Here is a 53,868-nt window from a genome sequence, read left to right as displayed (position 1 = left end):
CCTGCACTAGCGTGCTCGAGCTTGAGTGATCCATCGAAATACATGACCCGGTGCTCTGAATGCTCTGCTGGCGTTGGTAGTTGATTCTCCCACCACTCTGCCATGAAATCGACTAGGGCCCGGAACTTCATTGCAGTTCTTGATTTGAATTCCAGGGACAATGCTACAAGTTGGTCACAACAGAGATCTCGTGCTCCTGGAACTAATGTTGTAACATGCGCGAGGTGAGAAGTATCACATATAGAAGCTTCAAGGCCAGTGGGTAAATCTGACAACACCTCGCTTACGAAGTAGACGGGCCTCTGTACTTTGAATACATGGCCTGATTTTAGTCTTTCAACCACAATCGCCGTGCTGACAACGTGAGTAGTTGCGGTGATGTAGAGCAGCAAGTCTTCATTTGGGTTTGGCGCCATGAGGACCGGTGGCTTTGATAGGAAGCCCTTTAATTGTTGTAGGGCTTGATTTGCCTCCTCGGTCCACTGAAACTTGTCTTGCCGCTTGAGTAGTTTGAAGAAGGGTAGGCCCAATTCTCCAAGCCTTGAGATGAATCTGTTAAAAGCCACCATGCATCGAGTCAGCATCTGGACATCCTCGATACCTGATGGGGCATGCATGTCGGTGATGGCGGAGATCTTCTCGGGGTTAGCTTCAATGCCTCAGTGACTAATGATGAACCCAAGTAGTTTCCCAGAGGGCACGCCGAAGATGCAATTTGTTGGGTTGAGCTTCCACCAGAACTCTTGCAAATTTGCAAAATTTTCTTCTAGATCCGCAATCAAGTAGTCAGGATTTTTGGTCTTTACTACCACGTCATCCACATACGCCTCCACGTTGCAGTATAGCTACTTCTTAAAGCACTCCTAGATTTCTCGTTGATAAATAGCGCCTGTGTTCTTCAACCCGAAAGATATTGCTTTGTAGCAGAAAGCTACGTATGGTGTGATGAATGCGGTCTTGATCTCATCTTCCTCCTTGAGAGCTATCTGAGGATACCCCGAGTAGCAATCGAGGAAACAGAGGAGGGTGCATCCAGCTGTGAAGTCGATGACTTGATCGATCCTAGGGAGCCCCAGTACCCGCAAGGAAGGAAGAAGACGGACTCCTACTAGGATTCCTCTGTAATCCTGCTAGTACTCATACCATATAATCCTACTAGGACTCCTACCTTGTAACCGACTAGTAATCCCACCCCTAGAGTATATAAAGGAGGGCAGGGGTCCCTAGATCGGCAGGCGAAGACCTCATAGAACCACAACAGAGGACCAAATCCTCAACACCAAACAACACCCAAGCACAGGGCGCAATATACAACACCCCCAAATAGGACGTAGGGTATTACGCTACTCTGGCAGTCCAAACCTGTATAAATCTGTGTCTTGTGTCCTCACTTTTATCTTCAAGTTCCAGGTCTGGCGATCCCCACCAACCAAACTACTACCTCGAGGCACCCCTCGGTAGGTTGCCGGGTATAAAACACCGACATCTGGCACGCCACGTAGAGGCGATCATCGAGATTATCGGGCGAGCTTGAAGGACCTCATCATCAAGATTAATCTACTCAACAAAAAGCCAGCACCGAGTTGAAGTTCCAAGAAGATAAATCTATGCCGAGACAGAATCGATGCACTCCGCGTTCCAATCGAAGACCGAGTCGGTTTCCCCACAGGCTGCTGCATACAGCTCATCGATCAAGGCAGAGGAAAATCCGAATGGAGTTGGGAGATTAGGTAGACCGAGGGACCCACGCCATGATTCCCAAGATAAAAAAGATCCTTTATAGTCACGCGCGGATTGAGGCAAATAATCAGCTCCGACTACTCTCCGTGAAAAGCAATTTTCATAGATTTGTGCTACACGCACATGCAAGGCTACCACAAGACCTCAAAATCATAGCCTGATGTACACAAAAGATGTACGCGACCACTGCTACCCCGACATCTAGTCGCATCAAGTCGCCGACGACTACTTCGACTACTCGTCTCGACTAGAAAACCAGTCGAGGAAGGTCTACTTCAACTACTCGTCTCGACTAGAAAACTAGTCGAGGGCGGGTTTCACATGATCAACAACTAGTCAGAATCGACTCCGACTAGTTGGCTTCATCAACAATCGACACAGCTTCGTCGACAATCGTCCACGAATGAAGCTAAGTCACTTTTTTAATTATTTCATATAATTTTTTCAGCTTGTTTTCCGCATGCAAGGCAACACGCCGAGTACTTATTTGTGTAAGCCTCTCGACGGTAATTACCCTCTAGAGCTACACTTCACCGACTATTCTTGGGGCATGTTGACCGACAGCCATGGGTTGGGTACACCGAATTACGGAGGCTATCGCCACGGATTTGGTGCACTGAGTTCCGGAAGCTTCGCCACAGGCTTCGTACACTGAATTAGGAGGCTCTGCCACGAAGTTTGGTGCACTGAGTGCTGGAAACTCACAGCGGCTACACCCTGAGGAGGCAAAAATTCTATACACGGCAACACGCGCTCTTCTCGCCAAAAGGTAGAAAAGTCTCAACAACTACTTTAAGCGCAATCGCGTAGTCTTTTTGTCGCAATCTCGACTAATTATTTTAAATGTCTTATCTTAGCGGTCGCCAATATCCTCGAGCAGAACACGCCTCAATTCATGAAAGTCTCGGATCTTCTGTCATGCCTAAACGCTAGGATGCGAGCTCCATAGCAGCAGTGCTAGTACGCGTACACGAGATAAAAAATCTCACATGCAGTAGCAATGGCTAAACAGAAACTGGGAGCCTAAATGTAGTAGGCTAACTACTCGGGAAAAATATGGCCCAAACAAGAGCATGACACACAACATTTACAATACATTCATCACTGAATAAATTTCAGTAGCTTCAATATTCTACAAATATGCTACATAATGTATGCATCTCTTTTTGTAGGTCAAGCTTCGGTGATGACTCTCCAGGACGCTCAGTGTACCTATAATGGCTTCGCTCGCTCCCAAGCTTGGGGACTAAGCGCCAATTACTACTTGGAATATCTCTAGTGGCTTAGCTAACTTCCAAGCTCGGGGGCTAAGAGCCAATAACTACTTGACGTGGCTCCTACAACTCACCTGGCTCATAAGCTCGGGGGCTGAACACCGCAATACAACTCGGATGATGACCTGCGTAAAGACTACCCTTAGATTGATCATTTAATCTTTCCAAGGCTCGAGGGCTGATAACCTACACCCAACAGTTGATTTTTTTCAAGAGGAAGAAACAAGATTCAATATTTTATTGACCCTCAGCCTGATTCTTGGATTCAAGCTAAGGTTTGGGAGCTACGACATATGGAGTGCGACTTCCACCGTGCTCCATATCACATTCCAAAGATGAAGATTACAAAATCAAGACGATCAAGGATTTGAGCACACCATAGCCTCATGGCAGCTTTGAGGAACTTTGAAGATTCAGCCAGACAAAGTATTCGAGAAGCACTAAACTACTCGGCGAGGATCTGACAAGTACTCAAAGACTGCTGCATTCGACTATGAAGCACTCGGGGGCTTGTCGGGGATAGATCCCTAGTACCCGCAAGGAAGGAAGAAGATGGACTCCTACTAGGATTCCTCTATAATCCTACTAGGACTCCTAACTTATAACCGACTAGTAATTCCGCCTCCTGGAGTATATAAAGGAGGGCGGGGGTCCCCAGATCGGTAGGCGAAGACCTCATAGAACCACAACAGAGGACCAAATTCTCAACATCAAACAACATCCAAGTGCAGGTCACAATATACAATACTCCAAATAGGATGTAAGGTATTACGCTACTTTAGCGGCCCAAACTTGTATAAATTCGAGTCTTGTGTCCACGCTTTTACCTTTGAGTTCCAGGTCCAGCGATTCCCCACCAACCAATCTACTACCTCGGTTCACCCCTCGGTAGGTTGCCGGGTATAAAACACTGACACGAAGGGATCCTTTGGACAGTGCTTGTTGAGGTTTGTGTAGTCGACACACATCCTCCACTCATTGTTGTTTTTCTTTCGCACCAGAACGGCATTGGTGAGCCACTCTAGATGATAGACTTCTTTTATGAAGCCCGTCGCGAGTAGTTTGGCCAGCTCTTTCTTCATGGTTTCCCTTCTATCTTGGGTGAATCATCGTAAGCGTTGCCTTTTTGGTGTAGCTTCTAAATTCATGGTGAGTGAGTGCTCAATCAACTCACTAGGCACCCCCGGCATGTCCGCTAGTTTCCACGCAAACATGTCTCAGTTGGCCTGGAGGAAGCTGACGAGCGTGTTTTCCTATTTAGGATCTAACCCTGTGCAAATCAGGGTTGTTTTGGAGCTATCACCAGTCTCAAGGTCAATAGCTTTGATGTCTATTTCACTTGCCAGCTTGACCTTGGTTGCCCCCGACTTCTTTTCTGGAATCTCGAGCTTTGACAGGGGTAGATTCTTGGATGCGGCGAAGACTTGCATCATCAACTTTGGTACTTGGGTAGTTGCTGCTAGCTTCACGGCTTCTGTGTCGCAGTCATATGACCTCTTCAAGTCTCTGCGCAGGGAGAGTACTCCCTTGGGTCCCAGCATACTGAGTAATAAGTACATGTAGTGCAGGATGGTCATGAATTTAGCCAATGCTGGTCTTCCGAGGATGGCGTGGTACAATATTTCGAAGTCTGCTAACTCGAACTAGATGTATTCTATCCGGTAGTGTTCTTTGGTCCCAAAGGTAACTGGCAAAACCACATGTCCGAGGGGTACAACCACGTTGCCTCGGACGATCCCATAGAACAGAGAGTTCGTTGGGGTGAGCATATCAGTGATGTCGAGGCCCATCTTCTTTAGTGTCTTGGTGAATAGTATGTTGAGACCGCTCCTACTGTCGATGAGTATTTTAGTAAGTCTAGAGCTAGCAACAACTGGGTCTAAGACGAGGGGATACCGACCTGGGTCTAAGAAAACTAGTCCATTGGTCCTTCCTGGAGAAGATAATTGGCACCTCGGACCATTTCAGGAACGTTGGCGTTGCAGGTTCAATGGGCATTATCTCTCGAAGAGTGAGATTCTGGGACCGCTTAGTAGCAGTACCCGGGGTTCCGCAGAAGATGACGTTGACGGTGTTGGGTGGGTTCTGGAACTTGCTATTGTCATAATCACCTTCGTCTTCCTTGACTTGCCCTTATCTTTAGTGCTAGATGGATATGGCACATCCTTCATGACTCTTCGTAGACTGAAACAATCTATCGCAGAGTGTTTGTGCTATAGGTGCCATGGGCATTTTTTCTTCAGGAGCTTGTTGAATGAGGGCCTATCTTGATTCTTGCTACCACCTTTCTTAGACGGCTGCGAAATTGCCACGACAGTATTGTCTGGCTTTCGCTTGCGGTTGTGACCTCTCGAGTAGTTATTTCGGTTGTCATTGTTAGGGCGATCGTTGCGGTTCTTGTCGTTGCGTTGGTCATTGTTCTGATTGTTGTTGTTCTGGCCCTTGTTGCAATTGGACTCAAACTTTTCGATCTTCCTATCTTTTTCATCTGCCCACATCTGTACCATGATCTTTAGAGATTTGACATCAGCGGGGCATCTTCTGCCAAAGTCTTGGAACATCCGGCGGTTGTGGAGGCCGTTCTGGAAGCAATCTATAACATCGCGCTCTGTGACATCCATAATTGTGGCCTTCTTATCGAAGAAGCGACATAAGTAGCTCCGCAGGGTCTCACCTTCTTGTTGTTTAACTTGAGATAAGTCGATCCTGTTGCCAGGACGCTGCATTGCCCTTGCGTAGTTGTTGGTGAACACTACCTTGAGGTCCTTCCACGAGTCGATGGACTTCATATCCAATGATTTGATCCATGTGAGTGGCGCCGCCTTCATGCAGATAGGGAAGTAGATGACTTTGGTGTCGTTGTTTCCCCCAGCTGCTTGTACTGATAGCGAGTAGCACTGGAGCCATTGGACTGGGTCCTGGTTGAGTTGCTCTCCTCACACGTCTTGAGAAGGTGGGAAACCCATCAGTATCATCTCCTGGGTGTTTGACTTCTTACTCGCGCTCGCGACGTCGTCCATCAATAATGGTACGATCATCGCAGCTAGCGTTGATCTTGTTGCGGAGGTCTTCTACTGGGTGTTCAGGCTATGGGTCAGCCACACGGTGGCCACGGCCTCCTGAGGGTCCTGCCCGACTACCTTCAGCTCTAGCTTGGCTTGGTCTAGCACCTTCAAGTTGACTTGGTCTGGACGGAGGGCCTCTATGGCTGCTGCCATGTTGACTTCGCTGGGATGGGGAGCATTGGACTGACTGTATCGGATTCTGTCGATCGAGTTGTTCGTATGCGAGTTCCACCAGTTCAGCCAACTGTCTTGTGTACTTATTCTGAGGCATCGCGCTGGTGATAAGATCAATAGACGTGACGGTAGCCAGGGGAGTACGATGGTGACGCGTTTGAATGATTTCAAAGGTGTTATCCATGTTCTGGATTGGTAGGTCCACTGCAAGACGGCGGCGGCGCTCTACTCTTGCGGTGTTTCTTGCTCGTCGTCGAGTTCTTTGAGCTTCGGTCTCTTCTCCGACAACGTTGGCGGTGAGTTCATCCTGCGAGATGTCATCCGGGTGACGCTCATGTCGTGGGTTTCTATCCCGTTGCTCTTCTTTTTCATCCTCTTGTCCAGTAATGACGGCGAAGAGTTCTCGTTCTGGACAGTGGCTTCCTGAGCTTGAAGTGATGACCTCCGCGGTGTCGCCTTCCTGGTAGATGGACGACAGAGGAGCTCCCTCCTGGTACGGGAGGGTGTCGAGGTAGGTGATGAGGTGCGAATCGTCGTCTTTGGCAAAAGCGGGTGGTTTCATGTTGGGTCAGTAGACGAATCTATCTTGGGGAGTTGATGTGATTACTAGGCTCTGCTGCGGACCTAATAAAGAAGTCTCCTCGTCTGGATCCGAGTAGTAGTCGAGGTCCTCGATCGTATCCATATCGGATTGTGATCTGGATAGGGCAGCCTGATAAATAGTGGTCGTGTTGCAAAGTCCGAACGGAAATCGACTCGTGTGGTAGTCTGACTTGCACGATGGCTTATGTGCCGGCTTGTGAAAGTCAATCCAACTGGCAGAAAAAGTCAAGTTGAACTCGGACTCGTCCCCCAACCTCTGACTAGGTTAGAAATTGAAAATTTGCCAAAACTCTCGACGAGGTTCTCAAGCGCTTAGCGCTGGAGCTTCATGGTTTGCTGCTTCTTCTCCAGGGTCGACGCGATGGGACGGTAGAAATTTTCAGCGCCGTCTGCGATGCAAACCCAGGAGCTAAAGACGAACGTCACGTCTGCTTCGAACGTGACAATTAGTTTGATGATGACTTGTGTCATTCAGTTCGCCAGTGGATTCTCGGCGAGGTCCCCTACCTGGCGCGCCAGCTGTCATTGTTTAAACCCGACAACCTGATGAGGGGGGTGCCCGAGGTAGTGTTTTGATTAGTGGGGCTCGTCGAGATCAGGAACTCGAAAGGTAAACACAGACACGCGATTTAGACAGGTTCGGATCGCTAGATTGTGTAGTACCCTACGTCTTGTCTGTTGGTTGGATTAAATTGCTTCGGAGGGAATCCCTGCCTCACTTTATATTGTCGGGGGCAGGGTTACAGGTCGGTTGGTTACAAGAATATACGACTAGAGGAGTTCGACTCTTATTACAATGAGTACTTTGCTAATCCTCGACTAGTTCCTATCTTTTCATGTAGACTACACCATCCTGCGTCATGGTCTCCATGTCAAATGCGTCTTAATGTCCAGCCCCATATTTAGGACTGTCCAAATCGGTATCTACGACATTGTAGGCATCCCATTTTTTTTAAAATACCCACCTTGTTCATACCTGCAATTGTTTATTCGTTATTTTGAGTAATGTTAGGTTATATTGATTCAATCAACCATGTCCGCAGCATATAAGCATAGTTGTTTCGATTTTAAAAAATAAAGTCGTACTTTTTCCCCTGTTATGTCTATTTGTCACTGTTGAGCTTATGGAGTGTTTGGATCTTTAGTCCGGACTAAAATTCATGTCACATCAAATACTCGGAGGCTAATTAGGAGAACTAAACATGAGCTAATTATAAAACTAATTACATAGATGGAGGCTAATTCACGAGACGAATCTATTAAGCCTAATTAATTCATCATTAGCACATGTTTACTGTAGCATCACATTGTCAAATCATGAACTAATTAGGTTTAATAGATTCGTCTCGTAAATTAGTCTTCGGTGCAATTGATTTTGTAATTAGCCTATATTTAATACTTCTAATTAGTATCTAAACATTCGATGGGATAGGAATTTTAGGAGCGACTAAAGAAACAAACGTCCTGATCAGAAAAATATCAAGCTTACGGTTGACTAACCGTTGAAGCAGAAGACAGCGCCGACTGACGGAGAGGTAGCTCCGTAGCTGTTCCACGTGACCACGCGGGGATTTTTTTTTTAATCGGGATCCGAATAGCCAGATACAGATAATGGCACATGGACTTTTTTTTTCTTGGCTAGCTTTGGTGCAGTCGTGCAGATGAAAGGGAGGTGTAGTTGGGCTGCAGACCTGCAGTGGGGTGGGGTCGCGTCGTCGAGATCAAAATTAAGAAATGAGATCAATTGATGGGTTCCCCATCCAGTTGTTGCGCTCGTCGATGATTCACACAATCACACGTGAATATTAGTATATTACTTGTTGCTCGCTGTAGTCACTAGCGAGATTGGTTTGGTTCGTGGAACTGGGGTTCGGTGCGTGGATCGTGGGCGTTCAGCTTATAAATCGACGGAAAAGTTGAAACGGCTGATTTGTTGTGAGAGGAAAATACTATTTGATGGCTGATAAGTCGGCTGAATAAGCTGAAGCGAACAGACCGCGTGGTGGTGGAGCTCCCTGCTCCTCTCATGGTAGTATCTGTATCTCGCTACAGCAACCAGAAGTCGCGTCAGCAATGACGGCGTCATAACGAAGCTGCGAATCGACGGCAGAACACGCAGGCGGACGGACAGGCACGACGGGGCCAAGACGACGAAGGAATGCGGCCAGCCGGCGGGGGCGTGGGTCCCATCTTGTCAGTCTCGGTCTCCTCCAGCTCCCCATCCTCTCCTCTTCTTCCACATGGGGAAACTGTTTCTTGTTCGGATCCATCGCCGTCCGCGGGCAATCGACCGATCGGGGCATGGACTAGAGTGGTTGAGGTCACGCTCATGCCTGCTAGGCGAGGCCAGTTAATTAGCTGGGGCTCAAACCTGCGTCTGGTCTCCTTCCATTCGTCTTCTCTTGCTTGGACCAGAGCTGGAGTAGCAACCTCCCCTTGTTGCGTTGGAGGAGGAGAGGAGCAGCTCAGGCGCCGCCGCCATGGACGCGGAGAGAGGAGATGATCAGTCTCCCCTGCTGCAGCACCACCCTCCTAACCAGACTCAGGTAACCCCGAATCCCTCCCCGCCACCCCCCCCCCCCCCCCCCCCCCCCCCCCCCCCCCCCCGGGTTCCTTCTGCTTAATTGGCATCTCCCGATCCCATCCATCCCATAGGTGCTCCTTATCCTTAGTTCCTTCTGCACATGGACGCTGCTCCTGCTTCAAGGGAATACATACATGTCTTGTTCACCTACCGCCTCTGAATTTGCAATCTCCGAATGAAATGAATCATAATCATGCTTGGTGGTATTTAGTCGTGATACTAACTGACTGCGCTTGCTATTCTTTCACCAATCCTGCAATCCATGCTTCACTGTCCTCCTTTCAATCCCACGAGATGGTGATCAGAGCCTGATATGCCTTCCTTGTCTCCCTGCAGGTTTCCCCAGTGAATCAGCACTACAACAAGCCATTCAGCTGGAAGGCTCCTGCCGTTATTCTGGGTATGTCCCTCATCTCAACACAACCATATGTTAAGCAGAGGAGCATACTCTCACATACCTGTCAAGTTCAGTTTACTATCTTGTTTTCCTACCAAACTACTTCTCTAACTACTAGCGCTTCTTTGCAACCCCAGCCTTCGAATTCTTGGAGAGCATTGCTTACTCTGGCATAGCCCTCAACTTGGTTGTCTATCTTGGAACCGTTCTCCATGGAACCACTGCCTCCAATGCAGCAAATGTTGATGCGTGGAACGGTGCCACATTTCTTACACCGGTCCTTGGAGCCTTTCTTGCTGATACCTATTGGGGAAAGTACAAGACCACAGCCATCTCTATAATATTCTACGTTGTTGTAAGTGCACGCACCATCATCGTTTAGTATTAATTCTCTTGTGGTATGTGCCACTTCTCATGTTTATAAAAATTTTATATGTATCTTGATTAGGGGTTGCTCGTAATTACCGCCTCTGCTGTCATTCCATCCCTACGGCCTGCCTCATGTGAAGGAAGTTCTTGCCCTCCAGCAACAGGCTTTCAGTATTTTGTGCTCTTTGCTTCGTTGTACCTCATTTCAATCGGTACGGGAGGCGTCAAGTCAGCTCTACTTCCCTTCGGAGCGGATCAGTACAATGATTCCAACCTTGAAGAGAGTAAAAACAAGCAATTGTTCTTCAGTTGGTTTTTCATTGCTATCAACCTCGGAGTGTTCATCTCGGGCACTGTAGTTGTCTGGATACAGCAAAATGTTGCTTGGTCTCTTGGATTTGGCATCTCCTGTGTATGCCTTGTTATTGCCACAGTCACCTTTTTCGCTGGAACACCATTCTACAGGGTTCAACTTCCAACTGGGAGCCCGCTGAAGAGTATTGTAATGGTATTTGTTGCCTCCTTTAAGAAGAGAAGAGTTGCAGTTCCTGATGATAGCTCGCTGTTGTTTGAAGGGGATGATGCTGAATCAAGCAACACAGTACCAAACAAATTAGAACACACCGATGAATTCAGGTACATTTACCACTTTGTTTCAATATGGAATCTGTATTCAGAGCTAACATAACATAGCTGGAAAATTTTGCTTACATTTAGTTTGAGTGCTTTGTAACCTGCAACGATGAAGATAGCAAGTGTCTAATATATCTGTTCACCAACTCTGCAATTATGTGGGATTGAAACTTAGTATTTGATAAAAGAAAAGCGACTCCCTGGCAAAAAAAGAAGTTTTTAAAAATCAACTCTTAGATGCACCTTTGAATTATGTGATTTGAGATTAAAAAAAGACTATTCTGGAATATGGATCAGAGCCTATTGTTACTTGTATGCTTCAAATAGCTTTGGTATCCCGTGAATAAATGGTACCTTATGAAACTGTTATATGTTCTAAAAAAAGACAAATACCCTATAACTGGGGCTATAGTGAGGAAATACCCACACAACTCAATTCAAGTACTATGCAGCCCCTGTCTGCCTATGGATTGAAATGTTGAATTAAATTCTATCTCCTAACTGTGATGGGCATTTCTTTGTCAACCCCTGTTTCCCTATTGGATTGAAATAAATTCTATCTCCTAAGTCCTAGCTGTGATGGGCATTTCTTTGTCAACTCAAGTCTATGAGTATCTCATGACCAGTTAACTTCATTCTCCTCTTTAATGTTTTGTTCTGCACCATGGCACAGAATGTGTTTTGTAATTGAAGCCCTTATATTTAGGGACAGAGGTAGTATGACGATAGAAAAGTGACTCCTTGGGAAATATTTTTTTTAAATAACTCTTGAATGCACCTTTGAATTAAGTGATTTGAGATTTTAAAAAGACTATTCTGGATCAGGACCTATACCCTAAACTTTGTTACTCGTATACTGGAAATAGCTTTTTAAATTCTGTGAAAAAAAGGTATCTTATGAAACTGTTAAATGTTCTTAAAAATACAAAATATCCTATAACTGAGGCTATAGGGGGAGAATACCCGCATACTCAATTGAATTACGATGCAGGCCCTGTTTGCCTATCTGATTGAATTATATTCTATGTCCTAACTGTGATGGACATTTATTTGTCAAGTTCTGTTAGATAAAGTCTATGGGCATTTCATGACCAGTTAACTGCATTTTCCTCATTAATGTTTTGTTCCGCACCCTGGTACAGTACAGACTGTTTTGTAAATTGAAGTCATTTTTTTTGTTTAGAATTACGTTGTTCACCTTGTGTATCTGAACTCATTCATTCAGGTGCTTGGATAAGGCTGCTGTCGTTTTAGACGAGCAAGAGATAAAGGACAGCCATCGTCCATGGTTACTATGCACCGTAACCCAGGTGGAGGAAGTGAAGATTCTGATCCGGATGCTCCCAATATGGTTCACCTGTGTCTTCTACGCAGCCGCAATGTGCCAGACCGCCACCACATTCGTCCAGCAAGGGAACGCCATGAACACCAAGATCGGGTCCTTCTCCGTGCCGGCCGCCTCCATGAACTCCGCCTCGGTCATCTTCATGATGATCTGGGTGGTGTTCCAGGACAGCGTCGTCATCCCGATCGCCCGGAGGTACACCGGCAACATCGCGGGGCTCACGCTCCTGCAGCGGATGGGCGTGGGGCGGTTCCTGGCGGTTCCGGCGCTGGCGGCGGCGGCGCTGATGGAGACGCTGCGGCTGCGCCGCGTGCGGGCCGGGGGCAACCTGAGCATCGGGTGGCAGCTCCCCCAGTTCGTGATCCTGTCGTGCTCCGACGTGTTCTGCGGCATCGCGCAGCTGGAGTTCTTCTACGCGGAGGCCCCCACGTCGATGCGCAGCCTGTGCTCGGCGTTCCAGTTCCTGGCCATGTCGCTGGCCTACTACGTGAACACGCTGGTGGTGTCGGTCGTGGCGGCGGCGACGACGGCGGGCGGAGGGAAGGGGTGGCTCCCCGCCGACCTGAACGACGGCCACCTCGACTACTACTTCTGGCTTTGGACGGGCATCAGCGCGGTGAACTACGTCGTGTACACGGCGTTCGCGAAGCGCTATACTGTCAAGAAGGTTGTCCGTCAGTAGCTCGGTAGGAGCTCTTGCTGCTGCTGGGCCTCAAGGTTAAGCTGTCTCAGTCTCTCTAGCTGTATGAGTAATTGAGTACTGCTTTATTTTACGGTGTACAGTGTACACTAGTTCGGGACCAAGACTGTTGCCTATTGTAAACGCCGCCAGAATTCGTTGTAGTATATTGTTCATTTGAGTACAGTGAAAAAAAAACAGAGAGAGGAAGATTTGTGCTGCCCGCTGCATTCATCCAGTGAGCCTGTGAGCTCCAGTGCCTCATCTTCAACGCGAGAGTATTGTTGTTTGCACACACACTTGCAGTTGGATTGAACCGTACGCTTGTTTTCTGCAACCTAATCACCAATAGTAAAGACAGTAAGACACTACTACATCGCGCCTCAGGCAAGTGGAGCGTTGGTTCCAGTTGACTTGAGCAGCCGCGACGAGCAGCTCCGCAATCAATCAGTAACTACTGGTCCGCAAGCTGCGGTCAGCATTGACTTGGTGGCCACTGGATGGCTGAGCTTACTCTAATGGTGTTGGCAGATAAACTAATGGCGCTCATGAGTCCAGCGGGAGTCACATGATGGTGCCCGTGCCCGTGCCGTGGGCCTGGCTGTCACCAGCATTTGCAGGCATTGATAAAACCCCACAAGGATTGTTAATTTAAGCAACTCAGATGTTTTGTTTCTTTGTTCAAGAACCGATGGGAGCCAGCAGCCGTTGCTGTCAAGGGGAGGTTGTGGCGCTAAGCAACAGCAACTGGACATGTGAGGCAACGTGAGGTTCGGTGCCTGCCCCTGACTATCTTTGTGACCTCTTCACCAAAGGTGCAGTCTTATATAAAAGCGATAATTCAATTCGGACGCGAGCCCTGCAGTTGGAAATGCTAGTATTCAAATGCACCACGCCCAACCCATTCCGTCTCATCTATCTGCATTTTGCATTTTTTCAGAGATCTGAGAGGGACAAGAGCTCCAACTGCCGTCGGTTGCGCTGTACCTAGCCTACTCCCTGCTTGCAATTGCAAGTTTGCAACAGAGGAGATCGACAGATAGATGGTCACTTGCTCTTCTTTTTTGCTTTCTCTTCTGGTGACGAGTTCTTTCGTGACCCCCTTGAGTCACTTATAAGGGAGAACAGCTGAGCAGAGGAGGGGGAAGACGACGTTGACGTGAGAGATTGCACCCATCTGCTCCGCTGGCAATCTCTCCCCCCGCTTCGCATCGGCTCGGCTCAACAACCACCAGTCCGTCCGTTCCCATGGGCGGCGGCGGCAGGAGGAGCCGTGCGGACGAGAGAGGAGTCGGCCCCCTGCTTCCGGAGATGCAGGTAGCCGGCGGTTATCCATTCCCTCCTCACTCTTCTTGCAATCTTTTTTTTTGTTTATTATCCGTCGGCACCCAGTTAGTTCTTGGCCGGTCAGTTTCCTTACCAGGAGTCCATGATTACTTGCCCGTCCGGTCCGGTCCGGTCGTCGCGTGCGTGTACTGGGTGGTGACTCGGTTGGAGCTGCTGCGCTGCATTATTGACAGCTCGATCCATCTGCGTGGTTCATGATGCCGGGCTGCCTGCTTAGCTGGTAGGTAGTTGGCAGATGAGAAAGAGAGTGTGTGATGGAGAGATCAGAGACGTTGGCCCGGCATGCATGTCGCAGCCGCAGCAGCCGCTGACTGACAGCCAGGTTCATCAGTTACCGGCCGCCTCTTTCCCCGCCACGGTTCCTCCTTTCCTTCTTTCTCCAATTCGATCCTCTCCTCTTCTCCTCTTCCGCGTGCGTGCACTCCGGCCGCTGAGATTCTCTGATGAGCTCACACCGTCACACAAGGCAATGTTTCACGAGGATCGACGGAAGGCGGCGGCGATGACGCACGCCTCACTCGTCCTCTGCCTACTTTCCTTTGACTCGTTGGTTTCCAAGAGTATTTAAACGGAGAAGAAATTGAGGTCATCCATGGTCCCTATCCTTTCTCTTCTCCCTCTCCTTGAGCAAGTAGATTACCATCTCATCGTCCTGGCCAGGGGACCCAAGTGAGATCACACGTCGTAGTACTCCCCTACGTCCACCGCGTGCGTGTCGTTTCCGCCGTCGGCGTTGGAGGAGCTCGCTGAACACGCGTCTTTTGCCATCCCCTGTCCTGTCCCTGCAGAGCGGCATGTCTCCCCCTCCTGGCGGATCCAATGGTCACCACCACCACCACCACCAGCAGGTTTCTTCCATGGAGTCAGGGCCGGCGGCGGGGAGGCGCTTCAACTGGAAGGCGCCGGCGATCGTCCTAGGTAATTCAGGAGCCCTGATGTCTGATTCAGATTCAGATTCGTAGGCCTCCGATTGCTGATTCCTGATTGCCGATTCCTGCATCACGGATATGCAGTGTTCGAGCTGCTGGAGAGCATCGCCTTCTCCGGCGTGGCGCTGAACCTGGTGGTGTACCTGGCCACGGTGCTGCACGGGAGCACCGCCTTCAACGCCGCTCACGTCGACACCTGGAACGGCACCACCTTCATCGTCCCCGTCATAGGCGCCTTCCTCGCCGACAGCTACTGGGGCAAGTACCGGACCATCCTCGCCTCCATCTCCTTCTACCTCGTGGTCAGTGGTTCAATCCTCGCCTCTTTCTGTTCTGTTCAATTCAATCCGGTGATGGATTGAATGCCGCCATGAATAATGGCCGGACGAATGCGGTGATAATTTAATCGACGAACGAACGAACGGCAGGGCCTGGTGCTGCTCACCGTGTCCGCCGCGGTCCCGTCGCTGCGGCCGGCGACGGCGTGCCAGATGGGGGAGTCGTGCGCGCCGGCGAGCAAGACCCAGTTCTCCGTCTTCTTCGCGGCGCTGTACCTGACCTCCATCGGCACGGGCGGGGTCAAGTCGGCGCTGCTCCCGTTCGGCGCCGAGCAGTACGACGACGACGCGGAGCGCCCCGAGCGGAAGCAGGCCTTCTTCAGCTGGTTCTTCGCCGCCATCAACCTGGGCATCTTCATCGCCGGCACGCTCGTGTCGTGGCTGCAGCAGAACGTGGCGTGGGCGCTCGGCTTCGGCGTCGGCACCGCCTGCCTGCTCGCCGCCGCGCTCGCCTTCGTCGCCGGCACGCCATGGTACCGGGTGCAGATGCCCACGGGGAGCCCGCTCAAGGACATCGTCAGGGTGCTCGTCGCCGCCTTCAGGAAGCGCAAGGCGAGGCTCGCGCAAGCGGACGGCGCCGCCGTGCCGCTGCACGAAGAGGAAGAAGACGCCGCCGCCAACGGCGGGCAGCGTCTGTCGCGCACCAAGGGGCTCCGGTGCCTGGACAAGGCCGCCGTGATCGTGAAGGAGCAGGACAGGGAGCAGGAGGGCGAGTGGTCGCTGTGCTCGGTGAGTGAGGTGGAGGGCGTGAAGATCCTGGTCCGGATGCTGCCCATCTGGTTGACGTGCGTGCTGTACGCGGCGTCGCTGGGGCAGATGACCACCACCTTCATCCAGCAGGGGATGGTCATGGACGCGCGCCTCGGGGGCCGCTTCAAGGTGCCCGCGGCGTCGCTGGTGTCCGTGGAGGTGGTGTTCATGCTGCTGTGGGTGGCGCTCCACGACGCCGCCATCATCCCCCTCGCCCGACGCGCCACGGGTCGCCCCGGCGGGCTCACGCAGCTGCAGCGGATGGGCGTGGGCCGGTTCCTTGTGGTACTGGCCCTGGGCACCGCCGCGCTGGTCGAGCGCCGCCGGCTCCGGCAGGCGCCGTCGGCGCCGATGAGCATCCTGTGGCAGGTGCCGCAGTTCGTGCTGGTGGCGGGGTCCGACGTGTTCTGCGGCATCGCGCAGCTGGAGTTCTTCTACGGGGAGGCACCCGCGGCGATGCGCAGCATCTGCTCCGCCTTCTCGTTCCTGGCGCTGTCGCTGGGGTTCTACGTAAACTCGCTGGTGGTGACGCTGGTGGCCGCCGTGACCGGGCGCCCCGGGTGGCTGGCGCCGGACCTCAACGCCGGCCACCTCGACTACTACTTCTGGCTCTGGACGGTCATCAGCATCGCCAACCTGCTGCTCTACATGGTGCTCGCCGCGCGGTACACGCCCAAGCAGGTCGCCGCCGCGGCCGTCGAGCCTGGTGGTTCCAGCAGCAGCAGCGATTAATTGGGCACGTCGACCGAGGACAACTCGATCCGGCCGGCCGCTTACTATACAGACAACGAGACAGTGAGCGAGTCAGATGGAAATCATATTCGAGTAGGATATACTACTACACTAGAGTGGTTACACGCATATGTTCCTCAATTAACCGTTCTACGAGACCTACAACTCTTAATCGTGAGTTTGTGACACTGTTACGTAGCTAGTACAATCATCATTTGTACAAGTGATCCAGACAGATAGCATAGTTAATTCAATCTTTTGGGAGTGTAAGTACGGCACGCCATGGAAGATCCATTGCAAAGTAACATAACACTGCTGTCGTGTCATGCTACTCCAGCGTAGGCCAGCTGCGCTGTTTGTGCTCTTTGATCGACAGGGGTAGTGCGTGTGATCGGTCTGAGGTTGCACTTTTAATCTATGCCACCGTGGCTGCCTGCGTGTCAATAATACTATAGGATCCGACCCCACATGGCAACTGCAATGCAACAACCAATTTGCTCTGCGATTTCTTCAGCCATCAATCATGCGGAGGCATCCAACTAATCTCAGCAAAAGGCTGGTTTAGTAGTTGAAGTTAGGCAGGCAGCGCAAGCGGACGAACGGACGGTCCAGATCGCTCGATCCGGCATCGCATCGGATCCAGTGGACCAGACCACTCTGGCCAGGCCAGGTGCGGCCAGCAGACCCTCCCCCGTCCTCCTCCTGGCGTCTCCACCCAACGCCCTCGTCCTTGCCGCCGATCCCTCCCCAAAACCTAGCCCGCCCGCCGTCCCTCGGTACCTTCTAGAACCTTCCATCCGGGGTGCCGCGCTCCCCATCACAACCCCGCCTTCTCGTCGCCTTTGCTCCCTCCGCGCGGCGGCCTCCCAGATCCGGTTCGATCGAGGGCGCAGGAGAAGGCTCCGGTCGGGGATAAAGCTCGCCCAGCCCGAGGTCAGGAGATGGGGCAGGCGTTCCGGAAGCTCTTCGATGCCTTCTTCGGGAACAAGGAGATGCGGGTACGCTACCTCCTCTCCTCTCTCCCTTCCCCCTCCCGATAGGACACTGCAATGAATCGCGGTTCCTCGATGAACCGATCCGTTCACAGGGGCGGTGGCGGGTCGTGTCGCGGTCTTATCTCCGTGTATCGTAGCATTGATTTCAGTTAGGACTGGATTGGCAGTGAATTATTTGTTCCCCCAACAATCTGCCAGCACTGTTTTGGAAACCAATCACTAACATCCAACGGCGCGCGGAAATGACGAGTCACGATGCTGGCCGGCCTTGGTGTCCTGTGCTAATCTTACCTGTCTCTGACTGCCATAGATTTGATTCTTGTACTGAATTAATAGTGGATCATTTATAGCGGCAACAAATCTCTATCTCGTGTGTAATCTTTCATACACCATATCAAATCATACTTGTGTCCAGTGATATATTGATGAATTCTTACTACACATATGAACTGGACGCTGACTAGGTGTTTTCGTTGCGTGTACAGTGCCACGCCAATTCAAGTGGGCCTACGTGTTTCAACCATGTCTCATGTCTTCCTAACATTGATAGATTATGCTTCACGTTTTAGTTTCCTCTTTTGTATACTTTGAGATTGTTACCAATGACCTTGTTTTACTGAATATACTTCTGATAGGATGCCCGCTCGGTTGTTTTCAGGTGGTGATGCTTGGGTTGGATGCAGCTGGGAAAACCACCATACTCTATAAGCTGCACATTGGCGAAGTTCTCTCCACTGTCCCTACCATCGGTACAATTCTACTACCTGTCTGCTTGTGCGTTTTGTTCCTTTGGTGTTCAACCTTAGCCAACTATAGTTTCCCCCAACTTAGCAGCTATTACATTACTCAATTCATTCCTTCATTTGTTTATTGACACAGTGTCCTTTATCATGCTGTAGGTTTCAATGTTGAGAAGGTTCAGTACAAGAATGTAGTGTTCACTGTGTGGGATGTCGGTGGCCAGGAGAAACTGAGGCCCTTGTGGAGGCACTACTTCAACAACACTGATGCTCTGGTCATTTATTCTCATTTCATTTTCTCAACTGTAGCAGCATAAAATCTATTCAAAGTAACAATTCAACGTGGAAGTGCTTGTTCTGTATTGTTTGTTCCACTTAGTTGTGCCCCTTCTGATTTAGTATTTGTAGCTCAGAGTGTGACTCCAGTACCACTTGTTAATAGATCAACTGACTTCACTGTGGATGCTTAGCTTATGCCCATTTTACTTGGACATCTTTTTTCTTTGCTCTTGATGGCTTACTGTTACTTAGCGAAACCAGAAAGAGTAATAGTGTTGTGGGTAATATGCTCAGTGTCCTTAGCTGTTCTATAGCTCATCCTTGGTTTATTATACTTGGCATTGATTTGTAGACACTGCTTTCTTGAAATGTAAGACCTTCCCCATTATTTTCTTAACTTGCAGATTTATGTGGTTGATTCACTGGATAGAGAGAGAATTGGGAGAGCCAGAGCAGAATTTCAGGTTTATATCATTTACTATTGGTTGATTCACCTCTATGCAGTGATATGCTTTGTGATGTCTGTTCTAACCAACATCTTATCTCTTTCAGGCTATAATCAATGACCCTTTTATGCTTAACAGTGTACTTTTGGTGTTTGCTAACAAGCAAGATATGGTATGTTCAGCAATGTTTTCTCTCGAACCTTTATTTTATAATATTGTGATTCTTGTGCATGGTTTATCCACTGGTTGATTTTCCTGTCCTGGATTATGTCCCCCCCTGTTTGAGCCTAGTTCTTTTCTGTACATATAATGTTAATGAATACGCTTTAGTCATATACGTGCTCCTGCAAATTCTCATTCTTGCCAAAGTCTGCAGCCATGCTCATGACTGTACTGTAACATAACTGCTACATTTTTATTTATTTATTTATTTGCAATGAGTTGTTTCATTTCGAGCAGAAGATGTCAATATGTTGGGTTTGTCTGTTTGTTTGCGTAAACATGAAGTTTGGAGATAGGATGGGTTTCACATTTTGTTGACATGAATATTCATCCTTCGTGGTGTGCTAGTATTATTAGCCCTTGTTTATACTATGTTCACGATCCTTCAATTTATTGGACTCTTTTATATGAATGATATTTTGTGTTTGCCCTACTGTTGCTCACCTTGGTGATGCGCGTGTTGATGCAGAGGGGGGCAATGACTCCGATGGAGGTGTGCGAGGGTCTTGGGCTGTACGACCTTACTAACCGCGTCTGGCACATCCAAGGCACATGTGCTCTGAAAGGAGATGGCCTGTATGAAGGGCTGGACTGGCTAGCGACAACGCTGGATGAAATGCGAGCCTCTGGACGAATAACCTCAACATCGTCATCATCATCCTGAGCTACATGTAACAGGATGAAGAGACTATTTGATCCTCGTGATACGCCCATTGAAGGATCATCTTGCGATTCAGGCTGTGCGCCTGCACTCTTTGTTTTCTTATTTTTCGTGTTTCCCCAATTGCTGCTGGCTATCCTGCTATGGAGTATGGACTGGGTGATGCGTCTGGCAACGCTAGGTTGGCAGAGCTGCGGTAGCATCGGTCCCCAATTTGGTGGCGTTGGTGGTGGTGATGTGCGTTTGCAAGGAGAAAGGTGTGGTGTTATCTGACTCGTATGCTATAGCCGAGAGTACATCATCATCATCATCTTCATCCATCGTGTGTGTGTGTGGGAGTGATTGTAAATACTACCACTGATGACATGACTTGTGGTTTTGAAACTGAAGAAATGGAATCCCATACGGCCATGCTCTGTCCCAAAATAAGTTCACTTATAAGTTGCCCGAAGTTAAACTGTATCTTAATTTTGATCATGTTTGGTTGTTCATACATGCTGGCTGTGCAAAATGAGATGCAGAGAGGAGTTACTTGGTGTCTGGCCTGATGAAAGAGACAGTCTGCCGAAATTGTAGTCGCTTGATTGTTCATGTAAGGCATCATTCCTGGCTGTTCACTGTTCAGTGCTCACCGCGTCCGACTGGACCTCTATGTTGGCGCGTCGAGCCTCAGAGGATAAGGCGGGTCTGCCTTGCCCGGTCGCCCCCCTCACCTCACCTCGCTTCTTCACAGAGAGTGAGAAACAGAGGAACCAAAACCCAAGCCAAAGCCCAAAGGGGAGAGCCGGAGAGGAAAGGAGAAGAAAGTCGCGATGAGGCCCGCCGCCACCGCCGCCAGCACTGGCGGATTCCATCTCGTGCTCCCGGCGTCGCACAGGCGGCCTCCTCCTCCTCCGAGCCTTGCTATCAGCTCTACCAGAGGAAGAGGAGGAGGAAGGCTTCGAGCGGCCGGAGAAGCGGCACCAGAATACGACGTCTTCAGCGGCGGCGGCGGCGCGCTGCTGGGGCGCCCCCTGGAGGACGTGTACAAGGTGCGGGTGGAGCGCGGCGCGGTGGCGCGGGCCCGCGCGGAGGCGCTGCGCGTCATGGAGACGTGGTCGTCGTGGCGCACGGGCGGGCGGTGCCGGATGCCGTGGGACTGGCAGGTGGACCAGCTCGTGTACATCGTGTCCGGGGAGGTGAAGGTGATCCCCGCCGGCGCCGTCCACGGCGACGATTACATGCACTTCGTCGCCGGGGACCTCGTCAGGTACCCGCGCTGGTTCGAGGCCGACCTCTACTTCGACGGCCCCTACGAGGAGCGCTACCGATTCCTCGCCTACGGAGACGACAACTAGCCTCCTGGTTACTTAGTCTGCAACTAGATTACTACTAGCAGCTATCCTGAATTCTTCTATCAGTATCACCTCTTGTGCTTCCTCTGTTTCAGCTTAGTTATTAGGCTTATTATTAGTTACCCTATCGGCCTATCTTTCGTAAAAATATATGCAGTTAGCTCATCCTTTGTGTGGCAAAAGAAGAGAACTATGAGTTCAGACACCAAAATTAAACTTATCCTTCTGATATTTTGCGGTCCTGCTCGGCTGTTCCAGATAACTTTGTAACATTTATTCACCTCCAAACTTTTGAATTGACCTCAATATATGTCTACAAAAAAGAAATCAACTGGTTCTTGATTCCAACCATGACAAGAAAAAGATCCGAATCGTCAAGTTTCCTCATCAAATTGTGCAGAAAGTACCAGCGTTGCCCCCTGCTACAATTTCTGCCTGCACTGCAGAGCCAACAGCTTAACAAGACGGGTAACTAGTCCAATGCCATAAGCTTCAGTGCAGTGCATGTATCAGATGTACCAACACCATCCAAGAAGAGTATATCAGCTAGTCAACCACACATTCCATCAGGTAAAAAAGAGAGAAACTATGTCCAATATGTTTACCAAGGCTGCACATAGCCACGGACTACAAAAGGATGAAGGGAGAGAGAGAAAAAAAAAAGAGGATTGAAAACTTTGTTTACGTCAACACTACTACATTGAGACCGACCAAATATTATCATCAATTGCAAAAGTATAATGTATTCGTACTTCTGCGGCAGAAGAAGAGAACTAAGAATCAGACAACAAAACTAAACCTACCTTCTTAAGAATCAGACGACAAAACTAAACCTACCTTCTTTTCAAAAAAAAAAAACTAAACCTACCATTCCAAGGTTTTGTGATGCTGTCCAGATAACTTTGCAACATTTATTCATCTCCAAACTTTTGAATTGACCTCAATATATGCCTACAAAAAAGAAATCAACTGGTTCTTATTCCAATCATGACGAAAAGGTATCTGAATTGTCATGTTTCCTCATCGAATTGAGCAGAAAATACCAGCGTTGCCGCCTGCTACAATATTTGCCTGCACTGCAGAGCCAACAGCTCAGCAAGACGGGTAACTAGTCCAATGCCATAAGCTTCAGTCTAGCGTATCAGATGTACTAACTAGTCCAATGCCATAAGCTTCAGTTTGTTTGCCTCTTACCTGATTATTTAAGCTGGGTACTATGAAGGAAACAAACAGGCCCTAACACCAACCAAGCAGAGTATTTCAGCTAGTCAACCACACATTCCATCAGGTAAAAAAGAGAGAAACTATGTCCAATATGTAAGGCTGCACATAGCCACGGACTACAAAAGGATGAAGGGAGAGAAACAAAAAAAAAAGGAGGATTGAAAATTTTGTTTGTTTATGTCAACACTTCTACATTGAGGCCGATTGAATATAATCATCAATTGTAATTTGTCCTTTGTCTTCTGCTATCCTGCATCCCTCCTCTTCCACCAACTGAATTTGAATTCCTGCTGCTTCTTCCTCTTCTCTCAACCCAGCCACCGTTAGGCCGGGATGAAGCACCTGCAGTAAAATTAGAACTGGCACCATTGTCGTGATAGAAAGCACCACTGCCACCCATCACCATTCCATTGGTGCTCGAGTTATCTGCTGATGGCCTCGGGCGATTCCGGCGGCCACGTCGTCCCCTGTTATGAGGGTTCGCACCAGGGTAGCGAACTTCTTGCTGATGATAGATGCCAGCGTTAGTGCCAACAATGTTGTTCCTAATATTGATCATATCGGCATATGCCTGTGAGCTGGGATTGCCAGCCTCAGCCCCAGCAGATGCAAACACCGGAAAACCCAGCCAATTGTAGGCGTAGACCTCATCAAAGTCATCGGTGTCGTACTCATAGGCGTAGTCATCAAAGTCATCCATGTCTTCAGCGCTCGGAGGCATGAAGCTCATGACAGCTTCTCTGAGTGAGGTAGCTGTAGCTCCAAAACCAAAGTTCATCATGCCTGGTAAATCAAAGGGGTCTTCTTCATCATCATCGAAACGCAAGGTGGGAGGGAAAGATGGCAGCTGCTGCTGCCTGGAGCTCTCGACTCTGGCTCCGGTGGGCCTTGGCGGTGCATTGTCCACAGAGGCTGCAGAGCCACCACGCCCATAAATGGGAATGATCGCGTCCTCGGCGACCTGGCCCTTGCAGACAGGACACTCACGGTGGTGGGAGTGAACATGGAGCCACTGATAAAGGCATTCCCAGCAGAAGAGATGGCCACACTTGGTGACGACAGGTTCAGCGGCCATGTCGAAGCAAACGTTGCACTCAAAATTGGCAGCACTGCGGCTAGCCTTGTCATCAGGCTCCCTGGTGCTGGGTGGAGCCGCGGTGCCGGACGCGGATGACTTGTCTGTGGTTGAGGTTGAATGCGTTCGCTGTGCGATACGACTGGAAGTGGAGGAGGCCGCCTGTTGTTCAGATACGGGTTGGGATTGGCGATGAGCAGCATCGACGGGGCGGTAGCAAAACTGCGGGGGTGGCCTTCCCCACCTGTCTCTCCGCCTGCTGCCGCCGCTGCTGGAACCGCCGTGGATCATGTCACTGGAATTATTAGCATATTGGCGATTCGGGAAGCCTCTTCCTCCTATTCCTCGGCCGCCGCCGCCGCTGCTGGTGCCGGTGGAATTGCTCCAGCCGGCCATGGAATCGAATCGATCGGTCGGGTGGAATCGTTGAGGAAGCCCTGGGCAGGAGGAAACGAGATTCGTTACCAAACGTCCAAACCTTCTTAAAAAAAATTTAACGCAGGGGTGGGCAATCTGCCGTACGCGGATCCTCCACGGGGGAGGGAGGAGAAGCGATTCGGCGGATTAGGGTTCGGGAGTTGGGAACACTAATATTGGAATCGAGGAGCAATGGAAAGAAAGGGGATCGAGGAGGAACGAACCGCGGGACAGTCGGAGACGGTCGGAGTCGACGTCGATCGGGGGTCGATGACGGCGAAAGAGGAGGAAGAAAAGGGACGAAGCAGCCGCTCGGCGAGAGGGGGAAGGCGTCGGATTCCGCCTCCGTCTGAACTTGCCTTCCTTCCCGCACGGAGGAGGAAAGATGAGGGGAGGCGACCGACCGCGAGCCGCGAGACCGAGCAGGAAAACAAGGCAAGTTAGCTGGCAAACCGTAATAAAGACGGAAAACGCATGCTCCTTGGGCGGTGTTGGGCCGTCTTATTCCAGTTTAAGCCCAACGATACCAGCCCAGGCCGGCCTTTGCAAACCTTCCAAAGCCCTTCCTCTCCTTTCTGGTGCACGAGCCATGTGTTTAGTGGTGGGACGAAGTGAGATGGAACGAGATAACCTTACTTTAGTGATGTTTGATTTAGATACACGTCGGATGTGATTATCTCTATAAAAGAATATTCCTTCAAGATGCGGAATGAGTTCACCCCCCTTAATTTGAGCGGGTGGGGCCATCCCACGTGGGAGCGCTTGTTCGCGTGAATGCGCAGCAACAAGTCGAGCGGCGGGCGGATGGATAGACAACGGCATTAAGCACATGCATTCACTCTTACGAACACATATGCAAACCACATTTACGAGCACCTTTGAGAGATTAGACCAACATATCGTGACATTGACCCAGTTATCATAGGCGGCTTGCAGTCGACGAGCATGTCAAAACTAGTGAAAGAACAGTACCGTTAATCATGAAATGAATCCAGAAAAATACGAATACTTGTGCCGAGCTGAGAACTCAAAGCCAAGTAGTTATACCGCAAGAAGCCTAACTAGTTGTTCATAACTATTGTCAAATTCCATGCCAAATTACAAAATCAAATAACATTTCGAAAGAAAAAATAAAATCATTTTTACACATGAGCTTGATTTTTAACCCCAATGTCAATACTAGACAACTCTCCACTGAAATTTATGAGCTCAACCAAATTTTTTTAAAAAAATTATCACTGCTGCCCCCTAACAATGAAAAAAAAATGAGTTCCTCTGCGTCCCTGCCCCCACGCAATCCAACCCGCTTTTAGATGCGCATGTGGGTGTGGCAGTGGGCCATCCTCTCTCTCACGGCAGGCTATGTTGTTGAGCTCCGACCACATGCACTACGAGGATGACCATGCCACATGCAGCATTGAAAGACCATAGCTTCAGCGTTCATCCTCAATCTTGCTGATGTGGAGGACATGAGGAGGCTGATTGGTGGGACCCACTGCCACGCCTGTGGCCTGTGCGCGCGCGCCCCCCTAAAATCAAGTTCGACTAGGTGAAGGATGTATTGTGACTTGTTTGAATATAGTTGAAGGCTGTATGTTACAAGCATGGCCAAGATTCGGCTGGTTCACTCTTACACTGGGTGTCTGGGTCACGAACCAAGCAGGACCTTTATATTAAACCAAAGCAGCCTGATTGAAGCAGCTTAGGTCACTAGGACGGCTACAATCTCGATTGATTTAGGCCCCCTTTGGCACGGCTCATCCCAAAACGGCTTCACCGGTGAAGCCAAAGCCGGTGAGCCAAAAAAACTGGCTTCACCCGGCTTCTAGTTCATTTTAGTCCCGGCTTACAAAACGGCTTCACGCTACAGTGTCTCGATTTGCGTGAAATAGATGAAGCCAAAGCCGAAATAAGCCGTGCCAAAGAGGGCCTTAATGTTTAACAAGTACCAGCATTTGCATCCAAATGCTGATAACAAATTACAACAAGAAGATTACACAACCGACGTGTTGCAAACACCTGATATACATGACACAACAATAGACAGTGTTACACATCAGTCAGTAGCCAGATGGCCGTCCCTTGTCAGTGTCAGAACCGCCTCTTCTGCTGAGGGTACCCAGGGTTCTGCATCATCCCTTGGTCAGCCTTCCTTCTCAACTGTTTGTTGCACACATCAAACGTAAGTGCTTCCACAATCACAAGTCTTCTTCAACGACAAAGAGAACGGTGACATTACCTGGTGCGGATGAGATTGACCACCTGCGCCTCTCTGCATAGGAATGTTACCAGGATTCAGCCCAGCCATGCCAGCCTGCGACGCAGCATTGAAGGCAGCCATGTTTGTTCCAGCTGCCACTCTTGGCATCCCCACCATAGGTTGCTGCTGCATTTGTCGTGGCATTGATCTCGATACGGATTGACCTTGAGCTGCATTCCCTGAAGGCTGAAATACAGAAATGCTACATATGAATATAATGCAGACAACTCTGACAAGATTTCTATGCTGCAGGTGAATATTTGTAACTAACAAGAAGTTGGTTTCCTTAATCAGATACTGAAAAACAAGGGCTTAGGAAGAGTGTTACCGGCTGAGTTGGTTGAAGGCTTGTTGTTCCTTCAAAATCTGTTGTAGTATCGACTGGACGAACAGGATATTGCACAATTTTCTCTCCTGGCTGGGATGGTAAAAGCGCGCTAACCAGAAAACAATTTCTGTCAGGAGTACGGGAAATACCTTTTTCCTTTCTAAATGAAATGCTATGGTAAACATCTGAGAACTATTCTGCAGGTAGTTAAGACTCTGGTCACACATAACTTACTTTCTTCCAGGTAGTGGGTCCATCCGAAAGTACCTAAGCAAAGAAATGAGCATATTCAGAAGAAATTGTGTAGAAGTCACGAACACCACAGCATTGCTGCATTAGTACTTGAGAGGCATCGTCAACTTTTCAGAATAGGAAAAATGTTCATCTTTGTTTAAGCTAAATATGTATTATCAAACTTCTAACATTTAAAAAACAGTTATTAGAACCCAGAAAAAAAATATATCTCATTTTGATTATGCAATTCAGGAGATGTACAAGGGTATTGACGAGTCCAAGTAAACTTCAATCCTAGCGGTTAATAGTTGCTTTGTGTCTAAAAAGGTACAGATCAGTAGTACTAATGACAGAAAATAAATAATATTAAAAAAGGAAACAAAAAGTTAAAAGGGATATCGCAATCTATTCTATAGATGTTCATTTTTAGTTTTTACTATAATAATATCTGACTAAATGAAATTAAATAATAAAAACCATATATCAAAATGGAAATAACTGCAGGCAATACATCAGAAAGAAGTATAGCCAAGTCATTGCGTACTGCGTAGTGACTACTTGAAGCCTATGAGTATAAATGAAAGTTAATGCATGATTCAGAGTTTGACAAGAACTGGTCACAATGGTCCACAAGATGGTTCCAGTGTGTTACTGCAGTGCTGTCTTTTGCAAGGTTGCAAGCTAGATTCAGGCAATCTATTCAAATAGATTGGTAAAAGGCTAATTATTCGGAAATGGCTAAAACATACAACCAGGCCACAAGGGGAAAAAAAGAGCAATGGATATGTGAAAGTACTTAGTTACTTACTCGTGCTCCAGAGCTTGTGCAGCCGTTATACGCTTTCGAGGATCATACCTAGAACAGGAGGATACCATGGTGATAAATCAAAACAACAAGAAAGCATAAACATAATTGTTATGTTGAATTTTAACAGCTAGATAGCAGTGGGCAAGTGACATACTCAAGCATTTTTGAGAGAAGATCAAATGCAGGACTCTTCTGTGGCAAGTGAACAATGTTATGGAGACCTGGGTTCTCACTGCAAGTGAAAATGATTAACTTAAGAACTGATTATTGGTTAAAAAACAATAGTTTAAGTAGCTTAGATCAGCTAAAAAAATGTCAAACATACTACTTATGGCCCTGAATATGTTGCTGGTCGTTTTGCCACCATGGCAGATTGGCAAGGGTAGGCCATTTTTCAACAGTAGGGTGGCCTGCAGAAGGATTGGATTATAACAAATACAAGTGTACAAAACCAAATGAACATTATGGAAGAAGGGGGCATCCATACCTAAGACCTTAAAAATCTTGTCCAGTTGATCAAGCTACAACACATGTGTAAATCAACTGTGAGATAAATAAGTTGCAAATGACAGAGGAAAACTTCTACACAATGTAATGCAGCAGAACATAGACAACAATATGCAAGTATCTGCACCACAAGACTGTTATTTTACTTGGTATTTATATGAGGTAGTTTTGGTCTATGATCTGGAAACAAGGTAGCAACAATAATTACTTGAGTGAGAGTGCCCATACTTGGAATGGGTTCGGAGTATTTTTGGCTTCGACACCTTGGAACAGTGGTTTCAGGGTGAGCAATTCAGCAAAAATGCAACCAACTGCCCACATGTCTAGAAATGATTTAAGGAAATAACTGAATTGAATCAAATGGAGATAAATAAAAGGTAAAAGAGTTGTGGTTTTGCTCTCCAGCAAAGGATACCAACAGCACTTGTGTAGTGTTTAGCCCCAAGTAACAGCTCAGGAGCACGATACCAGATAGTCACAACAACCTGAAATCTTTGGTTAGCCATATATATACAGTGGATTTTGATACAAAGCACATGCTTCCATGAATACAAGAGAAAATAATAAGAACAGATAGATTAAAAATTGTGCAGAGAATTGAGATGTTTTATGGGTGCATGCATCTTCTAAGCCTCAAATCTATCAGAAGAGGCAACAATTTGGGAAAGTGGCCAATTATTCCTCTGCAGCGTTTTTTCCTTTACTTGTATTCTGGGAAAGAGGAACAGAGGAAAGCAGCATGCGTGCTAGCTAATGGGCATGAAGATGAAGGTACGCACCCCATTGTCACATAATGCTTTCAACGGAGCTTGATATATCCTAGCAAGCCCAAAATCAGCAATCTTTATAATTCCATGTTCTTCTCCTTCTCCCATGACCTGTTGCGGCACATATGGAAGCACTATCAGCAAGAGGAAAAGGCTGCACCAAATTGCACAGTTATATTTGTGTATCTGCAGGTGGCACCATACCAGTATGTTAGAAGGCTTGAGATCGCGATGGATAATCCAATTGCTGCAGGAGGGAAGGGGAAGATTGTTGAGATCAGCCCGAGATTTCTGTAGGACGATTCAGAGAAAGTAGCAGCATATACTCTGGCTACCTATGAAGATAGTTGAGGCCGTTGAGCAGTTGCCACAGCAAGGATTTGACAGTGTAGGCGTTAATGGGCGAGTTCAGCTTCTCCCTGTGATGCCTTATAATCTCCTGCGGTATGGTTGGTTGGTTTGGTTAATCAATTAGAACAGTAGACAGAGGTCAAGCTCTGCGTAATCGAATCGAATTGAAAGAGAACTGAATACACCGTCACAGACATAGAGGTCATGCTCCGCGTAATCGAATGCGAGGTAGAGGGACATGTCGGCGTGGTTAATGTGGACATTGACGAGCTTGACGACATTCTCGTGGTTAATCTCGCGCAGGAGCTGGCAAAAAACCAGGTGGGTTAAGCTAGGGTTTGGTGCTCCAGACCCAGGGAAGGGGGAAGGCATAGAAAACGCAGAGCAAGAAGCAAAGCAAAGGAAGAGCAGACCATGATCTCCCTGATAGCGGTAGGCGATACTCCGTCCCCCTCCTTGGACTGCTTGAACTTCTTGATGGCGATGGGGGGCCCGCGCCGGCCGGGCGCCGGGTGGGACGGCTTGAGGCGCGCGAGGAAGACGAGGCCGTAGGTCCCCTCGCCGATCTTGCCCACCAGCTCGTACTGCTGCAGCCACGCCGGGCGATTGGCGCCGCCCGCGCGCCCGTCTCCCATCCCCGACGCCGCACCGGCCTGCCGCCGCAGCTGGGATTCCTCTCGCCGTCGTCCTCTTCTCCGACGCCGCGGTGGCTCTCGGCCTGCTTCCCGCGACTTGTTTGGACCAGCGACAATCCTAACAGATCTGCCCGCAGCAGTGTGTGTGATGTGGACCAACAAGATTATACAGTTTGGCCCAACGAGAAAGACGGCTCGGCCCATATAGGACGAGGCCCATTCAAGGTCTTCTTCCCCATCACTCCTGCCCCGTGCTGGCTGGAGGGGGGTGAAGACTGAAGAGTGTGCTGTGTTATCCATTTCTCCCCTTGTCTCTCTGCTGTGCTCGCTCCCTTCACTCTCTGGCGGGGAACGCCGCCGCCGGCCGCTCCTCCAGGGCATCCCAGCTCGATCCCATTCGTTAGGTATGGCGGCCGGGAGTGCCAGCGCCACAGCGTCGCTCTCCGTCGCGGCGGCGGCGGCGGCTGCTCTGCGCGTCAGGCGGCCGTGCGCGCGCGCTCGCGCTTGGGCCCCCTCGCAGCCGACGCAACAAGGGTCCCTCCTCAGGCTCAAGCCTTGCGCCTCACTGGCGCCGCATGCTCCCGTGTGGCGGGCGGAGTCGGATGGCGCGGGCGGTGGGGCAGGCGCCGGCGACGTCATGGGTCTCCTCCTCCGGGAGCGCATCGTCTTCCTCGGCAACGAGATCGAGGACTTCCTCGCGGACGCCGTCGTCAGCCAGCTCCTCCTCCTCGACGCCATCGACCCGGACTCCGACATCCGTCTTTTCGTCAACTCGTCAGGGGGGTCCCTTAGGTACGGTCCTCTCTTCCTTCCCTTCCAGGCTTCCATTTCAAGTTTTCAACCCTCATGCTCTTCCATAGTTCCATTCATTCACCCATCATCGTTGATTACTCTTAACTTGTATACCTGCTTCACTTCTAAATCCAACCCAAGGACTACACTTGTTACCTTCTTGCAATATAGTATAAACTTCAACTCAATCCTCAAATTTATCATTGCAATGTACAGACTTGAGGTCAGATTTATCCAACCTAGTCCAATGACCATTTGGACCATGATACTTTTAATTCTTTTAACAACTGAAAATGGACAAGGTGTAAGCATCCTCCATGAAGTCCGGTCTTGAGATTCTGTATGGGTTTTAGAGATGTAAAGCAGTCCCAGCTACTCCTGCTGTCAATACATTGATTTGGAAATGTCAAACTTTGCAAAATCTGAAATTATGTGTGTTTAGTGTACAATATTTGCATCAGTAGATTTGAATTCAAAGTGGTTTTAAGATGATTCTGATTTCACAATTGGTAATATATTGCAACAGAAATTGTGGTATTGTGGTTAAAAAATTACTTTTGAATTAGCGTACCAAAATATGCCTTACAAGTTACATTATGGACAGAGATAGTATTTAATTTCATATACGCTCCAGTTCTTTCCATTTATGAGGATAGGAGAAAATGGGTATGTAGGCTACAGTTCTACACTAATCATGATCCATGTTGTCGACTGATTAATCCAAGCTTGCATGAACCCTTGACATTATCAGGGTGACCTATTCATCTTATGGCTGCAGTCATCAACTCATCTCTGTGTGACTCTCTGCTGTTTTCACTGCATCCTTGCAGCAACGACTGACAATGATTCGTTCTAGGTTTTGGAGAATTCTTCAGTTACTGCAAAGATTATTCGTTCTTTTTATTTTTCTACTAACATCTCCAAGCATAATTCAAAATCTTGTCCAACCTCATCTTAGCTTGCCTCAATTCCTGAAGCAGCAATGCGCTGACTGAAATTCCAAGCCAATTGATCTAAGGCTTCACATGCATTACCAAAATCTAGCCATGATGAGTACAGAACTTGTAAGGAACTAATAATTCATACCCGCAGCGTCTGTGTTCACTGTGCTGATTGATCTGACCAAAGAGTTATTTGACTCTGTATCATGCCTTGCTGGTGACTGCTTATTCTATCACAGTCAAAACGGGAACACAATATGTGAATCATAAGCTAGAGTATATACATTTGCTCGTCATAGATCTGTTGATACAAAATCCTGCCATTTTCTAACCATCAATTTGGTTGTTCTTTCAGTGCAACAATGGCCATCTATGATGTAATGCAGCTTGTGAGGGCAGATGTCTCCACTATTGGATTGGGCATAGCTGGATCAACAGCTTCTATAATCCTTGGTGGTGGAACAAAGGGCAAGCGATTTGCCATGCCCAACACCAGGATTATGATCCATCAGCCTGTGGGAGGTGCAAGTGGGCAGGCCTTAGATGTAGAGGTCCAAGCCAAGGAGATACTGGCTAACAAGAGGAACGTCATTCGGCTCGTATCAGGCTTCACGGGCCGCACTCTGGAGCAGGTTGAGAAAGACATTGACCGAGACCGTTACATGGGTCCTCTTGAGGCTGTTGATTATGGACTCATCGATGGTGTGATTGATGGAGACAGTATCATCCCACTTGAGCCGGTCCCAGAGAGGGTGAAGCCTAAGTACAACTACGAAGAGATGTACAAGGTTCCGCAGAAGTTTCTTACACCAGATGTCCCGGATGATGAAATATACTAGTTTAAAAGTTGTGTTTTGCGCCAATCTGAAGCTTGTTCTTCAGCAACCAGTTTCTTTTGATTACCTGTAGCTGTCAAACAAATCCTACCACTAGCTGTAGCTTATTGATCTGGTTCGCTGCCTATGTTACTGTCTGAATGTTGATTTTGAGCAGGCAGCTAGGCCTGTTGGTTGTGTTATGGCATTGCATGTTTCTGGTGATATTGAGGGTAGGAATGGTCTAGCTGATTCCGAGTCCTGACCATTCCTGGTATGGCACGTTGGACGAGACCAGGCAATCCTTTGAATTTTTGACCAAGCAATAAACGAACCAAACGGAAGCTTCTTCATTTCGTTTCAAGCATTTCCCTCGAGAAGATAAGTCTAACCAAACACAACAATTACGTAGCCGCAAATACTACGTCCGTTCTTAAATATGATGTCATAAACTAAATGAACTACTCCCTCCGTTCCAAATTACTATTCGTTTTAGCTTGTCTAGATACATGACTTTTGCTACGTACCTAGACATAGCATATATCCAAGTCCATAGCAAAAAATATGAATCTAGAAAAACCTTCCAAATTACTATTCGTTTTAGCTTGTCTAGGTACATAACTTTTGCTACATACCTAGATATAGCATATATCTAAGTCCATAGCAAAAAATATGAATTTAGAAAAACCAAAACGAATAGTAATTTGGGACGGAGAGAGTACTAAATAGTTAATCCATCCTTAAATACGATGTTTAGCATAAACTAAATGAACTGCTAAATAGTAAGGGTGCGTTTGGTTGCGAGGACGAAGTGGGACGGGACGGGACGATCCCACTTCGTCCCGCGTTTGGTTGGAGGACAGGTGGGACGGGGACATCCCTACGAGGGAATATACCCTCCAGATGCGGGATGCCCCCGTCCCACCCAACGAGAGGACGGGGGCATCGCACTACTACCCGTGCAAGGGCCGACGGTACAAAGGGGCTAGCACTTGCGTTACTGATGGCTGGTGGAGGAGAGCGCCCGGCGGGCGAGCGGGCGCGGCCGGCGGGCGCGGGCGGGCGCCGGCGAGCGGGCGCGGCCGGCGGCCGGCGGGCGCGAGCTCCACCGCGGCCGGCCGGTGGAGGAAGAAAATACCTGTTAGTATGACAGGTGGGTCCCACGAACGGTGTTAACAGGAGAAGAAAACGGTGCTTGTCCCGTCTATAGCGATCTCTCCAACCAAACAAAAAATAGGATCATCCCATCCCATTCAACCAAACAAGAAATGGGATCATCCCATCCCGAAAAACTGGAACGGGACCGTCCCGTTCTACATTGTCTCCCAACCAAACGCACCCTAAGAGTATCCATACCCTCTCCCCAGATCCACACCCATTTCAAATGGGGAGGGTATGGGTAGAAAATTATATATCCAATGGAAATGGGGAGGGTAAGGTATGAGGAGGGTACAATTAATCAATTGGACATGTATATATATGTAGTATAAAGTTTTTTTTGAGGTTATATGTAGTATAAAATTAATTATTTATTGGATATAGGTGGAATTGGGAAGGATAAGATGCGAATAATAATTATTTGGATTTGGGTGTAAACAAGAGCGAGTTTTCCCAAGTGGCAGGCCTACTAAATAGTTTATCCTACCATGATAGCATTTATGCTTCAACCTGTTTGGCTTAGGAATACATATTGGCACAGAGAGATTTCAAGGAGAGCAAACGGTTCTCAGCTCTGAAAATGTTCTCAAAATTATTCACTGCAATATGCCCTCCAAAATGGAGTGAAGAATTTGACGTAACCAGTAACTCTTTCGTAAACTCATGATACAGTAATGAATACAATCATCGAAAAAGGATACAACAATCAGCAATGCTGATATGATCGAAATGAAGCCAACCCAGTCCATCAATTGAAGGCAGCAACGGCAGGGACAAGAACTGATGGGGAACCTGCGCTCACGGTGCTCTCTACTCTGAGGGCAAGCGGATCCCAGAACTGAACGACACTGCGGTTTCCGGTCTTGAGACTCATCGGTGCTTTGACGCAGTCAGCAGTATCATCGCCCTCTCCTGCTGATTTTGCCGCAGCCACCCTCTTCAATCTGATACGTTCAGCTCTTGACCCGATTGTCTGACCCAATATTGAGGCAGCTATAGTAAGGGCCATGGCAGACTTTGGCATCAGCACAGATTTCCTGAGCATCCCTATGAAAGGCACGGCGGCATGTACCGCAGCAAACCACTGCACTGAAAACTTCTGCGTGTGCTCTCTCCAGATGCCGAGAGGAACATTTGCTGCCATACCAAGCAGTGCGATCACCAGTACTTTTGTTGGCAGGGGCTGAGGGCGAAGCCCCTTTGCAAAGGCTGTGCGGGATATTGCTGCTCGGGCAGCAACCACCGCAGGCGGGCACTTCAGTTTCATACCAGCTGGGGGCGTCATCATCTTTGCCACAAGAGGTACAATGCCACTTAATGCTCTATATGACTTTGCAAGTGGACACTGGCCATTTTCCAGCCACTCGTTGCTCACTGCTTCATGATTGTTAGACTGGCCTTTATTCTGAAATTCCAGGGAAAGCAAAATCAGACAATCGAACAGAATGCTCCGTTACAAAAGAACAGGGTAAAGAGTTTATTCCATGCCCATTTTAGTGTTTATGCTATAAAGGACAGTTCAGAGAATCATGTAACTGTGTGTCTACTGCTGCTAATAAATTATTTCCATTGTTGATGAAAAAGATGGACCACATTAGACAATACTGGAACATTGAGACATAAAAGATTAGGAAGCATTTTAATTGGGGAAACAAAATCATGTCAAAGAGAAAGACAAATTACCTGGGGGAGGTTGTTGGGGTTCTTTTTGTTGAAATTTTTCTTATTGCGCTTGTTTGAGAAGTCACCAAAGCTGAAGAAGCCTCCAAATGCCGATAGGCTAATGGTTGCTGCTTTGGCCGCCAAGGGGTTGAACTCAGGATTAGGCTTGGGCAATGGCTTCTCAATCTGTGGAAATGATCCTTCTGAAAGTGGGACAACCCCATCTCTACCATGGAAAACTCGAAACGCTGTGTCAAAATTAGGTCCATCTTCAAAAATTGGTCCCTTGGCTCCTCTTGCCTTCACAAGCAGCAAACAATAAACTTCAGCAATGGCATCCAGGACATATACAATCTTCAGAAATACTGACAGTATGGTAAAGCAAAAAGGAGAGGAAAGTAAAGGACATACAAGAATAGGAAAGTTGACAGACGAGAAGGAAAAGCTTGTAGGCTCGTTGATGTTCCTCAGGAATGGGCATCTTTCAATCCCTTGCTGGACAGTTTCTTCCAAGCACGTTGGTTCATTGAGAGCTCTTTGAAAAGAGTCCATATGGAAACCACCGGCAACACAACCTGAGTGCAGAGATGTTGAGAGAGCAGTTTGAGTAAAGAGACTACACGTGTCAAAACCATAATAAATCGTAATGCCAATTGTCTCCTATCATCATTTGTAGAGTCAACCCTAGACTAGAGTAATGGTATGATAAGAATAAGATGGTATGAACTCTGAAGATGAACATTGAGTTGCTTCACAGGCAAAGTTAGCTGGCAAGCATAAAGCATGGGAAACCCCTTTTTTTGTGCTATTACATGAATGAATCAGTTGAGTAGTAGTTGTATTCCAGTAAACAAATTGGTATAGCACATGTCGATTCAATTGTTGACCTGCCTACCTATACCTAACAGCAGTTGGCACATGCGGACCTAACCCGCCGAGCAAAAGCAGTAAAGGACCCAAATTTACTTCCCAGGCCGATTGCTTGCTATTGAAATTTTGATGAGAGAGGTTAGGATCGTCATTCAATTAGGTTGGAAATCCGTCTTGCAGTTGCAATTAGAATCCATACTTGTGGGAATGAACCGAACTTTCGTTAAGGGTCCTAACAATTTCCTTAATCCTACATCAGCTGCACTTGCAAGCATCCGTCCTGAATCGAATCCTCTCCCTCTCTCCCGAAAGAACGAGGAAAGGAAGGAAGCGATCCCGTCCTCCGCATACATCCTGATCCTGATCTTAGCAGACGGGAGGGGCGCGACGGAAACGAGAAATCCAGGAAGACAAAGAAAGAGAGGTCACCTCCAATTCGAAGCGAAGCGAGGAGCAGGCGACGGAGATCTTCCTGTTCCTGTGGCGGGTCGGCTCCGGCTGGGTGGGGGGCGGTTTCGTCGCGTGTGGCGAGCACAGGCACAAGGCGAGAAGAGGGGAAGGGAGGTCGAGGCGAGAGAGGGGTCACCCCGCAGGCCGCAGATGAGGAAAAGAGCAGAGAACGAGACCGAGACCGGGAGAAGGTTGTTGCGGGGTGGGTGGGTGGCTCGTTGCCTTGGCTTTGGCGTGTGGAGGAGCAGTTGTTGTTTTGACTCTGACCCGGCCTGCGCCTGCGTTGCTGCTCGGCAAGCACGCTTTCCACGCGCGTGAGTTGACACGATCAAGCCATCAAGGGACCCCACCTTCAATCGTGCTCGATGTTTTTGCGTTCAATCGTCCTATAACTTGTTACTCGTCAATCAAAAAGATTTGAAAGTTAAGCCTCAAAAACTAAATTAGATTAGACTCGGAGTCGCTCCAAGTCTCTCTTTTTTTAGTGTAATACTAAGGTAAACCAATTAGGATTAGGATTAGCGCGACGTGGCTACCATGTTGTGCTCCTTCAGTTGCACCTGACTTGCACGTGAGAAAATGTGAAAGGAAAAAAAAGTCTACGTAACCCCTGACATATCAATGGTCAAGTACATAACCTCCTCAATTATAAAACCAGATTTTTAACCCCCTCAACTTTGCAAAACCGTTTAAAGGACCCCTGGGGCTGGTTTTGTAGGGTGGTTTTGCCACATTAGCACGCTGAGATGAATCGATAGACTGACGTGGACTGGCTGATATGGGGACCCCACTTGTAAGTGGTAGAGGTCAAATTCTCTTCTTCCCCTTCTCCTTCTCCCCCTTAATCTACTATGGTTGCTCGTCTCGGTCCGCCCATCCTTGAGCTGTTGGAGCAGCACCTGTCCGCTTGCCCGCGCAAAGACGTGCCTATGCCGTCGGCCATTTGCGCCACTTCCTCTTCCGCATTGCTCCGCCCAACCGCTAGGTCGTTGGCCGTCGACCACCGCTGTCACTGGCGCAGTCCGCCTACGCGAGATGCTGCCCCTAATGTTGTTCATAGTCCGCGCGTGAGGCAGTGTTGGGAGCCGCTAGGAAGCTGCAAACACAGAGTGCCATCGACGCGCTCGCCTCCAGGACTCTGCGCTGCTTGTCAAGACCAGCGTGCTGTGCGACTCCTTCAGCCCGTCACCACCGTCGGAGGCTGCCGCGGGGATCGTTACGTAGCTGATGCATGTGCACGTCTAGGAGCTGCTCGTGAGGCTCCAGATCGGGCACACCAAGGTGAAGAACCAAGCCGTGGACAAGCTTCTTGAGGCACTGCAAAGGGCGAGGGGCTACTCGTGTCAGAGGGTGTCCTCCCGTCGCTCATCAGACATTCAGACTGCCCAAGTCTGGCAGCCTCGTCGGCCACGAGAAGGCCACGGATGTAACATTGAAGAATCTCTCGATAGTGCTAGAGGTGTGGCAAGCGTTGGCCAACGAATCAGAGGCCACGCTGCGTAGCCTGCTGCTCTACCAGGATGGATTCGTCATGCGCATCGTGGTGGTGGTGGCGGCGGCTGGAGAACCTTGGGAGGGTGGCATTGTGAAGGGCCAAAGGGGGAGGCTTGCACAGGGCCACACACAGACGAGCGCATGCTCCATGGGAGATAACGGGAGAAAAAGAGGGGGAGGGCTCCTACCGATCCACATCAGCATCTGAGTCCACATCAGCGTGCTAGAGCCACCTTGCAAAACCAGCATAGGGGTCTTTTAAATGGTTTTACAAAAGTGAGGGGGTTAAAAATTCAGTTTTGTAGTTGAGGGGGTGATGTAGTCGGTCCTCTATGTTGGGAGGTGATGTAGACTTTTTCCAAATGTGAAACAATAAGACTGACAAGTCGTCTTGTTTTCCCTTGGTTTCCCTTCACACAACAAGATGATGTGTTGTTAGAATATAGTGTGCGTACTCTTTTTATTGATTCCCTCGGGATCATTTTGCACTAGCTGAACACATCAGCGTCTAGTAGAAAATAAAAGAGGGTACGACTACAGGATCCAACATGAAAACATGGCCAGAGAGATTTATCCATGTGTTTAACGAATGGTAAGGTACACATAACACCTGTGTTGTTGCACTACGTATATCTATGCAAGAGAGGAGAGCTGTGAAATACAAAGACAGTGATAGGAAGTTGTACTATAAAAACGGTTTCCAAGAGGGTTGAAATCACATTTGCAGGGGCGGGCACGCTACCCGCCCCTAACTTTCGCAGCTACAAATAGTTATTTGCAGGAGCAGCTAACAGACCCGTCCCTGAAAACCCCATTTGCAGGGACGGGTCACCCATCACCCGCTCCTGCTAACTGATTAAAAAAAGAAAAAAAAAAGAAAATTCAACGCCGGGGTCAGGGCCACCCGCGCCGGCCGTCCCCGCTGTGGAGGTGGAGCCGCCCGTGCCGGACAGCCTCGGTGCCGGGGTCGAGTCGCCCGCACTGGCCGACCTCGTCTGGGTCGCATCGTCTGTCGCCGTCATGGAGCTGGAGCCAGCCGACCACCCACGCCGCTGATGGCCGCACCGACAGCCTCTGTCGCCGGGGCCAGGGTGGCCGCCGCGCCTGCCGCCTCCGTCGTCGGGGTCGGGCCGAGGTGGCCGCGCTGACCACTGGGGCTCCTCTACAGGGTCGGGCCGAGGTAGCTGCGCCGGCCGCCGGGGCTCCTCCGCAGGGGCGCGCCGGAGAGGTGGGAGAGGGGAGAGAGGAGAGGTGGGAGAGAAGAGAGAAAGGGGGAGGAGATAAGGTTGGCTGGTTGAGAGGGAAGGGTGGGACGAGAGTTCGGCCAATAGGAACGCTCGGTTTCGGAGTTGTGTATCGATGGCGTAGCAAATGTGTTTCTTCTCTGAACTTATAATATATTTTTGGACCACTAAACAATCTTTAATGAAAAAGTTGTCAACTCCAAAGTTTAAAATCTCATCAAGCTCTACAATTTTAATATAAAGTTTGGATTTATCCGAGATCGTATGCAAAAGTTTATATTAAAAAAAATACAACCTTTAAACTTAATCATTCCCATCCTTAGCATTAAATGGAAAACTTATATGTTTGTGACCACTAAATGATCTCAAATAAACAATTTGTCAACTGCAAAGTTTTAGATCTCGTCGAGCTCTACCACTTTGATGTAGAGCTTTTTTTTATATCCGAGACCATTTGAAAATTTTAAAATTCAAGATTTCAAAATTAGAGCGCTTAAAATAGCGTTTTGAACTACTAAATGATTTCAAATGAAAAGGTTGTCAACTACAAAGTTTTAGATCTGATATAAATCTAAAACTTTGATATAAAGTTTGTATTCATCCAAGATCGTATAAAAAGTTTGTATTCAAAAAATACATCCTTTAAACTTAATCCTTCCGATCCTCAAATGAAAACTTGTATGTTTATGACCACATATACATATACTCACATACTCACGCATATGCTCATTTATTTACTCATCTATATTTAGATCTCATTGATAGTCACCAGTTTCATATAGATATTCTTCTCTATATCCGAAGTCATTTGAAAAATGCAAAAGTGTAGATTTCAAAACTAGAGAACATATAATAACATTTTGAAGTACTAAACAATTTTAAATTGAAAACTTGTCAACTTTAAAATTTAAAATTTTAGGTCTCGTCGAACTCTACAAGTTTTATGTAGAGCTTATCTATATCCGAAGTCATTTGAAAGTTCAAAAAATGTAGATTTCAAAACTAGAGAACGTATAATAACATTTGAAGCATTAAACAATCTTAAATTGAAAACTTGTCAACTACAAAATTTTAGATCTCGTCGACCTATAAAGTTTTGATATGAAGTTTGTTTCATCCGAGGTCATATGAAAAAATTATGAATTTATTTTGACGCGACCATTTTTAGGGCGGGTCATGCCATCACCCGTCCATGGAAAACGATTTTTAAGGGTGGGTCACCCGCCCTTGGAAAAGGATTTGCAGGGGCGGGTCGCCCCGTGATCTGCACTTGGAAATGGGACCATTTACAGGGGCGGGTGACCCCGCCCCTAGAAATAACCCCCATTTCCAGGGGTGGGTGACGACATTACCCGCCGTCACCCGCCCCTGGAAATGCTTATCAGGGGTGGGCCGGATGCTACAGTAACCTGTCCCGTTTTGTAGGTACAGGTGGTAATTTCGCCCACCTTAGGAAAAAACGGAACGTTCCTACAAATTGTTTTTTATAGCGTTGGTGGGAAGTAGTAGGGTTGAAAGTTTGAAAATCCTGAACTACTCAGGTTTGGCTCGTCTTAGATTTGTTTCGAGATTGACTCGAATTCTAAACGAGTCATGCTAAAGCTTCATCTAAAACTATAGCTATAACTCCGTGAGGTGTTTACACATGTATTCTAATTCCTAGCCTAACTGCACAGTACGAATCCTAAAAGTTAACGAGAAAGACAGTGATTCAATTCTAATTACCATATACTTCTAGACTTTGAATAACTAATATCATGACTGATGAAGACCACAAGGCTCATTTACTAACTCGTGAGGTTGACTCGAGATCGGCTCAAATTACAAACGTGTCAAATCTGAGCCTAGCTGTAGGAATTGACGGTTTTGAGGCTCGGATCGAGCTTAGTTCAACGCTCTAATAAGCTTAAACTTTGAGGCGATAAACTCGCTTGAGCTCGACTTATTTACATCCCTAGTCGGAAGAGATATGCGGTCTGGTTTTGGGATAATGGTAGTAGTTCTAACTGCCGCGAATCCTTTTATAAAACTAAAAGAATTATCGAGTGTTACCACATGGAATATCCCCTATTCTAGGGTTTCGACTTCCTCCGGCGGCGACATCGGAGTCCAACAAAAAAGCGAGCGATCTACGTGACCCCTCCATCCAAATCCCCGTGAAGCGACCGGTTCCCCTCCGCAAGGAGCCTGGGAGCTATCACCACGGGTTGCATGGTGGAGAAGGAAACGAAGGAGAAGGGGAAGGGGAAGGACGTGGAGATGGGTGTCGATGGCGAGGGTGAACTGACTCTGGAGGAGAGGCTGGAGGGGCTGAATCTACAAGGAGAAGAAGATGAAGATCTTGATTTCTCAGGCGAGTTTGATGAATTGGTGAAGGATGTGCGCTGGCTTGCCCTTTTTAAGGTTCATACCTCCAAGCCTTTCAGCCATGCTGCTTTGTTCAGCGCTATGCGTAATGCCTGGGCTGCAGCAAAGGAAGTAATCTTCAAAATTCGGGGTCCAAATTTATTCCTAGTCCAGTTTCATTGTCTCGGCGATTGGACGAAAGTGATGGATGGGAGTCCATGGCTGTTTCGTGGAGCAGCGATTGTGATGGAGGAGTATGATGGTTTTACTAATGTTTCGGAGTACAAGCTGGATAGAATTCCAGTTTGGGCGAGGATCCAAGGTGTGCCGAAAGGGTTGATGAAGAAGCGAGATTTAGCAGAGAAGGTAGCTAAAAAGGTGGGTGATATTATTAATGTGGTGATGAATGAAGGCAAGATTAACACCACTCCATATCTGCGTACAAAGGTGTGGCTTGATCTGAATAAACCTCTAGTTCGGGTGGTATCGATTACGCTAAAGGAGAGAAAGATGTATTTGGTTCAGTATGAAAAGATTCCAAACTTCTGTTTCTACTGTGGTGTTTTGGGTCACAATGTAACTGAATGCGGTGATGGGGTGCATAGCAAAGCAAGTTGCCAGTAGGGAGATTGGCTAAGAGTTCCTTTCAATGCAATGGTGATGGGCCGGGAGGACTATAGTAGTGGTCGTGGTAGAGGCCGTGGGAGAGGGAGAGGTAGAGGTGGAGCAAGAGGAGGACCATGGTTTGATGTGAATCCTGATGACATGGATGACTCGGTTGGGGATGATGACGACCTCAGTAAAGTACAGGCCAAAGAGCAAGATGGTTCTGTCAAGGGTACAGATAATATGCAAATAATATTGAGTGGAGACATAATTAGCCCATTGAAGGAGCAGGAGAAGAAGAGGCCAAGAACAACTGATGGGGGAGAAGGAAGTCTAACAAACACAATTACTAGATCGGCGCTCTCCTTCGAGGAGAGTGACCAGGAGCAATGAAAATCTTAGCTTGGAACTGCCAGGGACTGGCTAGTCTCCGGGTAGTTCGTGCGCTTCTAGAGGTCCAGAAGCGAGAAAAACCAGATATTCTCTTTCTGTCTGAGACTCATCTGGGGAAAGCAAAGGCAGAGAATCTGAGAAGGTGATTGGGGTGTGATAAGTTCATCATCCACGAAAGTGATGGCAGGAGCGGAGGGCTGTTACTGTTGTGGAAAAAAGAGGTGGTAATAAAGCAGTTGAATGTTTCTCAGTACTACATTGATGTAGCTGTGGGCGAGGGGGAGCAATGGAGATTATCCAGAATTTATGGTGAGCCAAATTGGACCATAAATACCGCACTTGGGAGGCTTTACGTCACCTAAAGAATTGTAGTTCCTTGCCATGGCTGGCGGTAGGAGATTTTAATGAAATCCTTTTTCATTTTGAGAAGGAAGGAGGGAGGGCTCGGTCTCAAAAACAGATGCAGGATTTTCACGACGCTCTGCATGACTGTGATCTAGTGGATATGGGGTACTCGGGTGGCATGTTTACATGGCAACGGGGGAAGATAAGGGAGTGTCTCGATCGGGGCGTAACCAATGCTCAATGGAGTAACCTGTTCCCCAATGCAAGTTTGGCAAATGGGGAAACAATTAAATCAGATCATCGGCCGTTGATAGTCGATACTGACCAGGATGATACTCTTCGGGTGTCAGCAGGTGGGAGCCCGAAGAGATTTGAAGCCAGATGGCTTAAGGAGGAGTCAGTCCATGAGATTGTTCACACTGCATGGACAAGAGCCGTGGCCCAGGGCCAGGGGTCACCGCTAATGACAAAAGTGAATATGATACACTCTGACCTGCATGTTTGGGACAAGGAGGTTTTGAAGCAACCTGTCCACCGAATTAAGAAACTCAAGCGTGAGTTGGAGGTGCTGAGGCGAGGAGAAATGACAGACCAGTCTGTTGCAGCTCAAAAGGAGATCCTTCTCCAACTAGAGTTGTTACTAGAACAAGAGGAGATTTATTGGGTGCAGAGGGCGCGCGCAAACTGGCTTAAGCATGGTGATAGAAATACTAATTTCTTTCATCACCACGCGTCTAGCCGGAGGAGGAAAAATTTGATAAAAGGTCTGGTGGATGAGGAAGGGGTGAGACATGAAGATAATGCAATGATGGGGGCAATGATCAAAGAATATTTTTCTACATTGTTTACAAGCGAAGTCCAGGAGATTGAGGAGGGGATCTTGGCTGATGTGGATAGGAGAGTAACAACACATATGAACCAATCTCTGTTAGCTCCATTTACAAAGGAGGAAGTGAAGAAGGCTTTATTCAGTATTGGGGACTTAAAGGCCCCAGGACCTGATGGCCTCCATGCTATTTTCTTCAAAAGGTTCTGGGGCATGTTGGAGGACGACCTGGTGGAGGAGGTGCTGGGAGCTATACAGAATGCTATGATCCCAATGGGATGGAATGACACCACTATTGTCTTGATTCCAAAAGTCGATAATCCTGACAAGGTAACTCAGTTCCGTCCCATCTCTCTGTGTAACGTGGTGTACAAGATTATCTCTAAGATGTTAGCACAAAGACTTAAAGCTTTTCTACCCGAGATTATTGATGATCATCAAAGTGCATTTGTGCCGGGAAGATTAATTACAGATAATATTCTGTTAGCCTATGAGTGCATCCATACAATGAAGAAGAAGAAGGGGAAGAAAGGTCTTTGTGCAGTGAAGCTGGATATGCAAAAAGCATATGATAGAGTGGAATGGGTGTTTCTGGAGAAAATTATGACCAAGCTTGGATTTGATCAGAGATGGATTAAATTAGTTATGGCATGTGTTACATCTGTCAGATATAGTGTGCGATTTAACTCAGTTGAATCTGAATTTTTTTCACCATCCAGAGTATTACAACAAGGTGACCCATTATCACCTTATCTATTCCTAATGGTAGCTGAAGGTCTGTCGTGCATGATAAGAAAGCGGAAGAAAGAGGTGAATTGATAGGGGTGAAGGTCTGTAGAGATGCTCCAACTATCTCTCACCTTCTATTTGCAGATGATTCGCTCATTTTGATGCAGGCGGATAAAAACAATGCTGACTGCCTTGCTAGCATCTTGAACAGATATTGCGCAAGCTCGGGACAGAAAATTAGTGAGGCCAAGTCTAGTATCTATTTTTCAGCTAATACAAAAGTGGACCAGAAGACCGAGGTGTGTCAGATCCTTAATATCATGACGGAATCATTGAATGACAAGTATTTGGGATTGCCAGCTTTGGTGGGACTTGACCGAAGTAATTGTTTCCGTCACCTAATTGATAGAGTGAATACACGGATTAACGGATGGAAGGAGAAGACATTGAGTTTGGGAGGAAAGGAAATTCTTATCAAGTCCATTGCTCAAGCCGTCCCAGTATATGCGATGATGGTTTTTCAAATTCCGAAATCAATTTGCAAAGGAATCACAAATGCTATCTCGCAATATTGGTGGGGGGATGACGATGAACATAGGAGAATGCATTGGCAAGAATGGTGGAAAATGTGCCTACCGAAGGATGGGGGAGGCATGGGGTTTAGGGATCTGCAATCTTTCAATTTGGCAATGTTAGCTAAACAAGCATGGAGACTGCTGTGTGAACCGAAGTCTCTGTGTGCGCGAGTGCTTAGAGCATGATATTATCCTAATGGCAAATTGCTACAGGCGAGAAACAAGAATGGGAGCTCGTTCACTTGGCAAAGTATTCTAGCTGGGCTTGAGTGCTTCAAGCATGGATATATCTGGAGAGTGGGGGATGGTACACAAATAAATATTTGGGAAGACAACTGGATTCCAGGTAGCCACAATCTAAAAATTCAAACGGCCAGGGGAAATAATTTGGTGTCTACGGTTGATGAGTTGATTAACCCAATAACAATGCAATGGGATGTAGACTTGATGAAGGCTATCTTTTGGTCGACTGATGTTTATCGTATTAGACAAATTCCTACCACATTGGGAAGGGAAGATGTGGTGGCTTGGCATTATAACAGAAGTGGCCGGTTCTCTGTTCGGTCAGCATACCATTGTCAATGGGACAATAAATATGGGCAGCGACATCACCAAGTGCAGGCCAGTATTGCTTCAGGGAACCAGTTGTGGAAGAAATTATGGAGAATGAAAGTGCCGGGGAAAATCAAGATATTCGGTTGGCGAGCTCTGAAAGGACTTGTGGCCTGTCGAGCCATTTTGGCTAATCGACATATTGGGCAGTTGGGAGGATGCCCGGTTTGTCAGAATGGAGCGGAGGACATCAAACATCTGCTGTTTACCTGTGATCGAGCACAGGAAGTATGGCAAGCTCTGGGTGTTAGGGAGAGATTACAATATTATCTTACCATTGATCGTTCAGGCTCAGTGGTGATTGATGAAATAATTAGAAGAGAAGAGCTGATCGATACTCTGAACATGGGGTTAGCGGAATTGGTGCTTACTGCGGGCTGGTATCTTTGGTGGGAGAGAAGACAGATCGTGCATGGGGAGGAGGTCCAGCTTCCAGCAAGCTCAGCTATGTCCATCGCAGCGCTAACAAAGAATTATCAAAATGCAATGAAGAAAGGGTCAAAGCTGAGGCAGGGATGGAAGAAACCCACTGAAGGAAAAGTAATGGTGAATGTTGATGCGGCCTTTGATGAAGATGGAGGAAGAGGCAGTGTGGGATCGATCATAAGGGATAGCAATGGAGGCGTCTTAGCTGCTGCTCATAGCTATTTGCCCCATTTAATCGATGCACCGATGGCAGAGGCTTATGCACTAAAGGAGGGGTTGATGCTAGCGCAGCACATCGGATGCAATCGGTTGATTGTTCAATCAGACTGTATGGAGGTGGTCCAATCATGAGGGATGGTGGATTCATGGCAAACTCTGCTACGCCTATATATGATGAATGCAATATAGTGTGAAATGGTTTTCAGGAGATAAGTATCGAGCACTGAGGCGAATCAAGCTGCTCACTTACTTGCAAGAAGAGCAATGCAAACAAAGCAAAATTGTACATGGGACGATGAGCCCCCTAGTTTTATCCTTGATTGCATTGTAAACGATGTTACTATCCTGAGTGAATAAAGTTTGCCGTACAGTTTCAAAAAAAAAATTTATCGAGTGTTTCCTTCTAATAACGATTAACGAGTTTCTCGGTTGCTAGGCGTCTAGGTGCTACCTTGGTCGTTCTTATGTTCTTTGATCAAACCTCGTGTAGTTTGTGGCTTTGTGCATATACATCACCATTTTAATAAAATACATACTCAAAGAACATAGCATAATCTAAAAAGTCAATTTTTTTATAACTAATCCCTCTGTCCTAAATTACTATTCATTTTGGCTTTTCTAAATATATAGCTTTTATTGTGCACCTAGATATATATTATATCTAGATACAGTGTCTAGAAAAGTCGAAACGAATAATAATTAGGGACGGATGGAGTTTTAAATACTGGCCCACGCATACGCATTGAAGGATTAGCAGTTGCCGCGTGTTTCCATCACAGCTAGCAATTTAGGCCCAGGGCGTGGCCTGGCTTGTGTGGGCTCGGCTTCATCTTGGAGGCCTGCTATAAGAACTGTTTTCCCATTTTTCCAGCAATCACTGCGTCACTTCGCCCCTGTTTATGCTTTATATCATACAAACTTGATATCATTGGATTCGTTGAAAATATTTTCATATGAAATCAACGGCTTACATTCAAAATGTAACGTCTAAGATCATACCGGATCAAACAACACCCTAGACTCTTAAGATGGAGGGATCGCGGGTCTGTTTGGTTCCCGTCGATCAGTTGACACGGTACAGTTGCGACGACGCCACAAAAATCACGGTCACTGCTTGGCTCGTTAGAAGATGTTTGTTTGGCTGGCACACAAAAAATACAATTCAAGCATATGCACGTACAGTAGTGACTAGCTAGTGCGTACCATATGCACGTACTCCTATGCGTTTGCCTTGGCACGCCACTTTGAATCGAATGTACGACGACCCTAGCAATACGTACATACGTGAAGAATAAAACGTCGAAAGGCACGGAAAGACTCCAGCGCTGCGTTTTGCGTACGTAGCCCAGATCCGACCGTGATAGCTAGCAGGGAGGGGGACAGCTCACCTACACATTTCAACGTGGGCCCGATGGAGACGGAGAGACTAGCGAAGCGAGCGAGCGAGCTCCCATGCCGTCATGCTCATGCATGAAGAGGCCGAGAGAGAGGGGCCGACCGACCGGTGACGGATGGGGCCACCGACAGATCGGCCGATCGCACGACCCAAAATTCCAAATCCAAGCAGGAGGCACAGCAGCGCTCCGCTCCAATGGGCAAGTGCAGCAGCAGTGCCTGACAGGCAGGCAGGCGGGCAAAAGGCCGCAGCTACACTCGCGTCCCTCCAAGCGAAGGTCACGTGCTCGCGGACGCGTTCGCCTTCTTCCCTTTTCGGCGCGGCGTGTTGCCGGTGCCCTTGCGGCTGGGGTGCGTGGCGCGACGCCGCGGCGACGGCGACGTGCGTGCTCCGCCCGCGCCCGGCAACGCCAGTGTGTGCCCTTCCGTCCCCACCACGTGGACTGCAGTGGAGAGTTTACCGGGAGGGAGCCCGCAGCCACGCCCACAGTTGCTCAGTCAGACAGCTCTCACGGTGGCTCTGAGTGCTGCTCACTCTCACAGAGCGGAACCCACCTAGCTAGGCTGTTGACTTTGGTTGCTCCCCAAGCATCGCTCGCTTGCTCCACCGGCCGACGACGTGCTTTTGTCTCAACTCTCAATGTACGCGGCGTTCCGATCGATCTCATGTATGGATCGTACGTCCACCACGACTCGGTGTCGAGCTCGAGCACGACATCCATCTCACGTACGTGTCTCCATCACTAACTACTCTGCATTCCCTGAACCAGCACCAGTTTTTTTTTTCTTTTGGAGAAGGCGCTGCCCACTGTCTTGAGCGCGCGCGCACACACCAAGGTGCCGCACGCTGTGTAAAGATGCACGGCCCTATATGATTGATACAAGTACTAGCATCAGACGACCCAGCACATAGCGGCTAAGTATTTATTCGGGGAGGAAAAAATTGGTAAAAGAGTACCAGAGATGACGAAACCGACGGACTTTGGCGAGTGTCCCAAATTAAGAAGAATATAACGGAAATCAAGGATCTAGCAACGAAATGGGTCCTTCAACTTTACACCGAGGATCAACTTCGTCCCTTGAATTATTAGATGGATCAACTAGTCTCTCAACTTTTGTTTCTACCGAGGATCAGCTTCGTCCCTGAACTATTAGATGGGTCAACTAGTCTCTCAATTTTTGTTTCTAGGGCAAACTCACCCTTATGCGGATGTAGCACTCAATACTATCATTAAACTAATGCTAAATATCCTTTTTGCCCTTGTTCTCCTTTCCCTACTCAATTTCCACCGTCACCGTTTGTGCTGGATGTGGTCATGACACCATCATCAGATCGAGCGGACCTAACTAGCTATCCTACCAAATATAAGATAAGAAGCTCTTGCTGCTCGAGCAGAGCATCAACAACCAGCTGCCTCATCCTTTTATCTGCTTCTAACACCACTGAATATGCAGAGCTGCATGCTCCTTCTCTCTCCAATCTGAGCTTCACAACAATCTAGCTCCCTTTCCCTTTCTCCGTGAAAGCATGGAGCAAAATACAAAGCACAAGCATGTAGTTCTCTCTCTCGTCAGCCCCAATCGGCAAGCAAGTAGCAGTTGCCGCTGCTCTCGTCCAATTTCTCTCGGCAATCAAGCCAGGAGCAGCAGCATGTTGATCCCACCCCAGCTCCTCCATGCAAGCAAGAGTAGATTGACGAGTATCCGCACACCAGCAAGGCAGCAACCATGCAAAAATTGAGGATGGGAACATGAAATCAAGGGAAAAAATATCTTTTTACAATAGTCTCATGTTATTATGGAGTATCACATCAGCATAAGGACGATTTGGTCAAAGATGGAAGTTGAGGGACTATATTGGCTAATTCGAAAGTAAAAGGACGAACTTGACTTTTAGAAAAAAGTTGAAAGATCAAAATGTCTATTTTACCTGACGAATGAAATACAACATCTCTCTATCTCATTAAGCATACGTGCATGTGCCATGTCTTGTATTCACACAAGCAATAAGGACGTCAATTAATTAATTAAATTATTGGTTGTTGTCACGTACTACTATACACACACAATATTGGTGTCAGATCAGATCGATCCATGGATGGAATTGGACCCTCTACCGACACATCCTTGCATGGATAAGGAACCTGCCCCCAGCCAATTTATGTCAAGTCCTGGCACCGAGATCAGTATGCAACGAGTCCTTTTGCAGTGTTCGCCATGACCTGATCAATTGATTGCTAAAATCAGATCGTCCAAACTTTCTTATCTTCCATTTTTAATAAATTTAATAAAAATTTATGTATCGAAAAAAGACTATTGATCGTACTTATACTGATTGGGGGATATTCTTTGATGCGAACGACGCGTCGACGCCCCCTCTATCTTTTTAGAAACATGATGAAGAAATATCCATCTTTTTGAGCTATATAGTTTGGCATTTCAGTGAGGCTCTGGCAAACCCACAAATGGATTGTGCTCCCGTCTCTGACCTAAATTTTTTTCTTTGTTACCTGAATCTGCCCTTTAATTTACAACCTCATTTTTTTTCCATATAATGCATTCTTTTACATTCTATACTATCTTCTCTTCTCTTAGTTAATTGTTGTTGCTATTGTTTTACAACACTGTACTTACCATAGATGACACTAATTCTATAAACATCATGGAAGGCAATCTCAACATGTTTTCTATTCAAGATGTGATATGGTAAAAATGGGGCGGGTCGCGGCTGCCCGCCCCGCGTCCGCACAAGCCGCAAATTGTGTCGCGGGCACATGCGGCTGCCCGTGTAGCACCGCTTAATTTTTGTGGACTTTGCGACAGCTTGCAGGCGTCCGCTTGCCTACCCCTCGCATGGCCGCATGACCTCTTGCTGCACGTCCAACCAAAATCAGTTTCAAGCTGAGCAAAGCGAGTCACAGAACATGCCATGGACTTAAAAATCAAAAAGAAATAGAAAAAAAATCTGAAAATAAAAATGAACACGACAAGAACATTTTCAGTCAAAATCTGTATTTATTCACTAATAATTATAAATTAAATTAAATTAACCACAAAATAGATTTGATTTTTGCTCATAAATCAACAATCCTGCTAGCTTCCTGGGTTCTTTATTTCATCACTGCTGCAGGCCTTCCCAGTCATCTGCTGTCTTCTTTACACAAGGTTTGGGTTCACAGCTGCAGTACATCTAGCCAAAATGTCATCCACCTAAATTTAATAAACTAACACAAAAGAGCAATAACTCAAAGAAATATGACAAGCAATCTCAGGTTCGATGGGAAATGCATTTTCAATTGTCAATTGTCACTTGTGAAATTGTGAAAAATATCCACTTTAAAGTGAAAGCTTTTGCAAGCGTAGTAGAATTGGTGTAAAACAAACTGAGAGTCGATTGTGCATCCGTTTTTAAGAAAACCAACACTCCATTAACTGATGTGCTAATCAAACTTCTGGATGACCTTAGCAATTGAGAGCTACAGATTCAGTCAATTTATAGATAGACCAATGAAAAGTAGTCACAAATAGTCATACCCAGTTTACTCATCATAAAGACATAAACAAAACTACTAAACCAGAATTGTAATTTGAACATTGTTAGTGATCATTCATGATTAGTAGTATTGTTAAAATAATATTCAGATCTACATGGACACATACAATTCATCCTCCTCATCTCCAATGGAACATCCAGTTATATCATCATGGGTGATAGCATCTGAAATAATTAAAAACAGATTAGACATGCAGTAAACATATTAACACATACGTCAAAAACATCAAAAACTAAACATACCATTTCCTCTAATCCAATCTTGGAGACAGACAAGCGCTTCCACTGTCTCACTAGTCAACCTGTTTCTATAGTCCATTATAATTTTGGTGTGTGTGTGTGTGTGTTAATATGTTTCATTCACCTAGGAGCAAATGCTTGGCAACTAGAATTTCCATCAATGCATTCACACCTTCGTGCTCGGGCTCCCGGTCTCCCTGGCGGAGGACTGGAGGAGATAGTGATGAGAGATGAGAGGTGAGGAAGACAGAGCGGGTAGAAGGAGACACGTCAACGCATAGTCAACGACCACATAGGCGGTTTAACTCAACCAACTGTGATTTGGATCTCACATGAACCAGTTAGCAAGTTTGAAGACGTGAATGTGCATTTTTGGTGTTTGGGGACCTAGATGACACACCAAGCTAATTTTAAGGACCGGTGATGCATTTTACTCTTTTGAAAATAGTCCACTCGCTTATCTTTTAGCCCAATGCATTTCATGTTGCGTTCAAAAAAAATTAGACCTTTTAGCTGAAACGCATATGAAGATACTTCCTCCATCAAACAACCGTAAGGTATACTTTGAGATAATAAAATATCAAAAGTAATTTATAATTGATTTCTCTCCAATTATGTTGGCGGTCACTAGAAAATCGAAAACACCTAAAGTTATTCAAACAAGAATATATTTTTGAGCGAATGAACATGAATATATTGATGTAACTTTTGTATAGCGAGGATGCATATAATTTAACTAGATTGGTAGTAAAAATTTGCAAAGTTCATAACTAGGGATGGAATTCGGATCGGATCCGCATGGAATCGAATTCGGATAGCATGTTTTACCACATTTTAAATCGAATAGGATTATGAATTTGGATGTTCTCGAATACGAATACAAAATGAATGTCTCGGATTCGAGTATCCATCGGATATTTACTCAATTTGAAGATGGCATTTACCTATTTTGTTTATTGATGGTTTTTGAATAACAAAATCATTACACAAGTAGAGATTAAAGTATGAGTACGTAATAAGTGCAGACAAAAATCGCTCATGAAAATATTACATTAATTAATAATTATTTAAAATAGTGTACTTTGTGAAAAAATTAATCTATGCATAAATATATATTTCAATACAGGGAAAATCTTTTCTACACGCGCGTGTAGCTACTCCTACCTGCGTATCTCATGATATACGATGAATCTGACCGAACAAAAAGTATGTACTTGTAGTATGTGACGGTACTAGACCATCTGTGGTGGTATATATGTTGAGTATGTGATCATACATAGAGTATGTGGACATACTAATTTTTATATACCAGTAACAAGGTATAATCAAAATATATTTAAAAACTAGGGGAGGTTTTGAAATTTTTCATATAGATCGCTTTGGAATATCTTAGAATTAGTATGTCTACATACTCTTTTTCTCGAATACGTAGGAGAGCTGCACATCATTGTATTAAGAAGATGAAATAGATGTTTTTGACACAAGTGTGGCCCGAAGGACGCACACTAGACCCAGCAGGGAGATATTACAAGAAGAGACAACCTGGACAAGCTAAACACACTCGAAAAGTATTACTCGCTAAAGAGGCAACCTAGGTCCTGAGCAACAACGTTGGTTGCGTTTCCATGTTCCGGAAGACGCGCCCGTTCTGTTCTTTCCAAAGATGCCAAGTGTACATACTCAAAGTGATAAATGAGTATGTAGACATACACATGGTGGTATACTGGTGATGAGAGTAGCTACACACGCGTGTCGGTGTGTAGATAAAACTCATCCTTTCAATAAATATATAAGTATTTATCAATGAATAATAAAAACTATATAAAAATATTTTTATTAATCAATAGATAAACTAGAGTATTTAAAATTAAATTAAATTTCATATATAATTATTATTAGATTTAATGACATTGGTCATGAAATTAGAGATAAATT

At 47.1% G+C, this 53,868-nt stretch overlaps 8 protein-coding genes across 11 annotated transcripts; 5 read left to right on the top strand and 3 right to left on the bottom strand.

The window, feature by feature from the left end:
- The first annotated feature begins 9,108 nt into the window (after positions 1-9,108).
- Positions 9,109-13,134, top strand: LOC101755271 (protein NRT1/ PTR FAMILY 8.3). The gene is made up of 5 exons (XM_004983460.4): positions 9,109-9,402; positions 9,777-9,840; positions 9,975-10,192; positions 10,286-10,842; positions 12,065-13,134. The coding sequence occupies exons 1-5, from the start codon at positions 9,337-9,339 to the stop codon at positions 12,864-12,866; spliced, it is 1,707 nt and encodes a 568-aa protein (XP_004983517.1). The 5' UTR covers positions 9,109-9,336; the 3' UTR covers positions 12,867-13,134.
- A 293-nt stretch (positions 13,135-13,427) lies between these two features.
- On the top strand, positions 13,428-17,264 carry LOC101754580 (protein NRT1/ PTR FAMILY 8.3). Of its 3 annotated transcripts, XM_022823331.1 has the most exons (6): positions 13,428-13,678; positions 13,804-13,909; positions 13,992-14,180; positions 14,999-15,128; positions 15,224-15,441; positions 15,568-17,264. In XM_022823331.1, the coding sequence occupies exons 3-6, from the start codon at positions 14,112-14,114 to the stop codon at positions 16,957-16,959; spliced, it is 1,809 nt and encodes a 602-aa protein (XP_022679066.1). In that variant the 5' UTR covers positions 13,428-13,678; positions 13,804-13,909; positions 13,992-14,111; the 3' UTR covers positions 16,960-17,264. The 3 variants fall into 3 exon arrangements, with proteins under 3 accessions (XP_022679066.1, XP_012698609.1, XP_004983516.1); XM_012843155.2 differs by having other exon boundaries at positions 13,804-14,180; XM_004983459.3 differs by lacking the exons at positions 13,428-13,678; positions 13,804-13,909; positions 13,992-14,180 and adding an exon at positions 14,269-14,795.
- Positions 17,265-17,591: 327 nt separating this feature from the next.
- Positions 17,592-20,740, top strand: LOC101754188 (ADP-ribosylation factor). Its single transcript, XM_004983457.4, has 6 exons — positions 17,592-17,957; positions 18,613-18,703; positions 18,854-18,969; positions 19,378-19,437; positions 19,526-19,591; positions 20,111-20,740. Exons 1-6 carry the CDS (start codon positions 17,901-17,903, stop codon positions 20,303-20,305), a joined length of 585 nt encoding a protein of 194 aa, XP_004983514.1. The 5' UTR covers positions 17,592-17,900; the 3' UTR covers positions 20,306-20,740.
- A 234-nt stretch (positions 20,741-20,974) lies between these two features.
- On the top strand, positions 20,975-21,878 carry LOC101753794. The gene has a single exon (XM_004983456.3). The coding sequence runs from the start codon at positions 21,115-21,117 to the stop codon at positions 21,637-21,639; it is 525 nt and encodes a 174-aa protein (XP_004983513.1). The 5' UTR covers positions 20,975-21,114; the 3' UTR covers positions 21,640-21,878.
- A 305-nt stretch (positions 21,879-22,183) lies between these two features.
- On the bottom strand, positions 22,184-24,777 carry LOC101753381. 2 transcript variants are annotated; one of them, XR_002675950.1, is made up of 3 exons: positions 24,577-24,777; positions 22,680-24,372; positions 22,184-22,587 (listed from the first exon to the last, which is right to left on the bottom strand). XR_002675950.1 is itself a non-coding variant. In XM_004983455.2 (2 exons), the coding sequence occupies exon 2, from the start codon at positions 24,329-24,331 to the stop codon at positions 23,078-23,080; it is 1,254 nt and encodes a 417-aa protein (XP_004983512.1). In that variant the 5' UTR covers positions 24,332-24,372; positions 24,577-24,777; the 3' UTR covers positions 22,184-23,077. The 2 variants fall into 2 exon arrangements, 1 of the variants encoding a protein (XP_004983512.1); XM_004983455.2 differs by having other exon boundaries at positions 22,184-24,372.
- A 1,485-nt stretch (positions 24,778-26,262) lies between these two features.
- LOC101752981 (cyclin-dependent kinase E-1) lies at positions 26,263-30,383 on the bottom strand. The gene is made up of 15 exons (XM_004983454.4): positions 30,021-30,383; positions 29,803-29,913; positions 29,592-29,695; positions 29,461-29,503; positions 29,269-29,367; positions 28,905-28,974; positions 28,718-28,812; positions 28,470-28,503; positions 28,308-28,392; positions 28,137-28,214; positions 27,983-28,030; positions 27,175-27,207; positions 26,941-27,049; positions 26,592-26,798; positions 26,263-26,512 (listed from the first exon to the last, which is right to left on the bottom strand). The coding sequence occupies exons 1-15, from the start codon at positions 30,240-30,242 to the stop codon at positions 26,444-26,446; spliced, it is 1,407 nt and encodes a 468-aa protein (XP_004983511.1). The 5' UTR covers positions 30,243-30,383; the 3' UTR covers positions 26,263-26,443.
- Positions 30,384-30,497: 114 nt separating this feature from the next.
- Positions 30,498-33,015, top strand: LOC101752567 (ATP-dependent Clp protease proteolytic subunit 4, chloroplastic). Its single transcript, XM_004983453.3, has 2 exons — positions 30,498-31,034; positions 32,331-33,015. Exons 1-2 carry the CDS (start codon positions 30,649-30,651, stop codon positions 32,812-32,814), a joined length of 870 nt encoding a protein of 289 aa, XP_004983510.1. The 5' UTR covers positions 30,498-30,648; the 3' UTR covers positions 32,815-33,015.
- Positions 33,016-34,494: 1,479 nt separating this feature from the next.
- LOC101786709 lies at positions 34,495-37,138 on the bottom strand. Its single transcript, XM_004983452.4, has 4 exons — positions 36,910-37,138; positions 36,022-36,185; positions 35,632-35,910; positions 34,495-35,353 (listed from the first exon to the last, which is right to left on the bottom strand). Exons 2-4 carry the CDS (start codon positions 36,160-36,162, stop codon positions 34,697-34,699), a joined length of 1,077 nt encoding a protein of 358 aa, XP_004983509.1. The 5' UTR covers positions 36,163-36,185; positions 36,910-37,138; the 3' UTR covers positions 34,495-34,696.
- Positions 37,139-53,868: the final 16,730 nt, after the last annotated feature.

Source organism: Setaria italica, chromosome IX, assembly GCF_000263155.2.
Source record: "Setaria italica strain Yugu1 chromosome IX, Setaria_italica_v2.0, whole genome shotgun sequence".
Taxonomy (NCBI): Eukaryota; Viridiplantae; Streptophyta; class Magnoliopsida; order Poales; family Poaceae; genus Setaria; species Setaria italica.
The sequence above is the reverse complement of the archived record's forward strand: the minus strand, read 5'-3'. Positions and strand labels throughout refer to the sequence as shown.

Coding starts and splice junctions, on each gene's coding strand:
- LOC101752981 (XM_004983454.4), bottom strand. CDS start 30,242: ATGGGAGACGGGCGCGCGGGCGGCGCCAATCGCCCGGCGTGGCTGCAG. Junction 28,504..28,717: donor ATACTCCGAACCCATTCCAA/GTATGGGCACTC, acceptor CATGTGTTGTAG/CTTGATCAACTGGACAAGAT. Junction 27,208..27,982: donor GCACAAGCTCTGGAGCACGA/GTAAGTAACTAA, acceptor TTCTTTGCTTAG/GTACTTTCGGATGGACCCAC.
- LOC101754580 (XM_022823331.1), top strand. CDS start 14,112: ATGGGCGGCGGCGGCAGGAGGAGCCGTGCGGACGAGAGAGGAGTCGGC. Junction 15,129..15,223: donor GGCGCCGGCGATCGTCCTAG/GTAATTCAGGAG, acceptor ACGGATATGCAG/TGTTCGAGCTGCTGGAGAGC. Junction 15,442..15,567: donor CCATCTCCTTCTACCTCGTG/GTCAGTGGTTCA, acceptor AACGAACGGCAG/GGCCTGGTGCTGCTCACCGT.
- LOC101753381 (XM_004983455.2), bottom strand. CDS start 24,331: ATGGCCGGCTGGAGCAATTCCACCGGCACCAGCAGCGGCGGCGGCGGC.
- LOC101753794 (XM_004983456.3), top strand. CDS start 21,115: ATGAGGCCCGCCGCCACCGCCGCCAGCACTGGCGGATTCCATCTCGTG.
- LOC101752567 (XM_004983453.3), top strand. CDS start 30,649: ATGGCGGCCGGGAGTGCCAGCGCCACAGCGTCGCTCTCCGTCGCGGCG. Junction 31,035..32,330: donor TCGTCAGGGGGGTCCCTTAG/GTACGGTCCTCT, acceptor TTGTTCTTTCAG/TGCAACAATGGCCATCTATG.
- LOC101755271 (XM_004983460.4), top strand. CDS start 9,337: ATGGACGCGGAGAGAGGAGATGATCAGTCTCCCCTGCTGCAGCACCAC. Junction 9,403..9,776: donor ACCCTCCTAACCAGACTCAG/GTAACCCCGAAT, acceptor GTCTCCCTGCAG/GTTTCCCCAGTGAATCAGCA. Junction 9,841..9,974: donor GGCTCCTGCCGTTATTCTGG/GTATGTCCCTCA, acceptor TTGCAACCCCAG/CCTTCGAATTCTTGGAGAGC.
- LOC101786709 (XM_004983452.4), bottom strand. CDS start 36,162: ATGGACTCTTTTCAAAGAGCTCTCAATGAACCAACGTGCTTGGAAGAA. Junction 35,911..36,021: donor CTGTCAACTTTCCTATTCTT/GTATGTCCTTTA, acceptor CTGCTTGTGAAG/GCAAGAGGAGCCAAGGGACC. Junction 35,354..35,631: donor ACCCCAACAACCTCCCCCAG/GTAATTTGTCTT, acceptor CTGGAATTTCAG/AATAAAGGCCAGTCTAACAA.
- LOC101754188 (XM_004983457.4), top strand. CDS start 17,901: ATGGGGCAGGCGTTCCGGAAGCTCTTCGATGCCTTCTTCGGGAACAAG. Junction 17,958..18,612: donor TCGGGAACAAGGAGATGCGG/GTACGCTACCTC, acceptor GGTTGTTTTCAG/GTGGTGATGCTTGGGTTGGA. Junction 18,704..18,853: donor CTCCACTGTCCCTACCATCG/GTACAATTCTAC, acceptor ATCATGCTGTAG/GTTTCAATGTTGAGAAGGTT.